The 71059-nt window shown below is 32.4% G+C and overlaps 8 protein-coding genes across 13 annotated transcripts in view; 3 read left to right on the forward strand and 5 right to left on the reverse strand.

Annotated features, from left to right (window-relative positions):
- The first annotated feature begins 5124 nt into the window (after nucleotides 1-5124).
- Nucleotides 5125-6745, forward strand: LOC108321830 (protein JINGUBANG). Its single transcript, XM_017553699.2, has one exon. It carries the CDS (start codon nucleotides 5184-5186, stop codon nucleotides 6531-6533), a length of 1350 nt encoding a protein of 449 aa, XP_017409188.1. The 5' UTR covers nucleotides 5125-5183; the 3' UTR covers nucleotides 6534-6745.
- Nucleotides 6746-10673: 3928 nt separating this feature from the next.
- LOC108321823 (aquaporin TIP4-1) lies at nucleotides 10674-11845 on the reverse strand. Its single transcript, XM_017553691.2, has 3 exons — nucleotides 11609-11845; nucleotides 11282-11520; nucleotides 10674-11205 (listed from the first exon to the last, which is right to left on the reverse strand). Exons 1-3 carry the CDS (start codon nucleotides 11733-11735, stop codon nucleotides 10831-10833), a joined length of 741 nt encoding a protein of 246 aa, XP_017409180.1. The 5' UTR covers nucleotides 11736-11845; the 3' UTR covers nucleotides 10674-10830.
- Nucleotides 11846-14080: 2235 nt separating this feature from the next.
- On the forward strand, nucleotides 14081-21509 carry LOC108321856 (lactoylglutathione lyase GLX1). The gene is made up of 9 exons (XM_017553742.2): nucleotides 14081-14279; nucleotides 14392-14569; nucleotides 14659-14783; nucleotides 14890-14954; nucleotides 15370-15582; nucleotides 15673-15720; nucleotides 16156-16263; nucleotides 16374-16514; nucleotides 17255-21509. Exons 1-9 carry the CDS (start codon nucleotides 14168-14170, stop codon nucleotides 17294-17296), a joined length of 1032 nt encoding a protein of 343 aa, XP_017409231.1. The 5' UTR covers nucleotides 14081-14167; the 3' UTR covers nucleotides 17297-21509.
- Nucleotides 17324-21140, reverse strand: LOC108321855 (VAN3-binding protein). Of its 2 annotated transcripts, XM_017553740.2 has the most exons (9): nucleotides 21023-21140; nucleotides 20552-20826; nucleotides 20118-20171; nucleotides 19689-19757; nucleotides 19196-19568; nucleotides 18705-18869; nucleotides 18525-18574; nucleotides 17797-17854; nucleotides 17324-17698 (listed from the first exon to the last, which is right to left on the reverse strand). In XM_017553740.2, coding segments are annotated over exons 1-9 (1245 nt in total). In that variant the 5' UTR covers nucleotides 21024-21140; the 3' UTR covers nucleotides 17324-17498. The 2 variants fall into 2 exon arrangements, with proteins under 2 accessions (XP_017409229.1, XP_052731915.1); XM_052875955.1 differs by lacking the exon at nucleotides 18525-18574 and having other exon boundaries at nucleotides 17560-17698.
- Nucleotides 21510-22069: 560 nt separating the features above from the next.
- LOC108321851 (uncharacterized) lies at nucleotides 22070-29036 on the reverse strand. 5 transcript variants are annotated; one of them, XM_017553731.2, is made up of 16 exons: nucleotides 28876-29036; nucleotides 28648-28750; nucleotides 28436-28476; nucleotides 27990-28059; nucleotides 27738-27886; nucleotides 27448-27543; nucleotides 27256-27326; nucleotides 26479-26540; nucleotides 26334-26397; nucleotides 26116-26200; nucleotides 25634-25760; nucleotides 25051-25133; nucleotides 24282-24336; nucleotides 23197-23324; nucleotides 22846-23019; nucleotides 22070-22659 (listed from the first exon to the last, which is right to left on the reverse strand). In XM_017553731.2, exons 2-15 carry the CDS (start codon nucleotides 28721-28723, stop codon nucleotides 22846-22848), a joined length of 1281 nt encoding a protein of 426 aa, XP_017409220.1. In that variant the 5' UTR covers nucleotides 28724-28750; nucleotides 28876-29036; the 3' UTR covers nucleotides 22070-22659. The 5 variants fall into 5 exon arrangements, with proteins under 5 accessions (XP_017409220.1, XP_017409221.1, XP_017409222.1 ...); XM_017553732.2 differs by having other exon boundaries at nucleotides 28648-28756; nucleotides 28876-28957; XM_017553733.2 differs by having other exon boundaries at nucleotides 22070-22655; nucleotides 28648-28938.
- Nucleotides 29037-31057: 2021 nt separating this feature from the next.
- Nucleotides 31058-40025, forward strand: LOC108321809 (protein NRT1/ PTR FAMILY 1.2). Its single transcript, XM_017553669.2, has 5 exons — nucleotides 31058-31396; nucleotides 37473-37670; nucleotides 37750-37967; nucleotides 38325-38872; nucleotides 38982-40025. The coding sequence occupies exons 2-5, from the start codon at nucleotides 37568-37570 to the stop codon at nucleotides 39820-39822; spliced, it is 1710 nt and encodes a 569-aa protein (XP_017409158.1). The 5' UTR covers nucleotides 31058-31396; nucleotides 37473-37567; the 3' UTR covers nucleotides 39823-40025.
- Nucleotides 40026-57159: 17134 nt separating this feature from the next.
- Nucleotides 57160-59143, reverse strand: LOC108321825 (bark storage protein A). Its single transcript, XM_017553693.2, has 5 exons — nucleotides 58814-59143; nucleotides 58649-58716; nucleotides 58387-58542; nucleotides 57903-58154; nucleotides 57160-57620 (listed from the first exon to the last, which is right to left on the reverse strand). Exons 1-5 carry the CDS (start codon nucleotides 59037-59039, stop codon nucleotides 57276-57278), a joined length of 1047 nt encoding a protein of 348 aa, XP_017409182.1. The 5' UTR covers nucleotides 59040-59143; the 3' UTR covers nucleotides 57160-57275.
- A 6363-nt stretch (nucleotides 59144-65506) lies between these two features.
- LOC108318687 (tocopherol cyclase, chloroplastic) overlaps nucleotides 65507-71059 on the reverse strand; it is a 7448-nt gene continuing 1895 nt past the window's right edge. The window contains exons 6-10 of the mRNA XM_017556426.2: nucleotides 70690-70787; nucleotides 67348-67455; nucleotides 66354-66470; nucleotides 65937-66086; nucleotides 65507-65850 (exon numbers count right to left, since the gene is read on the reverse strand). Coding sequence (XP_017411915.1) covers nucleotides 65674-65850; nucleotides 65937-66086; nucleotides 66354-66470; nucleotides 67348-67455; nucleotides 70690-70787 — 650 coding nt within the window. The 3' untranslated portion in view covers nucleotides 65507-65673. The remainder of the gene's footprint in view (nucleotides 65851-65936; nucleotides 66087-66353; nucleotides 66471-67347; nucleotides 67456-70689; nucleotides 70788-71059) is intronic.

Consider the following 71059-nt stretch of genomic DNA (forward strand, 5'->3'; position numbering starts at 1 on the left):
AGTCTATAAAACAATATCGTTTAAAAATAATAATATTGATATTTAGTTTAAAGTAAGTTGATTTTTAAAATAAATAGTTATTTTAGTGTGTGGGCTTACACACATTTTAATATCATTAAAAGTTTTTTTAACATATTTTTACATATTTAATAATATGTTAAAGAATATAATATATTTAAAGTCGTATTTTTTTTAAACAGTCTTTTTTTCTTTTATGATTTATATTACTTAATCATTTAATAAAATTAAATTTAAAAAAAATATATTTTACTTTTATTACTTAAAATAATATTATTTAAAAAGTAATATATGTTTATTGATAAAAAAATATAAAAATTTGTGATAAAAAAATTGTCTTAAAAAAATTCATTATTAATTTTTTATGTGAACGGTTTCTTTTATTAATATTTTATTATTAAATAACGTTTTTTTGGCAAGACGAAACAGTTGAACGGGAACTAGAGAAGAAGAAAGAGTAGATACAATTCTCACAGTTAACTGAACTCAAACTGTTATAAGTTCAGTTTTTAAAAACTAAATCATAAAATAATATACTGCACTTTTAGTAAAAATGGATCAGTTTTTTTTAAGTATAATATAGTACAATTAACTATAGTGCAGTACAAATCAGTTATTTTTGCCCAGCCCTAGTAGGAATATAGTTTGATCGTGATTCTGCAGTAATCTACAGAATTCTGTAAACTGTAACCGAGAGTCATTAGTGACCGTTCGGTTTTCCTTTGGTGTGTTCGGTCTTAACTGGATTCTCCTTTTGAAGAGAATTTCAGTTAAGACAGTTCGGTCTTCTATTGGTAGGTTTGCACACTAAATACTTAATTTAAAGTTTAGTTCTTTATTTCTTTTTAGTCATCAGCCTAGTCAGGGTATTCAAATAAGTTAAGTAATCAACATTATAGTCGTTTTCAGTATGTGAATAGATGTTAGGTTGTTTTCGTGGTCGGCTTTATATATATATATATATATATATATATATATATATATATATATATATATATATATATATATATATATATATATATTTCCATTAGTTAGAGTGTTCGGCCTTGTCCTGCGCTCAATCATTAACTGAGTTCGGTTTCTTTGGAGTCCTCCCAGTTCATGACCGTTTGGTCTTAGTAGCGCTCGATCATGGTAGTGCCTTATTCTGTACTAGCGCTCAGTCTCGGTAGTGCTCGGTCTTGTACTAGCACTCGGTCTTGGTAGTGCTCGGTCTTGCACTGGTACTCGGTTTGATATTGGTGTTCGGTCTTAACTACGTTCAGCCCTGATGAGCCTTACTTGTTAATGAGGTCTCTCTTAGTGGTCGGTCCTAAATAGTGTATGATCACTCCTTCAGTCTTATCTGTTATGAACCGTTCGGTCCTGTCCTTCAAGAAGTGAGAAACTGTTCGGTCTCCACCAGTCTCAGAGTGTTCGGTCTAAGCCGATATTGTTCGGCATAAGATAAAAACGTTCGGTTTAACTCTAGTTTTCGGTTGTTCTAGTATTCGGCCCTAAAACTGTGTTCGGCTCATGCTTGAGTCTTACTCTTAAATGACCGTTCAGTCATGTTAATATGTAGGGAGAGTTTTTTGTCGTTCGGTCTTGTTAATAGGTTAGGTTGATCTTTTTCGTTCGGTCGTGTTCAAGAATGATGGTTATTTTACTGATCAGTTTGATTATACTTAAATGTGATGGATGAGGAAGTATGTTGGTATTGAAGTATGGTATTATAATTCTAATGAAATGTGAAGGTATGATGAGATACTTATAATATGGATATGAAAGAGTATTCCAAGGAGGAATATCTCATGAATGGTATTGGAATGGTAAAGTATGAATGTGGACAAAGCTTAGCTGACGTTTATCCTGATATTCTCACGTAGAGAAGAGTAACTCATGTGTGGGAATGACAGGAGGTCCTAGACCATAAGGTGAACTTGGGCGGAATGAACTAACCTTGGGTGGCAGCTGTTGAGGGTATTCCAGTTATTACATCACCCAGGTGCAAAAACGTCGTAGCTACACATAATTCATACAGTCTGGACAGTCAGAGTAAAGTAGTCGGTCATTGCATGCATTAACGTATAATTATGGTTGGAAATGTATGATTGGATGATTGCATGATTGACTTATTGATGTATATCAGATTTATGTGAAATGTATATTTTACTAAATTAATTAAATTACATAAGCTTAAGCTTACCCTTATTTTCCTGTCTTGACATGTGGTTCATTCGGTTGTCCTTGTCTTTGCAATGATCACCCTGTGGGTGTGAGCAGAAGGTGCCGATGACTCTCTAGAGCAATCGCTGGAAGAAGAAGAAGGTAGCCTAAGAGCAAGATCGTTCGGTCTTGTATTCCTTTTGTATTAGTGTAGGACCGTTCGGTCGATATCCTTCCGGTATGACCAATCAGTAAGCTCTTTTGATGTGTACTTGTATTGTTTTCTATAAAGTTTTAATTTATGGTTATAAGTTAATTTTATTCTTCTTGTAAACTGTTCTATTTTATTATAAATGTAAGAACCCCTAAATATAGTTTATAGCTATATTTTTGGGATGTTGCATTTCGCTTCATTAATTATACTATAAATAAAATTTTATATATATTATAAACATCATGACGAATTAATGTGAAACTATTTCATTGCATTCTTCAGTATCATATTTCTTATTTCTTAGTAAATACAGTATATGTGCTAGATTTGTTTTCCTATATTTTTTTTGTTTGACTGTTCAAGGATAATGTATTTTTCCTTTTTTATTTTGTATATCCCTGGCCTTAATTATTTACTATATTACCGTATTAGAACATATAGAAATAAAACCTCCTTGTAATAATAGATTTTAGAAAACTAATCGAAACGATTTGTCATATTTAATTCTTATCAATTTGACTATTTGGAGTAATTTAAAACTGTGAAAGGAATGCATTTTCTTCCTCTCTTTTAACGCTAAAATATCTCTTCTTCTTATCTTTATCGATTTAATTTCTAATTTTTTTAACTTGCCCGTTTTGATATCCTTAAAATTCATTATATCTTTATGCAAAAAAGTGCTTAAATAAGTTTGAACATCCTTAAACATGATTATGGCACACAATTAGATAATTCGCGAACCTTGAAACTTGGAGGTCCTAGCTACAGTGGTTTTCCAACGAAGGAAATTACAAATAGTACATTTTTTTAATGAAACTGTAACCCAAAGTACAAACAGCCTGGCCAACTTCTGTAATTTTTCTCTTTCTATTCCCCAACTCATAACTAAACCAATCGAGCACGCACTCCATTGATTCCTTATTAATTTGTACCCAAACTTTCGTACTCTGTACTTAATTTATACACATATTACCATGGAAAAAGATCAACATAAATTCATTTTAAATTGCATTTTTAGCTGTTACGTTGTACAATTTTTAAAATTCAGTTCTCACAAATTTAAAGAAAAATACTCAGTTTTAATATTCATACATACTTTTTAAGTTTTTTTTTTGCACTATAGTTCTTTTTTGTTACAATAATTTTTTTAAATTACTGGCATAACTCAATCCACCAATAAAATAAAATAAAATTATAAATAAAAATGATTATGTAGGCAAAATTAGTAAATAAATTAGAATTTAAATGATGAATAAAAATTTTCGTTGATAAAATATATGTTAGCATTTTTTTTGTTGATAAAATCTTTAAGTAATATAAAATTGTTATTTTTATTGACAGATTTTTTTTTAATGATGGTGATGTGACAATTTTATCAGTGAAAGATGAAAAAAAATTGAAAGAAAAAGAAGGCAACAGAGAAAAGAAAAATAAGTCACGATATTTTTTTTATTTTGCAAATTACTATTGTATATTTACTGATTAATTTTTTTTGGTAATTATAAAAAAAAATTACTAATAGATTTTTAATAGTCACAATTATCAATAATTTTTCAATCCGTTAATAAAATTCATCAATAAATATTTTACTTACAAAACTTTAACCATCGATAAACACGATTGATAATTTTAATTTATTGACTGATTTTAATTACATATTTTAAAAATCATCATTAATACAATTTTTCTAGTAATGCTTTTACAAAATTCATGAGTAGTTTGTCTAGGATGAAGTATTGATGAAAATGTAGATTATTTGATGTACTCTTATCCACCGCATCAAATGCCGTCAACTGTTGACTGTTGATGCTATAACAGTAGTTGCAACTCGACCAACCAACTCTGACACCATTTTCATTCTCAGCTGCACTCTCTTCTTACTTTCACTGTGGTAGGAGCATAACTAAACACTGCAATCACATTTTCATAATTAAAAAGATACAAAGAAACAACAGACTACTATAACCAAGATCATAAACAAAAATAAAGAGGTGAATCGTGAACAAACCATTATAAACTTCTATGCAAGAATAGCATTTCAAACAATTCATAATGGACTTAAATTTTCGTGTGACATTTATAGTCCAACACCATAAGGTAATATTGAAGATGTGTAGCAATGATTTCTACATTGACTTGTGACAAGAAGTTAAGTTCAATCTGTTAAGTAATAACTCCTCGAGATTCAATAGTAAACATTAAAATTTCGCCACCCATACCAGTAGAAAGGAGAAGGTTCTATGATGAGCTTGATCACAATGATGACCCCATTCATATCTCCACCTTTCTGCTCCCTCTCTTGAACAAACGACAAACCAGTTCATGATGGCTAGCAGAAATGTCCAACCAAGCCATCAAATTCAAAATTTTGGAGAATCAATGATTCAGAGCTTCCTGTTCATATATACATATACTACTTTCGTCATTAAAATAACGCAGAAAATGTCTAAACACTTAACAATTTGAATATAAACCAGTTTTAACAAATTCTGTCTTAAATGTAAAATTAATTTTTTTCTTTTCTTTTTACTGAATAAACCTGTTCCTTATTCTTATTCCTGCAAGGAAAAGGAAAAAGCAAAGCAAAGAGGGGTCGCATATGGAATGATGCAGAAGAGAGCACGACAATAAGAGAACAGTTGAGAAACATTTATACCATAATAAATACACTCCACCCATCGTCCAAACCCTTATTACGTTTGTTATAGCTCAACTGTGAGGGATAATTTGTAAAGTCCCAATTACTACTATAGCTACCACTTTTGTTTCTTTAATTCCAAGCACATATTCTTCTCATCACGCCATGGATTTTCATGGCAAGGACACCCTCCTCAGCCTAATGGACACCGAAAAGTCAGAACCACCACAATCCCCTCTTCACCTTCATCTCCAATCCCACAGAGAGATAAGCGAACAAGACCTTCAGTTCAGTTCCCCAAGGCCTTCAAGCTCCGATGGCATGTTCCCTATCATGCCGGATTCACCATGGACACTTTCCCCTCTCCCAACCCCTTCATCTTCTTTGCTTTACCACTGCATCGCTTCGCTCCACCGCCACGAAGGTAACATCTACGCAATCGCTGCTTCAAAGGGTTTGGTATTCACCGGCTCCAACAGCAGCAGAATCCGTGTCTGGAAGCAGCCAGATTGCATGGACAGAGGGTATCTCAAAGCCAGCTCCGGTGAGGTGAGAGCCATTCTCGCTTATAGCAACATGCTTTTCTCCACGCACAAGGACCACAAGATAAGGATATGGACCTTCACCGTTTCAGATAACTTCAAGTCCAAGAAACTAGGCACTCTCCCTAGAAAGAGCTCGATTCTCATGTTCCCCTCGAGAGGGAAGAACACGCCCAAGCACAAAGATTCCGTCTCTTGCATGGCGTATTACCACTCCGAGGGCCTCCTTTACACCGGCTCCCACGACAGAACAGTGAAGGCGTGGCGTGTTTCCGACAGAAAATGCGTCGACTCGTTCGGCGCACACGAGGATAACGTCAACGCCATATTGGTGAACCAAGACGATGGTTGTCTTTTCACCGGATCCTCCGACGGGTCGGTGAAGATATGGAGAAGGGTTTACACTGAAGACTCGCACACTCTCACCATGACTCTCAAATTCCAACCCTCCCCCGTCAACGCTCTGGCGTTGAGTTGCTCGTTCAACCACTGCTTCCTCTATTCGGGGTCCTCCGATGGGATGATAAACTTCTGGGAGAAGGAACGGTTGTGCTACAGGTTCAACCATGGAGGGTTCTTACAGGGTCACCGATTTGCGGTTCTTTGTTTAGCGACGGTAGGGAACATGATATTCAGTGGGTCAGAGGACACCACCATTAGGGTATGGAGGAGAGAGGAAGGGAGTTGCTACCATGAGTGTTTGACGGTTTTGGATGGACACAGAGGACCGGTGAGATGCTTGGCTGCATGCCTGGAGATGGAAAAGGTTGTGATGGGATTCTTGGTGTACAGTGCTAGTTTGGATCAAACATTCAAAGTTTGGAGGATTAAAGTTTTGCCCGATGAAAAAATGTGCATGGACTACAGTGAGCAGTGTGAAGCCCCAAGGGTGAAGATCAGGGACTACGATATGAGCCCGGTTCTGTCGCCTTCTTGGGTGGAGAAGAAGCTTCAAGGTAGCTATTTCCAGTAGGATTAATGTAATTAATTAGTTACTGATAATCATCATTAATCAATAAGAATAACCATAATCATCTTCTTGCTCTTACACTTAAGATATACAATATGCATGTGTAGAGTAGTAGTGTCTGTTTTTGTGTACTTTTGATGATTTATGAACACTTACGTACCAACGCTATTCCTTGGTGAGGTAATGAAGAATGCAGCGCAGTGCAGACTTGCCATTAATGGTTCTCTTCGTGACAGAAGCTTCACTTCTATAACGTACGCATACCCATACTTTCTGATCAATATGCCACAATTCCTGTCAAAATCTGAATGAGTGCGGATAATAACCAGTGTTAAAAAAAAGTAAACATTTGGCAAATTTTATGTATAATGTTTATCTTAGATAGCATGTGTGCTAATAAAAATATTTTACTTCATCGATTAATTATAATCAAATCAATAATGTAAGAGAAAATTAATAATATTATTTAATTATTGACTAATCATTTTGTAATTTTTAAACTAAAAAGTTATTATAAAAGGGAAAAACTATTAACAAGAAAAATAATTTATACTCTAAAAAATGCAAAAGAAAAAAGGAATTATCTTCGCGACGAAAGCTAATTAAAGGAAAATAAAATATTTATCTATCTTTGAAGTAAACATTAGGAAAATACTTTATTAAAGTAAAAAATAATACATGAATAATATTATCAAAGTTTTTAATTCACAAAAAAGATACACATTAAAATGACATACTAAAATTCATAAGAAAAAGTTATTAAAACCTAGAAGATAAAAAGAAAAAAAATCTTTATACATCTTAGAAATTACATATATTAAAAAATTAAACACGATCAAAATGCCACGTGTAGCTAAATATACAAATCGATCATTTAGTTTGATTAATAATTTCGGCTAAGAATTTGAAATATACCCATAATTGCTTTAAAAATGTATAGTTTATAATACACATTGTATATTGTATATATAAAAGAAGGAAAAAATCACTTTAGCGTTATTTTACACTCATTCAATATATTATTCTTTATTTTTTATTAAAATACAATAAACGAGTGTAATGTCTAAACCAACTACTACTTGTAGTGCGGAGAGTGGGTACGTCGGACGCGTGCGGAACAATCACTCACCACACAGGACAATATTTTTTTAATATTTTAAATGTCCAAATAATTCATTTATTATTTCTGATTAAAATATGTTTTACCTTTTATACTATATCGAATTATCAAATTCATTTATATACGTCAATATTTATTAAATCGTTCAATATACATGTAAAATTTAACTGATTAAATCTCATCTACGTTACCTCAAAATTGCAAATATATTCTTAATTTAATTTCTAAACATTTTTTACGGTCTTTATATGGATAGAACACACTCTTAATTTGGTTTATAAAAAAAACATTTTTAGATCTGGTATCTAAATTAAGAATGTAATATATATATATATATATATATATATATATATATATATATATATATATATATATATATATATATATATATATATATATATATATATATATATATATATATAAAGATATAAGAATAAGCAAAATTGTATTATCAAACCATGCAAAATATATTTAATAAATTAATAATTTGTAGAAAATTTATTGTTTACAAACTTTATTCAAAATTTGCATAATTAGTTTTACAAATCATAAGCTCTCATATTCTTCTGATATTGAGGTAACGTTGTAATAAATGTTAGAATAACAGTCAACTAGAAGGTGGGACTCTTATTTATATTATTTATAATACATTTTTATCTCTTAGATAATTTAATTGGGATCTAATTGCCTTTTAATCACATATAGGTAAGTAATAGAGATTGTTATCTTAATATCATTTTATTTTTTTATCGACATTAATCAATCATAATAGTATTTAATGAATTTAAAGTACTCAAGAATTGTCGGTGCCACCATATGGACATACTATATAATAACGAGTAATAAAATATGTCTATAAACATTTGGAGAAAAAAAAAATGAGGTTGGAATCCATGTTAAATAATTCAACATGTCAAAGTAAAGCAATAGAGTAAGACCCGTCCTTTATTATTATTGTTCTTTCAAAATCGAATATATCTTACAAAGATCTCAGCTCCATATTTTGTCTTCCTCACTACTCGGTCTTCATCTTCATTGCTCGACATTCGTCTTCCAATACTCCAAATGTAGCTACAAGAGGGGAGATTCCTGCAAAAGGTTCTTGAATGCTCAAGTCAATAATTGATCAGAGAATTTTTTGGTCAAATCTCAATTAATGAAAAAATGTCTCTTAAATTATCATTAATGCTCTATTTGTGGTGTTTTACCTCGTTGACCCTAGATTAAATTGGATGGACCACAACTTATGTGGGTCCACCAACCTTAAAGCTCACTGGCCTAGTTACTTGTTAACTAAGCATCATTCTTTGGTTGTCTATTCTTGGATAGGATAAACTGATACCCGATACCCGGGTTGTGATATCCAGTCCACGGTACTCGGTGTTCTATCGTGTTTAAGGCTATAAACCTTATTCGGAAAGGCCAATAGATCTCTAGTCCTATACAATACACCAACGCTCAAATATTTTAATGATTGGAAGGTATGTAGAGATTTCTTAGTGTCTTATATAATCGAAACAATATATCAATATTCGGTAGTCCAATTGTTGGTGGTGTTTGTAATAAAAACTTCTACAAAAGAAAAATTGTTATTTTTGACCTTACCCTTACAGGTATAATAGCTCCCTAACTATATTTTTTAGCATGTGATGTCTGAGGACATAGTTTCACTGAAAAGGATCAACATCATTGATTATGTTTGTCTTGGCCGTGAAAGTTATGAAGAAGAAGGATTTAGTTATCATAGATTTAGACGAGAAAAAATAAGTATATAAACAAGTTTATTCTATAAATTAAAATTAAGTTATACATAAATAAAACTAAGAAAGTTCATATCAATTAATTAAAAAACATAAATGTATTGTTTAGTGGTGAGTCAGATTAACACTGAAGGAGTATGACGACTTGATAGAGAGGAATCCAATCCATTATCTAAATCCTTATTAATTGTATAAAGACTGACATTCAAATATCGACCTAATTATTGGTCTAAGATACCATCTGCCATAGTTTGAACAAATTAATGGGATATGGTCCAACTTGGTTATTGGGCCAAGATGTCAATGAACATAGTCTAAACATGTTAACGGGTCATGGTCTAACTTTGGGACGTTGCTCCCTCCACCACCACACAGTGTTTTCTGTACCCCCTCATTTCCTTTTTACTTTTTAATAATATTTAAATGGATGTAAATATACGTTGTATTCTTAAATGGATGTCAACATCCGTGAACGGATATCGACATCCATTGAAGGAAAACGGATGTCGATGTGTTGATATTCGTTTAAAAAGATCCTTATTTGAAGGAAGTGGATGCTTCCTGCTAACTCTTTGCTTTTTCCACCTAATCCTGTGAAAAATAAGGTAGGGATTTAGGTAGGAATAAACAGATATGTAAAAGTGAGAGTTGGAAGAGTTGGGGGGTGTAGCTGCACGAAAGACTAAAAATGAGGATAGATTTAGGTTTCAGAAAGAGATAATTAAATATGATTAAAGTAAAAAAAAATACTTTTGTATTAAAAAAATTTGGAAAGGTTTGAAGAGGTGCAGAAAGCATTGGTGGTGATGGAGGGAGCAACGTTCCCTGACTTTGTTATTAGGCTAAGATTTTTAGTGAGTGTTATTAATATGTAAAAGCGAGATATTAGAAAAAGATAAAAAAGTTTATATTTTATGATCTTTGTGACCTAGTGGTATTATCTTTAACTTATATTCAACATACAGGGAAAGCAGAAAACTGAAATATTATCTATATATTTTAATGATAAATAATTTCTAACCACTTTATATTTATAAATAGAAAGACATGTCTAATGCGTATAACGTTTAATGCTTAGACACATGGATAAGACACGTCTAATGCTTAGACACTTAGTTGTTTTTACTTAATACTGTTAATTTTGAATTAGATTATATTTGTTTTTCTCTGGTTTAGAACACTCTTTTTACCAAACAATAAGTTATATAATTTGTTTTAGCAATAGCATAAAAATATGTCTAAAATAAAATTTAAGATCCAGGGTGAACTAAATTGCGATCTTATTTTGGGAGATATATTACACATAAACCGAGCTGGAAAAAAAAACACATAAAGAAAACAAAGATACAAATAGACACAAAAAAAGACTATTTAATAATCTGACTGAAGAAAGCAAAGTCGAAGCTGACAGTCCTCCTCATTAGGATTCTTCATCACGAGGAAGAGGAACGTGAGATCGATCAATGAAGAAAGTTTCATAGATGAAACCGGCAAGCCCACCACCAACGAGAGGCCCAACCCAGTAAACCCAATGATCGGTCCAGTTGCCAGTAACCAAGGCAGGCCCGAAAGACCGCGCTGGGTTCATAGAAGCGGCGGAGTAAGCTCCACCAGCGAGGATATTGGCCCCAACGACAAACCCAACTAGTGTCGGGCCAAGCCCAGCAAGTGGTCCCTTCTTTGGATCTACCATGGTGGCGTAGACAGTGAACAGCAAAGAAAAGGTCAACACAATCTCCCAAATTACCCCTTGACCGTACCCTATTCCGGCGGCCAGCGTATGAACCGGAGTTGTCTGAAACAAAGAAACCGTTAACAAAAATAAATAAACAGATAAAAAATATAGATTCGATTAGCTTGAACTTCATTACCTGTCCTCCAGAGAGGAAGTAAAGGAGATAAGAAGCTGCCGCAGATGCGACTAACTGATCAATCCAATAGAGGATGGAACGAAACACGGTGATGTGACCGCCGGCAAGGAGACCAATAGTCACGGCGGGGTTCAGGTGGCCACCGGAGATGTGTGCAGCGGAGATCATGACGGCCACCACCAGTGCATGTGCCACGGCCACAACAAACAACCCCACTAATGCATCCCCACCGAGCTTCTCTGATGCACAGTAAGGAAAAATAGGTATATAAGTATCAAAGATTATTGCTTTGTGTTATACAATAGTAGAGTATACATATATAAATACCAGTGAGCATGGAAGAAGCAACGCCAACAAAGACGAAGAGGAAGGTGGCGATGAATTCAACGACGAGGGCTTGAATGCAATCTGGCTGAGTGACCTCGCTGGTGCTTCCAAGAGCGATTTTCGCCATGATTGATCCTTTCTTCCACAAACAATCTTCACACTCGGCGTAACCAAAAAAACAATGTTGTCATGTTATTTATATGAAACCAGATAGGCCTGTTACTGCAACCCTGTTGGACTACACCCGTTGACCTGCAACATTATACGCTAGCGAGAATTATGTATTAATAACACCGTATTTTAATCACATTTTCTATTATTCAAGTCCAATCATTGATGTATATATTATGAAAATAATATTGTCAACCAGTTTTTATTTCTAATAAAATGTCAAAATATAATTTTTTTATTATTAATAATGAGGCCTAACGTTGTGATTGCACATGATGGCTGGTTAGGCTACTTTAGGGTGTCCTTTGGACATGTGCGACAGGGTTGTCGTTAGCTAAGGTTGCATTTCTTAAATGTGTAGTTTAGTAATAAAAGTAGTATATTCTGCCATGATGACAGTAGTGACATGCCTCTACTTTCTCTTCTCTTGTCACTGCATGGCTCACTGTACCCACTTCATCTTTATATTTTCAATGGCCACTTTTTTTCTTTGAAAGCAACTAATCCTTTCTTTAATAACACCAATTAATTAAGGTCAATGGAATTTTATGCAGTTTATTATTTCTGATAGCTCTTTCACCATTTTCTTTAAATACTTTATAAATAGCTTTATATTCAACTTCTTCTTTAAGAAACTATATCTGGCCAATTAATATATATTCACCATCTACCTGTAATTTATTAAATAAAATGTTATTACCTATTCATTAATGAGATATTTTTCATCCAGCTAAGCCAGATCTCAGATGAAGGTCAACAATACCAATACTTTTTTCTTTAATATCAATAATTGCCAAAAAAGGGTCTAAATTATTTGTGAGTGGAAACATTTTATATTAATTTAGAAATTTATATCAAATCATACAATTAAAAACTTAAAAATAAAATGTATTTCGTATTACATAATTTAAAATATGTTTAAAGATAGTGTAACCAAAAATCAATAATATATTTTTATATTTGAAAATATAATTGAATTGTATAATAAAAAATTTAAATATGCACAAGTTTTTTTAACACTCCATTGAAGTAGAGAAAGATATCATTAGCTCCAGAAATAGCTTAGTTTGTAAATTGCAGCGACTATTTCATATTATATAATTTCAAAGTTATTTTTTAATAAAAAAAATGAAGTTTCGGATTATGTACTTCAAGATCCAATATTAACTTTTAGATTAATCAATTTGAAAGTTAAAATTGATTTTCAAATTAGGGTGTTGTTCCCTCTACACCCCAAGTGCTCTGCACCTCCCCACTATTTTCTTTTATTCTAAAAATACTCTACACCTCTCTACTATTTTCTTTTATTCCAAAAATACCTTATATCTTCCCACTATATTCAAGAATCTTTCTCTTTCTCTCTCCACATTAATGGAGCATTCACATGATTTAAACTTGTGATATATTGCAAATCTTATTTTCACTGTTCAATATTTTTTTTTCTTCAAATTACTTAATAAATGGTAAAATTTTGTTCTAAATTTCTAGAAAAATGTTTATATATATGTGTTTTTTTTACATTTAATATCTATAATTTTTAACATTATATTATGTTTTAACTTACTAACATGTTTGACTCAAATAACTTGAATAAAATATTTAATTTATTAGATAAATAATATAAAAATATTATTAAATACTTAAAATATAAAAGAAAAGTTATTTGTTAAAGATTTGAAATTTATTTAGTTCTTTCGTCGTTGTAAAGTTAGTATATAGTAATAATAATAATATATTATTTACTATTAATATTATTATGTTTATTATTTTATATTTGCATCTAACTTTTAAGTTTATAAAATGGAAGTGGTAGAAGCACTAATATTCAAGTTTTCTCTGAATTTTATATTTTGCAATATATCACAAGTTTAAATCTAGGCCATATGAATGCTCCCTTAATGCAGAGAGAGAAAGAGAAAGATTGTTGAAGATAGTGGGGAGGTGTAGGATATTTTTGGAATAAAAGAAAATAGTGAGGAGGTGTAGAGTACTTTTGGAATAAAAGAAAATAGTGAGAGGTGCATAAGCACTTGGGGTGGTGGAGGGAGCAACACCCTTCAAATTATTATTCTGGATTGTGCAATAGTATATTTTTGTAAGTTTCAGTTGAAAGGTTTCTACATTGCACAAGTCAGGAAAAACTTTAAACAGAAGGGCAAAGTAGGGACTTCAGTATTTATGAAGTTGGGAAGAAAAACATGAGCTGCAAATAGAAATTCCCTCCAATCTGTCACGGTCCATGTATATTAGCCCAATAAAATGGATATAGCAAGAGCCAATAGGAACTTAGCATATTAAAACTGTTACAGATAGATAGAAAGATAGACAGAGATGTTGGGTGGAGTGTGACACTGATTTGCTTACAAGAGGAACATTGTTTGATGAGCAATGGCATCATCCTTAATGTTACCAGCTGCTTCAATGCTGAGACCATCTACCACTTCATCGTCTACTTCACGAAGACTTGCTCTCTTTCACCTTGTCACCACTGGTGCTATTGGTACATACATACATATATATACATACATCTACCTTCCTTCTCCCTTCTACTCACAAACTCTTTATATCATTAGTTATAACTTGGTTCTCTGCTATATCATTTGGTTATTCAGCTCTCCCACAATGTAAGCTGTTTGGTGCAAAAGGATCAGATTTGTTAAAAGTAGCAGAGGCTATTGCTGCGGAAAATATAGTCCAGCCAGAGAAAATTTTGTTTGATTGGGTTAAGAATGACAACAGAAGATTTCTCCATGTTGTGTACCGTGTTGGGGACTTGGAGAAGACTATAAAGTATGCTATACTTGATGAATTTCGGAAATCATACTTCACTAATACTTTAATTTAAATATGTGGAATTTGATTACATTTCTGGGATGCAGATTCTACACTGAATGCCTTGGCATGAAGCTTTTGAGGAAACGTGATATACCTGAAGATAGATATTCTAATGCTTTTCTTGGATATGGGCCCGAAGATTCTAATTTTACAGTTGAACTTACTTACAGTGAGTTCAGATTCGATTGCCACTCTTTTTCTGTGTGATTATTGTGTATGCTTGAACACATAGAAAATGGCTTCTCATCGTGCTTACTATTTCATGGAGATCACAGATTATGGAGTGGATAACTATGACATTGGAAGTGGCTTTGGTCATTTTGGTGTTGCAGTTGAAGATGTAAGCCTTTTGTGAAAGATAATGATGCAATATTGTTTACAACTGTCACTGCATATGCAATACAAAACACAGAATCGGTTTAATTTTCATTTATCCATTCTGGGTTTTGTTTTCCTTGAATGTGGAAAACCAACTTATCTCCAATTGTTATCTTGAATTTTCAAGTTCCTTGTAGTTTATATTTTTTTGGTTGCCATTCTTCCTTTATCTTCGATTAATTTAGTATTTAGTCGAGGAGTGTTGTTAAATGCTTTTGTTATCGCCACGGAATGAAATTCTTATACGAATTTGACAGCTAAGGGGCTGATAATAGTGACTTTTAATCTTCATTTGTTGGTGCTCAGTGTTAATCTATGCTTTATGATTTGTTCTGAGACTATTAAGATTATTATGGTTTTCTACTGAAACTTGGTAGATTTACAAGAGAGTAGATCTAATAAAGGCAAAAGGAGGAAAGGTTACAAGGGAACCAGGGCCTGTTAGAGATGGCAGTTCGGTAATTGCTTTCATTGAAGATCCTGATGGTTATGAGTTTGAACTTTTGGAGAGAAGACCTACATCTGAACCTCTATGCCAAGTGATGCTTCGAGTAGGCGATCTCGATCGTGCCATAGCCTTCTACCAAAAAGTGAGTGGTTTTTACTACTCTAATCGTGAAGGTTGTTCATTCATCACTAGTACTTAACTTTTTTCTCCTTGTCTTTGTTTCATTTCAAAGGCTGTCGGAATGAAACTTCTCCGCAAGAAGGACAATCCTGAGGACAAGGTAACTTAACTTTTTAGTGTGGCTATTTATCAGATGCGTGGCTATTTGAGTTCCTGATATAAATCTCTTCTATTGATGTTTATAATGTTTTCCTAAGAAATCTTACTGTGTGATGTGCTGGCTATATAGTGTTTTTGTTTACTTTTACTAAAAACACATTTTCCAATGCACGTTCAATTGAAACACAGCTACAATTGTGCATTCCATCTGACAATTAGACTGCCTAAATCATAAACATGAACATAGGTCTGTCCCTGTTGAAAACGGATTACTATTTTGGAAGGGTAGGCATTAATGATTTCCATTCAAACGAAAATCCTAGAAGTTTCAGAAATTTAGTTCATGTTTTGCTATTATATGTTAATTATTATTTTTTTATTGTTGTTATTGTGAAATGCTTGTTTTGATCATTCTCTGCTGTGTTTTCTTTTCCAGTACACAGTAGCCTTTTTGGGCTATGGTCCTGAAGATAAGAACGCTGTTCTAGAACTAACATATAACTATGGCGTCACTGATTACGACAAAGGAAATGGTTACGCTCAGGTAGATTCTGTTCTTTCTGTTTAGAAGAGGAATTTCACGACGTTTGTATGGTTTCCACGAATATTTGCTGTATGCATTGTAAGAATTCAACACATTTTGTGTTTAAACAGATTGCAATAGGCACAAATGATGTCTATAAGACTGCAGAAGCAATCAAATTATGTGGGGGGAAGATTATCCGTGAACCTGGGCCCTTGTCTGGTATCAACACCAAGATTGTAGCTTGTTTGGACCCTGATGGTTGGAAATTGGTATCACCTTTTTATCCGTTTTCTTATGTGTTTTATCACTTTCTTTGAGACTTTAAACTTGTCACTAATAAACTTGGCTTACATCCCACTAATGAAGTCATAGATGTTTAGTTGATAAGTATTGGATTATCTAAGTATGAATCTAAGTTCTACATTGAATAAAAATAAAAAAATTGAGTACCATATAGAGAAGAAAATCCAAACCTATTGTCTTAAGGTTTTGGGTTAAACTTATGTTAATTCTTTACTTGAGTTAGGTTCAGATCTCATTTGGGTTGTGTCTTTCCAATGAATCCTTCCTCAAAAAAACTTTCAATGAGTTAATGACAAAGAATGAAATGGAACTTAGAAAAAAGTGGTTGAGGAGTGATGATTCCAAGTGAACAATCAAGTTCTGTGACAGATTAGTCATCAACAAATTTACAAAATTAGAGATAGATACTTCTCACCAGAAGAGTTACTGAATTGATGGGTGGAATATGTAATGCGTAAGGAGATGGTATAATTGCGACAGGAATGACTTGCGATAGATTAAAGATTTTTGTTCAGCACTAAACTAGAAAGGTTTGTGCTTTAGAATTCATATGGTTTAGAATCCAAACCTGTCTACTAATCGTTCTGTACTCACCTTGAAAGACTTCTTGTGTATAATAAAGCACTGAGGGAATCCTTCCTATCATGTTTAAGTGCACTTCCAAACCGCTGTCTCTATAACTTGGTTTGTTTATTGCTTTATGCAGGTATTTGTTGATAATGTTGATTTTCTGAAGGAATTAGAGTGACAATTACATGGTTCTAGATTCCATACATCTCCACTGAAATCACACAAGTCTCAATAATTTTGTCAACGAAACCTTAGAGCAGTACTGTCAGCTCTTCACCTTTATAAAGAAGTAACCTCCAATCGCTGTGAGAGGAAAAGGGAAAGAAAAAAAAAAGGCATATATACAGCAATCCCAATGTCAATCCTAATATATATTTTTTTCATAATGTTACTTTGACACGGCAATTCAACATGTACTGGATACCCTCGAGCCAGAACTGTTTGTCTCCTTTACTTCCACATTCAAATTCTATGGTCCTGTCCGTTGTTTTTATTCCAAAGTATGCCCTCTTTTCATTGGTGTCTTCTCTCTCCCTTCCAGGCCATGCTGGGATATCATTGCAAAGGCCGGTCACTATATCTGCCATTGTAGGACATACCATACCTTAATATTGTTAGCAGAGAGTGGCAACTGGCAAGCATAAAATAAGTAGGAGCTATGTATGAAACACTGCTTACATTTCTTCTTTTTTGTGAATGTTCCTCCCATATGTTTGCTTTTCATTTTGACTACAACCTGTTGTCAGTGTGTATTAGTGCAAATAACTATTAAATGGAGATAGTGACACAACCAATAGTTATGATTCTCTTTGATCTGTGAAACGATTTTCGGAGTTAAATAGTTTTACAAAATTTACACTATTGGCACAGTGCCACTTCTGATTTCTCAGAAGGCTCCCACCATTGTGGGAATCTAGGGAGGATCAGATAAAACCAGTCTCATCGCTTGAGCTGAGAGATTATTTGGGCCACCATCTTTACAAAAAATGTTCCATCAAATAGCATTGAGAAACTTGCATTAAACATGCCATGAGAATATTTTTAGACATATCTGAGCTCGTACTTGATATGTAAGTGGGAGTCATTATTAGAAAAATATTGACTGATTGGAGCCTTGAAATTCATGAACATTATAGTTAAAATATGCTTATACATAGAAACAATGTATAATCGATTGATATGATGAGATTGTAGGAAGAAAGCCATGCTTAGTTTCTACTTCTATTCATAATTTTTAAGCTGCTACTGCGTTCATTTCTTTGCATTGACAATGTCCAATATTAACTTTTGTTTTCCAAAATTAGTAAAATTTTCTGGTCAGCTATGGTCTTGTATCAAACTTAGAAATTATTGGAGCTCATGCCCATGATTTCTTAATGAATATATGAAATCTCTTCTAGCAATACCTGCAAATTTGAATTTATATTGAAAGAAACTTGCTTCCAGTGAAGATCTCCTGTTAATAACAGTTAAAATAGCACGGTTATCGATGTTAAGAATGTAAATTGCTTTGAAAATCTGAAATTCTTCTTTTATTCTTTCCAGTTCTAATGAAGCCATTAACGTAAACATGTTAGTAAACATACCTTTTCTTGTACGTTTGAGAAGTTCTCCTCCTTTAAAAACATAGTCCAGTGCTGTCAAGATGTTTGCTTCTTTGCTTTCGTTACACTTTTCTTCAACTAGAGGAATGGCAGTTGCTCCAGGCCCCTTTTGCAGCCTTGCCTTTAGCGTAGCAGCTCCTCGCAAGGCTGCCAACCACGCATTTAGTTCACTATACTTTGTGTTAATATTTGACAATATATGTGAAATGAATCCATGACTTGCAGGTTTTACACCCACTTTCTTTTACCAATATGTTGCTCATTAAGTATAACTATTGTTCTTTACATTTTAGCTTTAGTTATTTTATGGAAGATGATGACTTGGTGAAAATGTAGATTTACAAGAAGAGTAAAAGTGGTTTGATTTATGCCTCATACATGGATCCTGCTTAAATATCACTACCAAGTGATGCTGTTTAAAAGCATAGCTGAGTTTGGTCCGAAATAGAGAAATAAGCATTAAATTCTGATACCTGTGGCTGCTCCGGCTGTTAAAGTCATAATATCTCCATTGGTTTTTGCATTAATGGCGGAGTTGACTACTGTTAAGATTTGGTCATGTTCAGCTCCCATATCTTCTGCAATCTCAATGCAGTGAGAGGCTACTAAAGCTGCTGCAGATGCAATTGCAGCAGAAGCCAGGGGAGGAGGGGACTTTGGGTTGGAATAAGGCATTTCAGGTGATGCTGTTGATGCTGCCACCGCCGCAATAGCAGCAGCAACACCAGCCACAGATACCGCAGCATGCAAATGAGCGTTATGGGTCCTAATTTCCTGCTTTTTCCTCTCCTTTTGATCTTTCAACCACCTACCCATTGTTCTCCCTCTTAGCAAACTCCTGTAAAGCTGGTGAGCAATAGTTCGCACCAATAAATAAATAAATGAAACAAATACTAACTAATATCAGATTGATCTGGTATTTGAGCATAGTTGATGAAGGAAATCATTAAGTTGATTGCAACATACCCCATTTCTGAGTATGTTTTGACTGGAAAGGAATTCTGTACTGAGTGCTTGATGGAGTAAAAGTAAATCCTGTACACGACATATTGCTATGTTAGTAATTTATACACACTAAAAATTCACTCCCAGTGCAAAAACAAGGTTTTGTAGATGTGGCCCGTGATTGTTTGTAACTGAAAGTTCGCAGCTTTTGGCAAGAGAAAATCAAAAACATTTTCACTCGATGATGATTGAATTGTCTAAATTTGTACGGATAGATAACTGTGAGTGAAGTGAAGTTCGTTTAGACCACAATAAAAACAGAGAGTCATGAAAGCTAGCTGAGGCCACATAACAGGCTTCAAATTCTTAACTGAAACTGAACAATGGGCCAAAATGTTTCTTGTGCATTTATGATCATGTTTTTTATCATATAAAGTTAATATAATGTACCTTCTTTTCGCTACTGTCACTGGGTGAAATTGGAGGATAACAACAGTTAGATAACTGCACAAAATTCTTGCATCAGAAGTTTAGAACCAATATGAAGTTATTAAATTATAAAAGCTACATACAGAAGCAGCAGTATAAGATTCTTCTTAAAATGAAGAATCCTAGGACCAGAAAAAAGAAAGGTCTAGGTTATGAAAAAATTATTTCCTCTGAAACTCCCTTTTTGGAGGGCCTAGAATCTCTCCTTTTTCCTTTTTATTCCACTGCAAGCATGTGTTGCATAGAGATTGAATATCTTTTAAGAGAGGTAACATAGCATTTGCATGATTCCTATTTGCATGCTGCATAACCAACTAAGAAGAAAGTGGCTAAAGGAAGAGTTAATGGTCTAATTTAAATCACTATTTCAAATTAAACACAGCCAATGTTCTTACATCCTTTGAAGCAGTGGAACTCTTAGTATCAAATTGGTGACCTGAAGGGCAAGAAAGTGGCATATCTATACTGGTGGAGATCGCAATGTTGGTGCTGTGCAATGCTTTAGAGAGTTCCATGGCGGAAAGACTCCATGATCTAGCAAGGAACTCCATAGACTCAGTTGGAGTATCAGGTGGGGGACAGGATGATGCAGTCCAATCTGCAGGAGCATTCTCATCTATGTTTTCCAGTTGATGGACTGAGCATTTAGAGTCAGACGCTGTCGGGCTCACTGAAATTGAAAAGGAGTTAGGTGCTTTCATCAGAATGAAACTTGATCGTAAGAATACAAGAAGCTTTAAGTCTTTTTGGTCATTGTTTCAAGTTTCTATATACTCATGATAATTTCTAATGCCTGAATGAGAAAAATCAGTGGTCGGGTTGAAATGAAGTTTCTTCATTTAGAAACCAACTAATGTTACACTCACTTGTAAAACTTAACGTTTCGATCACTCGGGATTCAGAAGATACGGGTGGTGAAAAATCTCATGGCATGAGTGAGAATTGAAGAAGCTAAGGACAAGATGCTGATAGGACAGATGACCAACAGTGAGATATTTAACAAGAAAATATGACGTTGTTTCTGAGTGCTTCTAATTAAGGAAAATGAAAACAATGTAAAAGATTCTTAGTGCTGAACAAAAGGACCCGATTTAAAGGTCACTCATTCTTGTCTCCAACTTAAGCTGTTGCTTTTGATTTCCACCTCTTAGTGGTTCGTGCACAAATAGTTAAGGACCTGTTTTTATGGCAGCAGGGTTCATCATTACTAGGATTCTCCTTTGTCACCACTATCACTTTCTAAAGTAGAGTAAGGGGACCCATATGTACGTTTTTTCTTTACTTTGATAACTTGATAAACATCAAATTAGCATTGCAAATTGGATCCAGGGTACAAGTTTAATCGTGTTTACAGGACTGTGCTGTTTTCACTGTTTCCCTTAGCATGGAGACAATGTCATTCTTTTGGGTACGGTTTTCCCCGTGGCTCTTTTGTCTTTGTTAATTAAAGCATACAACACAGGGTGCCTTTTTTCCCCTTAACTACATCTTCTCTTTAATTGTGTTGCTGATTACTACTAAGATATATATAGTAGCTATATTACCACAATTTGTCATTCTGATATATCAATCAATTGGTGATCGTTCGGGGGACCATTCCATAACAAAGAAGTTTAAACTATTCAGATTGACAATTACTCCTTAAGTAGAAATATTTCTTATAAATTTCTCTATTGAAAAAGCCCTGCACCGACATTTTGCAGGGTTTTATATTTTACTAGTTTGGAATGTTGAATGTTTGTTTTTTTATAATCCTAACTATACCACATGAATGTTCATTAGAAAGTATACTTGGTCGAGTTCAAAGATTGGATAAAACACCCTTTCAGTGAAAAAAGAAATGGACCTGATTAGTTTCAAATAGCCATGAATTGGATTGACTTATGAATAATTCAAAAAAGAAATGGACCTGATTAGTTTCAAATAGCCATGAATTGGATTGACTTATGAATAATTCCCTTGTTGGGATTAAGGTACAACGTGGTTATATTCCTATGATGACAAAACTAACTGTACAAAGAAATGACAACTACTTCTGTGCAGTGAATGCTTGAAAGAAAATAAAAAGAATAGAAACAATAAAATAATAAAAAAGGTACAATAAGAATGATTGTAGCTTCCCCACACCCATACATGTTCGATTCATCATGATTAGAGAAAAAAATGCAACCCTGCCAAACTCTTACAGTTCAAGGCCTACCAACCATTTACCCTGGGGCCTCGTGTGGGACATCCACCAGCATGCCTCGTTCTTTAAAATCGTCCACACTCCCTTACTTTCTTTCTCTCATTCCAACTCTTCAAAAATGACGGCACCAATCTCACTCAGCAACAATGAATCCGACCATACATTTAGTATTAGTGTCATATCCAGGAAGCTTGTTATGTCACTGTATCATGCTGGTCATTACAGTCTAATATATTGTTCCGCTGGTGGAGTGAAATGAGTACATGACATTAGCAAATGTGAAAAGAGCTCCAAGTCACACCTTCATAATCCTGTCTAAGAAACAAAGTCCGTGTCTCAGCTAAATATTCTTTAGTTATGACAGAAAATGTCAAAATTACAGCAATCGGTAACTAGATTAATTACATAGAATTTCCAAATAAGTTCATGACATCTATGACATTGCTTGATTAATTATATAGCAGGGTTATAGTTCATATTCTAGATATGTGAGTTTCTTACCTATTTGGCAGAAGAAATTCGGCGTAGTGAAGGAATCCAGCTGCTTGAAACACGAGAATTACTCCCAAATACACGACCAAGGTTTGAGGTTCCTGTGGACTTTTCTGGTTTCGAGACATTTCCTGTAGAGGATTTGGGCAAGGCAGAGGAACTAGGTGGAATATTGTTCACACCCTGCAAAAATTTATCAGTCAAGTGAATTTCTTAAGCCGAACAAAATTCAAAATAAAGATCAGTATAATTGAACTAACAACTCCTAACATGAAAAAAGTAGCAACGCCACCATCTGGAAGAAATTCACAGAGGATAGACAACGAAGCCAGAGGCAGAAATTTCATTGAGGTGACATACATGTTTCTCAGTCCGAATCTTGGCATCCAGATTCCGAGCATTAGATGGCTTAGGCTGCGCACGTGCACTTGGGAGTTCAAGACTAGCCAACATATTTGTTACATTAACATGAGTTGAATCATTGGCTCCTGAAAAGGGAATGTAAAGCATAGGCATGAGGATGTGATCTAAAGAGCATAGACAGTGTGCGGCAAACTTTTTAGGCTATCTTAGTTCAACACCATTACAGTAAGCAAAAGCTCGTTATCATAACTACCGTATCCCAGGTTCAAAACAAGACACTCAACATCCCATAACAACAGCAACAACAATAATAATAGAATCAGTTATATGGGAAATATATATCCACATTGAGTATTGGTCACAATCTTAGCATATCAGAAGTTATTAAGTTGTTTTCCGAGACAACTAAGTCCCATGAAAATTGAACTATGTTCTGAAAACCAGACTAAACCAACCTTGAGTAAAGTTATTCGAAGTGGATAATCAGTCAAAACCAGTTTACCATGGGTTGATGAACATGCTTAATATGACTTCATTTTGATCTTTCTTGAAAAATGAAAAACCAAACTAAAGTGTTTATAATTTTCCTTTTCTTTCTAGATGTAGACATTTTATTATTAATGGACATTGTTTAGTAATGCTCAAACTTAGATCAAAGTATTATGATATATTTGATTTGGAATTTTATGTACACATTGAAAGTTAAGAATCTAAAAATAATGTTTTATTCTTAATTTTTAGAGATATAAAGTTATAATACTATATTTCTTAAATGTTATTTTATCAATTATTTAATTACAACTAATATTTTTCTAATATATATTCCACTGTAATTGAAGTATTAAACCTTGAACTAGTAGTCAATAACCAGTCTAGTTTTGAAGACATTGAAACCAACTCACTTCTGTATAAGCACCAATAATTTTTTTTCTTTTAATTTTATTTTAATAAGCGTAAAATGTCACTTTAAATTCCAATTCAATCTGCAGTATAATACAAATCTCAGCATGCAAATCATAAACTTGGTAGAATACTGTTTTTCTAGAATAAAAATATATCTATAATAAAAAATCCTTCATTACCTTTGGGGTTTTCCACAACTGCTGGTTCTAGATTGCTAGGCAATGCAGCTGAAGACTACAAATTGTCAAAACAAACTCCAGTAAGAGAATAATATCAGGAAAGTTTAATGTGAAAACTATTAGAAAAAACATATAAATTAACACAAACAATTAGAGACAATTCATTGGAGGAGGAGCAAGTTGTTTCCTCAGTTAAGGCAGTTAAGTGAAAAAAAGGCTGTCATTAGATGTCCCTATGCTTGAGGATGAAATTTCAAATCGGAAAAAGCATTCCAATTTGGCAAGAAAAACAAAAAACACCTTCATTGGAAGAAAACAACTCAAGCCATGTGAAGATATTCAAGAAAGAGATGTAACAACTATAATGCCGACTTTCATGGAAAAACTAAGCATTTCAACGATAAGTTATTTTTCTTAAGATAAGTGCAGAAAAATGGAGATGCTACTCTTGCTAACACCTTTACTTAAGGAGCAAGTCTGTTAGTTGTTGAGAATGATATCTCTTACTTTGTCAGTCTACTTTTGCTCTTTTAATAACTATAAATGTAAACATTGCTGATTGATAAAATAAAATATCAAATTCCTCGCTCTTAGTTCAAAATATTCTAATGTATTCTATTTCCTCTTCCGGCCTATTTTATTTTTTCAGCCACAATTCCTAACATCGCAACAGAGAGGGAAGGGGGAGATTAGGGCAGTTTTGATGAAAATTTCCAAACCCAAGAGGAAATACATTATAGCAAGCAATATAGCCAAAGAAGGTACTAACAGATGATTGATTTTGTTTCTTTGTCTGTTGAGACTGCTGATATTTGAGGATGGTCCAGTCATATATATAGTCGGAATTATATCCTGCTCAGTAAGGTCAGCAAATAAAAAATTGTTAAAAAAAGAAGATACATATGACACACGAAACCAGTAGGAATATGATAAATGAAACTTTGAAAGCCCCAATATTGGTAATCATGACAAACATTAAGAATTAAATGAGCTAATTCATAAAACTTGCACAGCTTGAAAATTTAAGCTTGTGGAAAAAGAATAAAGAGTGGAAACAATAGACCATGAAAGTTAGATAAATGGCTTTGGACTGAAGTAGGACTGTTCTCCAAGAATTAGTTTTATACTCTTAAGAATAACTTTGTGCCAAAATAAAGATAGTCTGACACAAAATGCAGATGACAAGAGGAAAGAGAAAGAAAGGTTAAACACTTGATGGTGTCATTTACATGTCATACTTCTGCATTTAATATGTAGAGCAATCGACGAATATGAGCATTGTCATCTTCACGAAACAATAGGCTATATTTCAAACTAGCGGATAAAGTATTTGAAATCAAGAATATGATTACCTTCTCGTTTGAACAAATCACTAAAAAGGCGCTTCAAGTATCCATAATCTGGGTGTTGATCAAATGTCAAAGATTGGCAATAATGAAAGTATGTAGCAAACTCCACAGGAAATGACTTGCAGAGCACCTAATATCAGGAAATCAGAAACAGAAATAAGTAAACTTGTGAAGGACAGAAAACTTCAATAAGAAAATCTACAGGAGAAGAACCAAAATTTAAGGATTGTTATTGCTTCCTCCTGTTTTTCATAACTCTAATTTCCATTTCATACTCAATTTGCCAACAGAGTCCTTTCCTCTCCCACTCTTGACAAGAAATAGAAAAGGGCAGGGGGGGACTCTCCTTACCTTAACCAAAATCTATTCCACATTTCCACTTGCTAAAGTGAGCCACAGTACGAGGTTCAATGTAAAAGAAAAATAAAAGCTGTATTGGGGCAGGGAGTTCAACTGTTCGATGAAATTGAAAAACGGGGACATACCTCAATAGGAGTTGATAACTTCTTGTCACAGATATTGTCATATTTTTCCTTTTTGGTGGCAGCTTTCAAACCCTGCCAAGGAAGGCTGAAATGAAAGAACCATATAGTCAAGACATATATTTACCAGAAAAAACAATGCCATTGGTATACCCTACATGCACTATTTTTTTTTTTTTAGTGAGGATGCCAGGAAATTACAATGACTAGGAGAATCATACCTTCCTCTTAAAAAGTACATTAGAACATAGCCAAGAGACTCCAAATCATCACGGCGACTTTGTTCTGACAAAATGAAAAACAGTTTGTGAGCACTTTGTAGGTTTATGAGTTGTAGTTATAGAGGTAAAAGTTCATTCTGCTCACCAATTCCCATGTGAGTGTTGCAACTTGCGTAACGAGCAGTTCCTGTTAAGCTTTTATTCTCTCTGGATGAGTTTATCAACATTAAAACTAATATTAGGCAATGATATCTTTGCTAATTAAACTAAAACTGTTAAAGCACAAGCAACACTGAGAATGAATCAATCAGAAGAATTCAGAAAAAGAAGTATTTGAGATTCCCACATATCAAAAGTTTGGAAGGCTTCCCATTGCTAAACAACAATATCCGTCCTATTACTTTGGAACAACAAAAATAATACAATATCTATTTTAGAAAAATACACTGCAAGGATGGAGATAGAGGCAATGGTTCAACAAGTTACAAAATCTTGGTGATTACAAGATTATAAGTATCAAAATTTTGATCGAAGAATATTTCTTACATGGTATTCAATAAAGAACATTTTGTATACTGTTCCTTATTGGTTTCTTGTTAATTTAATTTTAGTTAGGCGTCTAGCCACCGTGACATTTAAACAAAATGGCATCATTCAGTTCCACCTCCAAAATTTTGGTAAAACATTTAAAATGAAGAAACAGGAAAAACTGTACCATTTTAGTTAATACATTATCATAAAAATAGGCTAATACATATATGCTGAAAATCAAAGGGAAAGCTTATTGGCAGAAGGAAAAGCAATCAAATCAATTAACAGTAGAAAACCTGATAAAAGGGGACACTGCTAGACCTGGAAAACATTAATTCATGGCATGAAAAGATAAAAAATATAAAACAAATCTAACAAGAACAAAACATACCTGTAAGGAATGTGCTTATTTGTGTTTGGATCCCTATATCTTTTCGCTAGTCCGAAATCAATAATATAAACCTGTAAATATAACAAATTGCAGAAAACATGTAAGAGAACTTGTAAGCATAAAAGGAACTGTCGAGAGGAAAACAATCCACCAAAGTTAGCCATGAAATAGAATGTATTTTGATGATGTTACCTGATTTGATTTCTTCCCAAGACCCATAAGAAAATTATCTGGTTTGATATCTCTATGCAAAAATCCCTTGGAATGCAGATACTCTATTCTTGTCAGCTGGAGTCAAGTAAACGAATCTGACTTAATTTTCTATTGAAAACTCCCATGGATGCAAGCATTAGCTAATATGTAAGTTTTAAAGACTAAACTCATACAGTAATTTGCAAGAAACATGGAAATAGAATAGTCAGGAAGGAACAAATGCAGGTTCCTTGAAAACTTAAGCAATGCAGACATGAATGAGTCGTTACCATCTGATCAGCCAACATCAAAACTGTTTTTAATGACAATTTCCTCCCGCAATAGACAAAAAAGTCTTCAAGACTCCGTCCCAGAAGATCAATAACTAAAACATTATTGTCTCCATCAGTACCACACCACTTCATACATGGAACACCACCTAAAAACTCCAAAGAGCAAGAGGAATTAAAAACATAGCATTACTCTCTGAAAATGTGCTGAGAGCACTTAAATTATTGAGGTGCTTCTTTCGTATAACTTACTTCCTCCTTGAAGAATGCTATATAACTTTGCCTCATACAATAGTTGTGGATGTTTGGTTCTCTTGTTTTCCTACAACATCAGAACACGGCACCATAAATAACAGTTAGACCAAAGGTATTGATTCTAGAACAAAAAGAAGGGCAAAAACAACTGCAAACATCCTACAAGCAAAAGTTTTAAAAATTTGACCCAAGCTTTCATATCCCAACACTTATCCCCATCCAGCACGCTCATGCTGGAGAAGCACACACGAAAAATAAGAATGAGACTCAAACGATAAAATTAAGAACCTATTTTACATTTATATTCCCAGTTTCAACTAATAATTACATAAACATAAAAATATTGACTTAGCAGGTCCTACTCTTCCCAATATTCAACACAAACGAAATCTGAGTTAGACGATTAAGAGGCTGAAACCCAGAAACAATAAAAGAAGACTTACCATCTTGATGGCAACAATCTCCGAGGTGTCCATATTTGAGGCTGAAAAAAAAAACGGAAGCAACGATCAGCATATGCATAGATACACACATAGAGATATAGATATATAAAACAGCAACAAACGATGCCTCCCATATTATCCCAACATACTCAATCCAGTTCAAAAATAAAAACGAAAAGAAGAAAGAAAGAAAGACACGTGGTGGTGGTGACCTATATAAATTTCTCCAAATGAACCGCTTCCGATTTTCCGACCAGTCTTAAACTTGCCGCCGATGACCCTGTCCATGGTTGCTGAAAGGGAGAAGCTGTGTGTCTGCGTCTGAGAGAGTGAGTAAGAGAGAGAAAGAACAGAACAGAGAGATTGACGGAAGAATGAAATTGTGGGGTTAAAATGATCGAATGGTACGGTTTGGTTTTGTTATTAAAGTTGGAGCTGACCTGTCCAATCGAAGGAGCTCAACCTCAGCTCAACAACATTCCTGTGCTGTGCTCTTACCTAACTCCATCACCACAACACAACACAACACAACACAACATAACATAACAATCCTCCTAGTAACAGTTCCAACACGTGTGCAATCTCAAAAACACGCTTTCTTTCTTTCACCTGCCACATTTTCAATATTTATTTCATGTTATCATCCATTTTTTATTTACACCTAAAATATTTTTTACGCGGTTATCTTATTACAGGGATGGTTCCATTTTTAAATTATTTAAAATGCAAACTTGAAATTTGTTACCGAAAGATAAATAAATAAATAAACAAATAACCGACGCTCCTTTGTTTCTGGTTTAGAAACATTGATTATTACTTTTTCTTCCACCTTTATCTTCTTTGGATATACTCAAATCTGACTCAGCAGGATCTAATAATTCAAACCCTCAATTAATGCGTTCTTTCTCCAATTCTCTCTTCCTAATTCCTATGATCAATCAATAATTAATAATTATTTTTTTATTACTGGCTAGGAACATTAATACAAACAGCATAACGGTCCTCTTGTTATATTTTTATTAATTGTTATAATTCATAATCATTGAAATTGATAGAAATATATTAATAACAATATTTTTTCCTATAGATTCTTTTGGATAGGGAATTTTCAAACTGGATAAGGCTGGAATTTAGGGTTGAAACGTTGTTACAGCTCTTTATGACAATATATGTAACAGTCAAGTTTTACAAATAATGTTTGAAATTATGAAAAAAATAATAAAGACACAGTCAATGTTTAAAATTTTATATGTTTTTATTTAGGGAAATTATATTATAAATTGTTGGAAATAGTTCGTCTTTCGAGATTTTACATATTATTTGCCACATAAAATTATTAAGTCTTTTAACAATCTCTGAATTAGAAATTTATTTGAGATTTAAAACCATTATATGAATTGATAACTAACCAAATATTAGTTAATTAATTAATTAAGCTACTACATACATTTTACCTCTTCATTACAAGCCCCTCACATGGATCACCTAAATTTAGAGAGCTAGATTATCTGAATGTGGTATTGTTATAAATGAATATTGGATATGTTTAATACGGTTCCACCAAAATAAAATACTATTAAACTTTGTAAACCAATGGTACCAAAAAAATATGTATTGACTTTATTATTAGAGATAAAAACCTATGTTTTAATTCAAAATATTAGCCAGATTTGATTTGAGTATTATTATTATATTAATACATGGACTGTGAAAAGGATTAAAGAAATGTTGAAAAAGGAAGTGTTGAGTGCAGTGGTCAAAGAAAGCATGCTGGTAGTATGCTTTTGATTATAATATTTTACTTTAAAAGCTAAATGCGTGGTTTAACTGACGAGACTCTCACGTCATGTCATGCGTGTTAATGGATCAGCCCAATTTGAATGATTCGGCCCGGCCCAAGTTCTTGTGGCTCATTTTTTGTATACACGTGAAAAAAACTATCTACACCTTTTTTTAGTATAAAAGATAAATAAATTTCAAAATTATTCATGACAGCGTTTTTATTCTGCAATCTATGTTATATGTTTCGAAAAAAGTTATTTTACAATATACTTTTTACATTTACAAAATACATTTTGTGCAAATTAAAATACATTTAAAAATATATTATAAGAAAGAGTGTTTCGGTATTGCCATGATAAGTTATTAATAGAATCAACAAAGGATATATATTAAAAAAATAAAATTCAACTTCAAGTAAAAAATTAAATAAATCCAACCTTATTTTATCTTAATTTTCCATAGTTGAAGATATGTCAAAAACCTTATCTTATATCATATAAATAAATATAAATAGATGTAAATCTATTTTGATAAATTAATTTTGTAGGAATAGTATTTAATTTTATATTTGAAATATATATATATATATATATATTTTAACATAAAAATATATTAAAAATCTTTCATTAATTAGATAAAAGAAGTTTACAATTTACATATAAATAAAAATTATATTTTTATAAATAAATTTGAGAAGATTAAGTTAGATTTAAATTATTCAATATAAAAATTGGATAAAATTGAGAAGGAGTGTTTTGATTTAAATAGTGTGACCTCGTGTCCCTCGAGATACACACGAACATTAATAAACATGGAAAACAATTATTATTACAACCATTTTGCATTTGTGGCAACCCAAGTTATCCCCTCCACCATTTCTCGAAGCACCCTCTCTTCCTCCTCATCTCTGATCACCATATCACTGATTCTATACCTACCCACTCGATTAGGCAGCTAATTAATTACTATTATATCCCTAACATGGCAAGCAGTTTGACATTGGAGAAGTCAACATCGAGTTTTGGAGTAACAGACTACGCCATGCGGGAGGGCGGAGGCAGCAGCCACGTGCATGTAATCCCACCACTTCACAATTTCACATCCTATTTTTTACTCTCTATTTTGGCATCTGGACGACAAAAGCATCCTCATGTGTTCATTTTCTCTTCATCGTTACTGGTAAGTACTGTTCTTACTTTAAATGCTGTTATATTTTCAGTATTCTAAAAGATACCAAATCTTACATTATTACTTTGTTTTTTCTCTCCAAAGAATCTATATCTAAGACTCTTAACATAGTTATATCAAACTATCAACTTCATTTAAGCTCTTTCTGCATACTTCTCTTTAATTTTCTTGTCAATTTCTTCCTGTGATAAACAAGATAATTTATCTAATAACTTTCTCATTGTTGTTTATTTTTATTTTTTTATTATCTATCAATTTTTTTTATCTATTATTATCTATTTTCAATTTTCAAAATATAAAAATCTATTTTCAATTCTGTGGAGATAAAAACCTTAGTATTTGTTGAATTAATTTTATTTTGTTTTTTATATATGCAGTTGAATTTTTTTTTAAAAAAAAGTAACATTACAAGAAGGAGCTGATTGTATATTACATGATGTTATGTGAAAATATACACAATGAAAAATGTAAAAGAGAAACTAACGCAACTATATGATTTTTAAATTATGAAATAAAAATAAATAAATTTCTAAAACTAATAAAAAATTAAATTAAATTAATACCCATTAGATAAACCAATTTAAATTAAATGATTTGTCTAAATAAAGAAACAAAAGACATATGCACACACATAACAACTTCACCTACATTACATATTCTGCAGTTGGTAAAAAGTTTATGGAAAAGAGACAACATTTGTACTGAAGTGCATAAGCAACACACTGTTTGGATCTATATTTGGAGAATATATGAAAATAGAAAACTATATAGAAGCTATTAAGTGATGCAAAATCACTTACAACTTTAGTCATAATTAACCACATACGAGCTATACATATCATGAAAAAAATACACTGCAGGTGGAGAAAATTTCAGATCAAGTTATTCATCAAGGAATAATTAAATGTTTAAAATATAATTTTGAAGAGTTAAATTTAGGTGCTCACTTGTAACACAATTCTTACTGTTGAAATCAAACTTAAACTTGAATATATCATATATTCATCATATAATTAAAAGTTGAAATATATATCTGAATTCATAATGATAATAGAAAAGAGAGTGATTTGATCTTTCAACTTAGCACACATTATCTTGAGATAATATGTAATTATCTTTGTTTTCGATTGATAATAAGATGTTAGAATAAAAAAAAATTGAAGACATAATTAACCTAATTAATAATAGATGAAATTACCTTAAGATATTTTTATATATCCATTATAAAATAAAGTTATCTTTTAATTACTAAGCATTAAAGATCTCATAATCCTTCAAATACATAATTGTAAACACTTTAACATCATTTGATTATTCTTAATTTGCTAGAGTATGTGTGTCTTTTGTTGAACTAATGATCTAAGAATCACCTACTTTAACTATATAGAACTTTATAATTATATATTTTATTTTACCTAATGTATCTTTTATCTTCAATCATCGTATCAACATATAATTAGAGTAGTCTTTGCTTCATTTATAGAAATTAACTTTATCAATGTATATCGACATAAATGAATAACATGAATTATGATATTCATGTGTAGAATGAAATTTTCATCTAATGTAATTTTAACATGCTTAATTTCATTAGTGAGATCAAACTATATATATATATATATATATATATATATATATATATATATATATATATATATATATATATATATATATATATATATAACAGAGTTTAAATATACCAAAAATTTGTTTTTTTGTAAAAATATACTTGAATCATATGTTTACATCATAAAAACATAAAAAATTACAAATTCTCACTAAAACTGAATATCGCTTAAGGAAATAAAACTCATAGGAATAGTGTGCTCATAAAACATTTTGGGATTAATTTTTTAGTGAGCAGAACCACAAGTTTGTGCTTATATGTTATATAAACAAATATTTATTCCGAACACTTTTTTAAACATGTAAGAACTTAATGTTTATATGATCTTTTATTCTCTACAAATACCACATTTCACGTTTAATTGTTTCCAATAATCCAATACTAAATATCGTAAATATCTATCTAAAACTTTTGTATACACAATATTTAAATAGGTACAAACATGAACATTCATTATACTTCCTTCTACTAATGCATAAATTCTACATTTTTTTCAAAGAAAGTCTTAAAGCACTAGTGAAGCCTAAATGTATCTCCTTCCGCCACAATTGTACTATGTGGGTTATAATCTTGCATGCCATATAGTTTTTAGAACCTTTTTAATATAACCTTTTTGAGACAATCCAGCACTTTGAAAATAATCTTGATATATTTGAATGTCCAATACAAAAGATGAATTACCAAATTTTTTCATCTCAGAATTCTTAACTAGAAATGTATGTATTTTATGTAATAAATTGATATCCTTATTGACAAGCAAAATATCATTAGACATTATAATAATTCCTACAAAACTTATGATGTAAAAAATGGATCGAATGAAACAATCAATTAAAAAAACTCCTCTAATATTCTCAAAACATGGAAATAATAAACAATCATGGAATTTAATCTTCAATTTACTAATACATTACACATATGCTTTTATTGTAAACAATCATTCTTGAATTTATTTATAGATATTGATTAATTAGCTTTATAGGTCATTTTATAAATCCACACTTTCAAATCAAGTGAAATTTGAAGAAAACAATTAAAATATTGAGATAGGTTAGTATTAAATAACTATATTTTGATAATACAAATCGTTAGACATTTATTTACTTACATATTATTTATAGTTTATGATTGATATTATTTAAAGATATAAATCAAACATTCAGTACATCTTAACATAAGTTACATGTAAATATATACTTTTTTTTAATACATATTAGTATACTATAATAAGTCAAAGTCACGTGGATTTGTACGTAAATACTTTTTTTTAAGAACGTAAATTGCTTTAAAAGTTAATTTGTTGAGATTTTCAAGTACTTTTAGATATCGCAATCATATATAGTTTCATTGTGCAAAAAAATATTGAGTAATAAATCAATGTAATAATGGAATGAACAAAAGTAAAAGAAACATCATAAGAAACGATAAATTGTTATATTTTAAGGCAAAGTGACTTTTTCTTTAAAGATTAAGAATCATATTATCTTGAGGCATTTATTATTGATAAGAAATTGTATCAAACGTATACATGGATGAAGTTTAGTACGATGAAGGGGAATATATTGAGATAACAATTAAAGTACATATATAAAGATTTAAATAGGAAAGATGAACAAGTTGAATAATGAATTAGACACCGACAAAACATTTATTGAGCTTTAATTGCTTTTAATTAGGTAAAGAAGAATTTAAATATTTAGAGGGAGTTGTGATGTGAAGAAATGGAGATTATTCTGATAAAAGTGACAAGTGGAGCATAATTTTGAACAGTTTGAGTTTTTAAACATAGATTTTAATGATTGATTCTGAAACATATTTGTTATACATAAACTTTTGATGTAGGAATTCAAGGTGTGATCATTTTTTACTGAAAAACACTATAGCACATAAAACTATGAAAACTAGTCACTTAAATTTTGGCTTCTCTATACAATCTTCTTCTTTTCCATTGGTAATTTATTTTTAAGTTATTGTTATTTATTTATTTTTCATCTACTCTTATTTGTATTTAATCTTTTAGTTTTCTGCATTTTAAATTTTAATCAATATTTATTTTACCTCTTTCATTTACTTTGATTTTTATTTTAACCTTTGCAAAAGTTTTAATTTTAACTTGCTTATAAACTATTTTACTTTTTAAAAATTCAACTTTAAGTTTAATTTAAATTAATTTTATCTTTAGTATAATACTTCCAGCAAACTTTTTACTTTAATAAAAAGAAAACTCATACATTTTTATTCACTAAGTCATCAATATAAATACCTATTATAAGATCTTAGTTACATAAATTAATGCAAAATCACAGCTTATATATGAAAAATGACAGGATCTGAATTAAACAAGACTCCTAGTTATATATTCGTAAGAACATATGATAGATAAATGATAATAAAATTAACTTGTAAGATTTGCACCTACTATAAATTGATATTATATGTTTCTAATACACTTTTATGTCGAGAAATATATATATATTTCAAACATAAAATATAAGTTAATTAATAATCTAATAACAGCTTCCATAATAGATTAAACAATACTCAATAAATAATAAACTTTATTAAAATAAATTAACTAATAATCATGATATCATATTAAAAAGTTAACTATAAGTTTATCTCAATTTTACAAAATTAACTTATAAAATAAAATATGCATTGATATTACCTATATAATAGGTGTTAAACTTCCAAACATTATTCTTAATCTTTCAAGTTTCTTTTATATTTTTCAATTCAATTATTTAACATTTCTTTAAACAAATATATAATAAAAACAGTACCTTAACTACAAGTACAATATTAACATCCTTTACTATAAGTGCGAGTAAGCATAACAAATGTGATTACTTAAAAGATTTAAACCAATTATTATAATACTTTTATTTTACTTTACATGTATTTGCAATGAAATTTGGTTTCGTTCTTGGTTAATTTTTCATTAAAAATTTATTCTTTATTTTCGTCTTTTAAATTACAATACAACAATAAAAAAGTATGTTACTCAGAATTTTATAAATATATTGAATAATAAACTAATAAAATTCTAAAATTAAATATGTAATATTACTCAAAGTTAAAATATACAAAACAAAATTTAATATCAATTTAAAAAAAGTACATTACATCACAAAAAAACGGAGTTGATGACATCACGTTTAAGAAAAGTCAATAAAATTAACCATATAAAAATTAAAAACTTGCAAATGAAATATATAAAGCATAAACAATATTGTAAGAAGATTTAGGTTGAAATATATAAATTATTTTTATTATATTAATAATAATTATAATAATAAAATATATCAAAGATATCTTACAATACCGGTTTCAGTTAATTTTTAAAATTCAAATAAATCCAGCTCTTAGAAAAAGAAATTCTAAAACAATCTTGACTCTTATTTTTTTTTTTCGATTTTCGATTATTTGGATAAATTTTTGAAACCCTACTTTACATTTAAGTATACTTTAAAAATTTCTCTGTTGTTCAATTTTGTTGAATGTAGACTCTAACTTTCCAACATTGCAGTATTTGTATAAAGTTTTATGATTATTTTATTTACAAATCAGAAACATTGTTTTCTGGCAAAGTAGTGACCTAAACTTCAAAATCAAAAATAGAGTAGCGTATTGCCTAAACCGATTTCAGGATCTGAAAAGTGTTATAATAATCAGATTTTACAAATTTTTTGAACGAAGGGTGTGTTTTAGATACGTTAAGGAATCATTTTATCGAAAGCAGTTATCTGAGTCATTGCTTTATTGGTTTTTGAACTATCTGGTCAGTGTGCCAAATAGAAAGAAGGTAATTGAAACTAACACTTACTTTTTTGTGGGATGAAGAAAGGAATATAGCTACCTAACAGTCTCACAACACAATTATGCGTAATGTCCACAAAAGAAAAAAAGGTTGGACAATGGTTTTTTTTTCCATCATTGGATTTACTATTAAGATAAAAAAAAATATAACACTACCCTCTTTGAAACACACTTTTCATGATTACTTATAATCTACTCAAATTATGATATTAGATTCATGTTATGTTATGTCTTTCAATGAACTTCCACTCATAATGAATAATGTGCTTAACATTGAAGACAAAATTCTTTAGTCCTACACTCATTCGCCTCACTTACAACCCAAGCCTTTATCATAACGTTTTATTTTAATTTAATTGAGTTTTATCTCAACATCATTTATGAGATTTGTAGTGTTGCATTTCAATTACTGTATCTTGTTATTCATATTAAAAAGTAAAACAAAAAAAATACAGTAGTGTTGGAGATACTATTAAAACAAAGAAAATATATTTTAACATAATATATATGTTATTTTTTTAATTATTCATTATTTATTCATTACTGTATTAACCGAACTAGAAAATGTGCCATTATTTTTTTATTTTTAACTATTCATTATTTATTTATTACTATATTCAGTGGCCCACGTCACCATTTTGGTGTAACATAAGATATGGTAGTGCCATACTCTTCAATTCACCTCCACACATTCCCTTTCTGTTGTGTCTCTGGCAATGGAACATATCTCAGAAATGGAAAATGCCATAGAAGAGTCCCTTCTGAGCAAGAAGAATTCCAATGCCAAGGGTGGTTTCAGAACATTACCTTTCATCATAGGTAATGAATGAATTATCATTCTTTTTTCTTCAGATGTGTGATAATGAATATGTGCTAATAGATGTTGTTCTTGTGGCAGCAAATGAGGCCTTTGAGAGACTGGCTAGCCTTGGGCTAATGCCTAACATGATATTGTACTTGACAAGACAGTATGGCATGCAAACTGCAGGAGCCACCAATTTTCTCCTACTATGGTCTGCTGTCTCAAATCTCACCCCATTCATCGGTGCTGTCCTTGCAGACTCCTATGTGGGTCGATATTCCATGATCGCTTTTGGGTCTGTTGCAAGCCTACTGGTAATGTTCTTTCTCTTCTCTTGTGTTCAAAGTTTTATTTAATTGCAAGCTCGGTTATAGCTTTGTCACGATACTTTTCATTCCAAGAAATTGTTGAGAAATGTGATTTCTGCCAAGTTGCAACTGTAAAGGATAAACCATAATGACTGCTTTTTTAAATGCTCGCCTGTGATATAATGTTTGTCTCCTTTCAGTCACCGATAGCTTTGTTTTCTTGTGTTAAATTTGTACGGCAACAACATTGATGAACTAAAATAGTATTTAGTGGCCAACACTATGGTGTACTGTGTGAGAGTATACATAAAATCAGTTAATTAGAACTGTTTTCTGAACCTTGTTTGTGTTGGGGCTGTGCAGGGGATGATTCTTCTATGGTTAACAACTTTGATTCCTATGTCAAAGCCACTTTGTGAGGGATTTTTAACCGACAGCTGCAATAACTCTCCTACAACAATTCAATTTTTGATATTGCATTCTTCATTTGCCCTAATGTCTGTTGGAGCTGGAGGCATAAGATCATCCTCCTTGGCCTTTGGTGTTGATCAGTTGACCAAGAGGGACAAAGATGCGGGAATCCAAGAGAGCTACTTCAGCTGGTACTATGCTGCTGTTTCAATGTCATCACTGATAGGTTTAACTGTTGTTGTCTATATTCAAGATTACATGGGGTGGGCAGTGGGATTTGGAATTCCCGTTATCCTAATGTTAATAGCGACAGTATCATTTTTCTTAGCTTCTCGGTTTTATGTAATGGCGGAGGTTAAAAGGAACATGCTAAGTGGTATAGCACAGGTACTTGTTGCCTCTTACAAAAACAGATTTCTTCAGTTATCCCAGGAGACCGAGAATGGCACATACCACCAAGAGAAGGGTTCTGATCTCCTAATGCCAACTGAAAACTTAAGGTATGTTTTGTTTCTTTGGTTCATATGTTCTATCTGTAGTTCACTTGAATGGTCTTGTAAAATGCTTTTGAGAGAAAAGGCTTAATGAAGCAGTGACTTTGTTTGGCAGGTTTCTGAACAAAGCATGCATAGTTAGAAATCCCTCACAAGATTTAACACCAGAGGGAAGAGCTAGGAATCCATGGAATCTTTGCACAGTGGAGCAAGTGGAAGAGCTGAAGGCACTAGTCAAGGTAGTTCCAATATGGTCAACAGGAATCATGATGGGTGTGAACATGAGTCAAGGTTCCTTTCTGGTACTAGAGGCATCTTCCATGAACCGCCACATCACTCCAAATTTTGAAATTCCTGCAGGCTCCTTTGTGTCATTTATGATTGTATCTCTGATTCTCTGGGTTATAATCTATGACCGCATTTTAGTCCCTGTGGTATCAAAGATAAGAGGGTACCCAGCAAAGTTAGGAGCAAAGAAAAAGATAGGAGTTGGTCATTTTACTAGCTGCCTATCAATTGCATCCCTTGTAATTGTAGAGAGCATTAGAAGAAAAATTGCCATTGAGCAAGGCTACTCAGATCAACCAGAAGCTGTGGTGAACATGTCTGCTTTGTGGCTTTTGCCTCGCCAAATCCTTAATGGATTGGCTGAGTGCTCAAATGTAATAGGACAGAATGAGTTTTTCCTCACTGAGCTACCTTCATCTATGGCTAGTATTGCTTCCAGTCTTAATGGCCTTGGATTTTCTCTTGCAAGTTTGGTAGCAAGTTTCATTCTGAGTGTTGTGGACAGGGTTAGTGGAGGCGGAGGACATGAGAGTTGGATTTCAAGCAACATTAACAAGGGTCATTATGACAGCTACTATTGTTTAATCTGTGCTTTGAGCTTTCTAAATTTTATATATTTTATCTATTGTAGTAAATCTTATGGTCCTTGTAAGGATAGTAGAAAATAGAACTTTAGATCTTATTTGGTATAGGACTGGTAGAGGAAAATATTCTGCCTTAGAGGGATAGACAGAAATGATGATAGTAGCTGATAAGATTGGTAGCGAGTCTATACCATGGGCAGAGTATTTGTTTTGTAGGTTCTTGATGTTGTAAAAGAACGTAATAACTGCTTACTGCATGTTTTCACAATGAATTATAGTGTTTGTTACATGGTCTGTTGTTCTGTATGACAAGTTTATACAGAAAGAAGTAGATAACATGTCTACATCAATTTGATTATGTAAATAGATTATCACGTAAGAGAGAATTAAGATTACCTAATACAGAAGAGGATCCAATTTTATGCATTTTTGTTGGAGAATAAGAAACCAAGAGATCATGTGAGAATTGTATTCCCCTATAATGCGTTTTTTTCTCAGAGTTTATGGGAGCTATCCATGCCATTGCATATGCTAGAAGTGTCAGATTTAGAAGATTTTGATTGGAATGTGATTCAAATTTGGTTTGTAAGCTTTCTCTCTTAAAGAGGTTGTATATTGGTCTATCAGAGATGGTTGCAGGAAATGCGTAAAATTTTGTAGTGGTATTGATTTTAAAACATCTCATATTTTTCGGAAAGAAATAATTGGGAATACAAGTTTTGGAGTTTATGCATATCTTCTAGAGATGCGTTCAAATGATATACCAATATGCCAACTTTTATAAGTTCGGACTTTTATCACAATAGGTTCTGTTTTCCTGTATATAAGACTAGTTAGATTGTGTATAACTTTATAGCTGATTTGCTTTTTGTTCATGGATTTTGGTTTGGTTTTCATGAGTTATTTGTATTTTTTTTAACTATATTTTCATGTTGAAGTCTCAACATACCAGAGATGTATGATCATAATTGTACTAGCAGGGACCGGATGCCGTACGGAAGGACACCCACGTCATCGAATCACCAAACAGACCGGTCGCCCATTGTAACATGAGACCTAGTAAACTGCGCTTCTACTTACTGATGCGGAGGGTTAGGTATTGTAGGGCGGCCGCCCGTGTGACCCCGTGACCACACTTGTGGAAGGTTATGTAAGGCCGGGCGGACGCCCGTACGCACATACCCAGAACTCACCCCGAAGTCGGCCGCCCGACCGTCCGGATCGGCCGACTGTGTTACTAATCATCCTAGTTTAAGGTAAGTAGGGTTTAAAAGCTATTTGGGCTGAATTGGGCCGTGACTAACTTTTCACTAATCCCAAGCCCATAGCGAAAACTATAAATACAGATCCAAGGTGAGTGGTAGATAGGTTGCATTTACTGCACATTTATTGCTGTCTAAGAAAAACGCCTTAGCTCTCAACTGACTTTGGCATCGGAGAATCTTTTGCAGATCTCCCACCGGCGAACTGAGAAGTAAACACAGAAGATCCGACGTACGAACAACGAGAAGAGAGTGACGTGGAAACGTGGGACCAGCACTGCCCCCCCACATCCGAAACATTTGGGTGTACCAGCAGGGACCGGACGCCGTACGGAAGGACACCCACGCCATCGAATCACCAAACAGACCGGCCGCCCATTGTAACATATGAGACCTAGTAAACTGCGCTTCTACTTACTGATGCGGAGGGTTAGGTATTGTAGGGCGGCCGCCCGTGTGACCCCGTGACCACACTTGTGGAAGGTTATGTATGGCCGGGCGGACGCCCGTACACACATACCCAGAACTCACCCGAAGCCGGCCGCCCAACCGTCCGGATCGGCCGACTGTGTTACTAATCATCCTAGTTTAAGGTAAGTAGGGTTTAAAAGTTATTTGGGCTGAATTGGGCCGTGACTAACTTTTCACTAATCCCAAGCCCATAGCGAAAACTATAAATACAGATTCAGGGTGAGTGGTAGATAGGTTGCATTTACTGCACATTTATTGCTGTCTAAGAAAAACGCCTTAGCTCTCAACTGACTTTGGCATCGGAGAATCTTTTGCAGGTCTCCCATCGGCGAACTGAGAAGTAAACACAGAAGATCCAACGTACGAACAACGAGAAGAGAGTGACGTGGAAACGTGGGACCAGCACTGCCCCCCCACATCCGAAACATTTGGGTGTACCAGCAGGGACCGGACGCCGTACGGAAGGACACCCACGCCATCGAATCACCAAACAGACCGGCCGCCCATTGTAACATATGAGACCTAGTAAACTGCGCTTCTACTTACTGATGCGGAGGGTTAGGTATTGTAGGGCGGCCGCCCGTGTGACCCCGTGACCACACTTGTGGAAGGTTATGTATGGCCGGGCGGACGCCCGTACGCACATACCCAGAACTCACCCGAAGCCGGCCGCCCGACCGTCCGGATCGGCCGGCTGTGTTACTAATCATCCTAGTTTAAGGTAAGTAGGGTTTAAAAGCTATTTGGGCTAAATTGGGCCGTGACTAACTTTTCACTAATCCCAAGCCCATAGCGAAAACTATAAATACAGATCCAGGGTGAGTGGTAGATAGGTTGCATTTACTGCACATTTATTGCTGTCTAAGAAAAACGCCTTAGCTCTCAACTGACTTTGGCATCGGAGAATCTTTTGCAGGTCTCCCACCGGCGAACTGAGAAATAAACACAGAAGATCCGACATACGGACAACGAGAAGAGAGTGACGTGGAAACGTGGGACCAGCACTGCCCCCACATCCGAAACAATAATGATATCTAGTACAAGTTTTATAAAACCTAAGAATGTATTCAAGGTAGAAGCCGTAATAACCCTGTGGCAGAGCTTACCTATATGTAGGCTGACTACATCTTGACCCAGGTGACTAAAGTGTAATTGAACATATCTCGATTCAGAGGTGTAATTGAACATATGTAATACATCACTGTATCTCAATTTAAGGGACCAAGATGTAATCAAACATATGTAATGTAATACATTATTATATCTCAATTAGTTGTTGAAGCATAACTGAACATATGTAGAACAAAGTATATACGTTATTATAAAATTAATCTATTCAATCACATGGACCATATACCGTCATACAGACTTTAAAATTTTAGTAAAAAATATTTTTAAAATAAAATAATCTGTACTTTATAAATTATAACTTTTTTTAACAAATAATATATTGTACATATTTATATCAAAAGTGTGTAACAAGCTGTTCTTTAAAATAATTAACAACATTTTATTATTAAATCTAAAGTCAAATATTATCTATAATATTAAATAAATAATGATAAAATTGGTATTATCTTTAAGTATAACTTATATTTAACATATGCTTAAAATACCATTATCTTTTAAATATTATAAATATAAATTATAGATAAATCATACTTATTTATAATGTTAACTTATATTTTTAATCATTTTTATTCTCTTAATTTTTAATGGAGGTCAAGATTGCATTTAAATAAACCGAATTATGAGATACTATTACAATTGGTGGTTAATTTAGGCGAAAATAAATTTAAAACAACATACAAAATTAGAATAACGTATAAAATTATAACAATGCACAAAACTAAAACAACTTATAAATTAGAACAACCTATAATGCTAAAAGCAATTCCACTTTCAAGAATACTACTACATTTGGTGGCTAATTTAGAAAGAAGTATATGCTTTAACAGACGTTGTATTGACACTTATTATAATTATTTTATCATAAAAAGTAAACAATTCACTCTTTGTAGGCGTTCGCATACTCAAGCTGATCCAACATCTAGATTCAAGAATAGTCCTTTCTTATTCCGCATTTAAGATCACAACACTACATTTTAAGTATTTCACCTGACAATATAAGAATTCTCTTTTTTGAAAAACAAATGTAACATCATAGGATACAAATCATATGTCTATGGTTAACTATCACAACAATAAACAAACAAAAAAAATCATTTAAGAAAGAGTATATGAAAGTATAACATTAAAGTAGAAAATTAACAAAATTTGATTTCTAAATTTAATAATTTTTTATTTACGTATACGGCATTAATTTTGTTGGTCTTCCAATCTCTCTTAAATCCTTTAAAACTCAATGTTGAATTGTACACTAGTGCAGAAATGACCTTTAGCGTTACACGAATAACGTTCGACTACCAACGTAAAATATGACCGATAACATTTTTGTAAATAAAACGTCATTATAGAAGTTGGTTCTCCCAGGATCAGACTCAAAACCTTCTTTAGACGTCGGGCCCCCAGATCAGACGTCAAAAAGGTTCGAAAATATCTCATTTTAATCGTCAATATCAATTTTTTTTATGACATAGACGTCGGGCTCCCCAAATCAAACGTCAAATCCTTTTTTAGATGTCAGGCCCCCCAGATCAGACGTTAAAAATGTCCGAAAATATCTCATTTTAAGTGCCAATATCAATTTTTTATACAACATAGACGTCGAGCTCCTTAAATCAGACGTCAAATCCTTCTTTAGGCATCGGGCCCCCCAGATCAGGCGTCAAAAAGGTCCAAAAATATCTCATTTTATGTGCCAATATCAATTTTTTTTATGATATAGACATCGAGCTCCCCAAATCAGACGTCAAATCCTTCTTTAGACGTTGGGCCCTCTAGTAAAAAAGGTCTGAAAATAAACGTCGGTGCCCCCAGATCAGACGTCAAATCCTCTGCCAGAAGCTATAAAATCAGAATTGAAAGGTCACTTTTGCAGACATTAGACGTCGAACGTAGAAGGGGTCGACGTCTAATAGACATTAAACGTCGGATCCCCTTCCCCATAGGTTAATAAGTTGCGAAAATATCCCAAAAGTAGCGTAAAAATGGATTTTTTTAGCAATTAGACGTTGGATCTAGAGGGGGGCCGACGTCAATTGCCTTATTAAACCCCAAAACTCAAAATGTGAACCTCACTTTCTTTCGCGTTTTCGTTTGAGTTTTTGCTTCGTTTGTGTTGTTTAGTTATTCGTTTTCTCTCTAGTTGTGTTCATCTTCTTCCTGTACTTTCTCTTGTTCGTCATTAACGTTCAGGTAAGTTTTCTTCTACTTTGCACCGTTTAAAATCATTTTGCACTGATTATATTACCTTTGGAACCATTATCTTTCATTTACACCGATTAAAATTTGTTTTCATTGCCTTTTGGTTCAGTTCTTGGGCGCATTCTAAGACAACTGGGACGGCGATTTTTGAATGGTTATTGTGCGCGTTTTTCTCCTCACCCTCACAACGGTGTCTGTCTACACCAAACATCAATTAACGTCTGCTATAAATGCAACAGACGTGAATTGACGTCTGTTCAAAGACAACATACGTCAATTTACGTCTCCTGCTATGACGTCAGACATTTAACAAACGTCAAAAGTTTAAAATAACATACGTTAAAAGCTATTTTTGTGTTAGTGTAGGTAGTTAATGTAACACCCAAATAATTTAAAGGGTATTACTAGTAGTAAAGACTAAATTAATTTAATATATGATTTAAACAATCAAACTTTATTTCAATCCTTCCAAAGTACAATTTCCAAACTTACAAACTTTAAATAATATAGTCTTTACCACTTAACATAAATTCGAAATTAAACTTATAAGTCTTACACAACATATTTTTTTTCAATGCAAATTTATTCTATTTACAAAAATCCCTGAAAGTTTTTCCCGCATCTCTCTCATCATCTCTAAGCTTTTTCAACCGCATCTGCAACATTATCTGCTCACATATAACATGAGTTATATGATCATAGCACAAACAAATAAGGGTAAGCCAACCATATCATACAATCATTAAACTTACTTACAATATAAATGTTTCAATCATGTATTTCTACAATTTATAAATACCATTATCCCGATGTCATTAATTCATCATTTTTTTTAAACTTCTTTAAAATCATCCTTCCCATTTTCATAACCTTACAAGTATACCATGTTTACTCACGAAGCCTTATGGTCAGACCGCTCTTTACCTGCTTCCTTAAGCCTTACCTGTATACTATGTTTTACTTTCTGAAGCCTTATGGTCAGACCTCTCTCTGCCTGCTTCTATAAAACTTACGAATCATATGTTTATGTCAAAGCCTTATGGTCAGACCACTTTCTGTCTGCTTCCATAAACCTCGGGTGTTACTTTGTTCATATCAAGTTCTCATGGTATAAACCGAACATACTACTCCCAGTAGTAAACATCATTTCATAAGTAATGATTTCTCATACCCAATCCAACATTTCATAAAATCAACAAATCATACCCTCTTATCCACCTAACTCAATCATGTTCATTCTTTAATTATAAATTGACAATAACCCGTTTTGATGTCAATACCCAAAATAAAGTAGACATATTACCAGTTATCATACTTCATATTATAAACTCATTTTTTTTAAAACGAGTATAACTCAACATATTTTCACCAATCAAAGGTCATAGATCAGCCAAAATACATCAACATGTCTTAGGAACTACATATTAAAGTTTGGGCTCAATGTAGCGGTAAATGAAATATATATGAAGTTTTTACCATGATAACTTTATGCATCTTCAATCAACTTGTTTTATTTTATTTTCATCCTAGTAGAGATCTTTCTTTACCCCAATTGGTCACCGGAGAGGACCCAGATGTCTGAACGCATCAAACTCACCTTCGACGCCAGCACATATGACTAGTCACAACTGACTGGACCAGGCCAGGGCTGCTCTATGATCAGGGATGTGCCAACTCAGGTTTTTAAGGTTCCTCTATCCTACCAACAAGGAAAGGCCCTCAATAATTAACAATTAATTTATTTAAATTATCTACCCTCTTCTCTTATGCTCTAAATCTGAAATTCCTAATTTTAATATTTTCACTTCCTCTCACAGCAATCTCAAACAGTACCTGTACATCTATTTAATACTCATATACAAGCTATTACAGAACCTTTACTCCAGACCTTCCAACAAGATCAATTTCAGTCAACAAACTCATTCAAAACAGATTAAATTCATCACATCACAACATGTACAATTTTACAGTTTCAGTTATAACATCCAATATAATAAAAGTCATAAAACAGTTTCACAAGAGCACACCAATTCAACATTCATATGCATATATTTTTATAAAATAAATTCATACAAAAATAATTAGCTCCCCTTTGCCATCAAGATAATCTTAATAAAAAATTCAGGGGAAACAAGAAGTTGAATCTGGCAGAGCCGGTTAGACAACTTCTCATCCTTCCAAAAATACAATATAAATAAGAAATAAAAGGTATGGGGAAACAAGAAGTTGAATCTGGCAGAGCCGGTTAGACAACTTCTAATCCTTCCAAAAATACAATGTAATTAAATAATAAGAACAATAACAGGTCTGGGGAAATAAGAAGTTGAATCTGGCAGAGCCGGTTAGACAACTTCTAATCCTTCCAAAAATAAAACGAATAAGGAAAACAATAAAAAGTATGGGGAAACAAGAAGTTGAATCTGGCAGAGCCGGTTAGACAACTTCTAATCCATCCAAAAGTACAAAAATAAACAACTAATAACATACAAATTTCATAACATAATCAACATCATATTTTACAACTATCACACTTGGATCTAAACACAGAAGCATGTTCTCATTCAAAATTCAAGATCATACAGAAACAAGATACTTCATATTCAAAATTTAAGATCAGACAAGAGCAAAATATTGCATATTCAAGACTCAAGATAATACAAAACGAAATACTCAAGGTTAGCTCCCCTTACCTCTATTACAGACTTAATCTCCTCGTTCCCCGAAAACTTCCAGAATGTCCCCTTTGCAACTAGAAATTCTTCCAACTCTCTTCTCTCAAAATTTTTCTAAGTTTTTGGTGTAAATTTTCAGCCTTCTCCCCTTGGTTATTTATAGCAAAAAAATTTACTATTCATTTTTACTATTCATTTTCCTATTCATTTTACTATTCATTTTACTATTACAAAAATAATTTTTTATTCACAATTTGATGAATTCTGATCTCTTATGACTCAAGAAAACGTGGAATACTTATCCCTTCCACAAATTAATTCTTTTTTTTACTATTCACATTTTACTATTCACTTTTTACTATTCACATTTTACTATTCACATTGTTTTTTTATAATATAGTATCTGAATTACAAATATTTTCAAGGGTTTTACAGTTAAAGATCATTCAATTCTACTAATTACAACTTTTAGTTGAGTTACTTAAGACAATTACATGATATTGTTTACCTGGGTATCTAGTTATAGTTAATAGGACGACAATGGATACTTTATGAGGAATGAATTACCTAATCAGACATTGATTACTATGTATTGGGTACTATGTTTCCTACATTAAAGGCTGTATTTATTCTTTGTTAACAACGTTGCTTATTAAGTCAGAATATCGCCTATCAATATCTTCTTGTGTCTGTCGAAGACATCCTCGCGTTGGAAGACTTAACAAATAATAGGTGTAATTTCTCACAAGTAAGCTAATCATTGGATCTTTAAGCCAATAGATCTATAATTGTAATTCATTTAGATGAAGACTCATGGTCAATAACGTATGTCTAGATATTATTTTAATCTTAGTTTAACTTTACTTTTTACATGAGTTCAGATTTAATCAAAATCTCTGACCAATACTAATTTGAGTGTTAGAAAATTTTTTAAGGACAACTCACTATTTAATAAAAAACGAAGAAGGCTTAAAACACAAATACCATATACTAACAATGCTTTCAAGGATCTAGTCGTTAGCAAAATGTTCTGCTCTGCCCTGGAGAATGAATTAAAATAAAGCTCATTATAATTTTAAGGGTTAACTATGTTTTTAGTCCCTTAACTATCAAGCGATTTTGGGTTTAGTCCCTATTCGAAAGGTTTGTTCATTTTAGTTCTCTTAGTTTTGAAACTCTTATAATTGGTCCTTAAAATTGAACGACGTTAACTTTTGAGTGATGTGGCAAACGACAAGCCCACGTCTGATGCCACATTCCCTGACTACTATGTGACATGGCAGTAAAGGTCTGGTGGTCGGTCGGCCACTCGGACGGTCACTCGGTCTGGTGGTCGCTCAGTCACTCGGTCTGGTGGTCGCTCAGTCACTCGGTCTAGTGGTCGCTCAGTCACTCAGTCTGGTGGTCGGTCTGGTGTGCAGGACCGAATAGTTAGTGGTGTGAACACGAAGAACCAAATGGTTAAGTGTGTGAGTGTGCAAGACCGAACGGTTAATTGTATGTTTCTGAGCAGAACCGAACGGTTAAGTGTGTAGGTGTGCAGTACCGAACGGTTAAGTGTGTGTTTGTGTGCAGGACCGAACGATTAAGTGTGTGGGTGTAAGACTGAGAGGTGAGTAAAAGACCGAGTGGTAAGCGAAAGACAGAAGAGTGACTGAGGCAGAACGGTGCACTAGAGGAGAAACAGAATGGTAAGACAAAGGAAAGTGAGGCCGAACGGTTCGTTGGAGTAGATGTCGAGTGGTCGACCACCCACCAGGTTGACTGACCACCACACGTTTACTGTCACGTCAATTAAAAGTAGTCATGGAAGGTGGCATAACACGTGACTCGCCGTTTGTCACATCAAAAAAAATTTAACGCCGTTCAATTTTAAAGACTAAAAATAAAAGTTTCAAAACTAAGAGAACTAAAAAGAACAAAAATTTCGAATAAGAATTAAATCCAAAATCACATAACTGAAAACATATTTAATCCTCGTTTTAAATATATTACTACATAAACTTGCATATGTAATAAGTTTACTTTACGGTTTTCCTTAATAGAAATGGGACGGTGAACAAAATAAAAAGCCACCAAAAGTAAAAAGAAAAAACTATACAAAAGTAACAAAAAATGTTTTTTTTTCTAGAAATTTTAGATCCGACAAGTATTAGTTTGGTCCCTACTTATTTTAATTCACAATAGAAAATTAAAGTTAACGGAATTTTAAAAAACCATTTGAGTATTGATATGTTTTAATTTTTTGAAAAAAAATTATATACTTTTTGGTATGTTTTTATTATTTGAAAAAGGTATCAACTGACATGAGAAGTCATACAGATACTAAAAAGTAAAATAAAAAACATTTTTCATTTTTTATTTTTATATTTTTTTAATATTTTTTTTAATAATTTTTTTATAGCATTGGCGTATGTATGAAAAAGTTAGATGTCCAATAGTAATAGGGATGGAGGTATGATAAAGTTAAACAAATGTTGGAGAAAGTAAAATAAACACCTAAAATGTAAAAAATAAAAAATCATGGGATTATGGATAAAATGTGGGGTTTAATAAAAAGAGGATAAAAATGGTATAAAAGGAGTAGAGGTGCATGAGTAATAATGTACGGGGTGCAGGAAAAAATTCAAAAATTAAATTAAATCAATTTGGGTGCAATCAGTAAAATGCAAAAAGAAAGGCGGGTGTGAAACTATAACTTGCAGATAAATTATACTTAATTATAAATTTAAATTGAATTTTTAATTATGTTTATCCTCTAACACTTAATTTGTTTTATCAAGATTATATGCTTTTGGGGTCAACATTTGATTTAAATAAACCAAATTATTAGACAACTACATTTGGTGGCTAATTTAGTCAAAAATGAATTCAGAACTACATTCAAAGTTAGAACAACGTAAAAAATTAGAAAAACATATAAAATAATTTTATCTCTATCGTTTTCTACTCAAAGGACGAGGACTTTTATAGTAATTCTAAATTCTAGATAAAATTCTAAGCGGATTATAAAATTACTAATCACTCCTGTATATTTAATTCTTAGAAAACTCAGTCTACACTCTCAACTTAGGTAAAAATATGTTATATCAGCACTTCTTCTTCTTCTTATTATTATTATTCTTATTATTATTATTATTATGTTGTCTTAAAACAATTCACCCTTTACAAAGGCACTTTTGGATCTTGTACTCGAGCTTATGCATGATTCAAGTATGATCTTCTCTTATTCATTATCACGACAAAACTCTTTAAATATTTCACTTACCATATCTAAAAATGTTCTTATATGAAAAGATTTGAAAATATTAATATAACATCATACCATGCAAATAAATAAATACTTAAATTTGAAACAGTACATCAAATTATAACATTGGAGGAGAAAATTAAAAAAAAACACTTCTAACATTCTTTAAATCAGAACATGTTATTAGCAGCAGCAATATCAGTGTTAGTGTGTAAGGTATAGTAAGAGTACTGAAGTAACACAGCCAGCCAAAAACTTTTAAAAATAATTTACCATATAAGAAATTAACATTATTTTTTATCTAAAACTTTAAAATAGTTAATTAATAGATTTTTATTCTTATATAATATTCTATTTTTTTTTATTTTTACGGTAAGACTTAGATCACACTTAAAATTTTAACAGTATATATATGTCAGACTAAAGGAAAATTGAGTAAAAAGAGCTGAAATTTATTATTGAAAACAAGCACAAGTGGCAATAACAATATTTCCATTAGAGAGAATAATGTAGGTTGAATATATATTTATAGATGATAAGTTATTCTAATACATAGATATGGGAACGGGAATGCTAAGAATGTTTTTATTATTATTGTATGTAAAAAAGACGTTACAGAAGTTCTAGAATAGAAGGGAAAACTAAAAACAAACCGAAATGAAAGCAGATACATGGTATGCACGTGGATAAGACAACAAACAATAATTTTATCATGATTTAACAACATTATTGTCATTAACTCCTTAGATTGGGTTCTCCTCTATGCGCAAATTCCTTATATATCCTCTTATGAAGGAGAAGATGAGATTTGGGTGAGATATTGAAGAGAAGAGATTGAGCTTTTAAGAAGAAAGAGAAATCTGTTTGAAGAAGAAGAACTTTTACATAGGCTAGTTTTAGTTTTTAATCAAAACAGGGTTTTACGATATAATTCTGATTTTAACTATTTCTCATTAAAAATTCAACACAAATAAATATTATTGTACTATATACCGTATGAAAAACATGAAGATGTAGTAGTTAAACATTGTAATGCATCTTAAATTGTAGGGTTGAACAATTCTAGAAACATGATTTGATCCGCATTCCACACATTTTATAAAATTTTGATTCGTTGTATATATTGTGTTCATGTTCAGGTATGTGTTTTGATTATATTTTAAGAAAAATATTTTTTTAACAACTTTTTTACAACTGTGGTAGTTTCTGATTGATTTGTTTCAAATATACAACCAAAAAAAAGTTATTAAAAAAAATTATTAACATATCATGTCCATATTTTACCATGTTCCTTTCTTTTACTTGAACACCAGTATAAAATAATAATTAAAATCTACGTATTAATTAACTATAACAAAGTGAGTATTTATAAATGAGATATAGGATAGACCTTTAGTTTATATGGATGCATGGTGAGAACATTTAAATGTTTATATGTTATGGATGGAAATTAAATTAATATACTGTATATAGTAATATGAGTTTGTAATAAAGTTTATACATAAATATTTAGGCTTCCATGTGTGAACTGTAACATCCCATTTTAATAATATAAAATTACCAAAATGAAATGCTACATAGATGTTAAAAGATCAACTAGGTAAAACAAACTTCGTTCGAAGAAGAAATCTACTTCTGTAGATCTATCTAACAACTCATCTGCTACTCCCTCACCTCAAGCTAGAACAATGGAAAAGGTGAATCCCTAAGCTCACACCATTAGGTAATTATCGTAAAAGAGAAACAATAAACAACATAAATCACAGAAGCAAGGGTAAACTAGATACAAAACAATTCATATATTAATATAACTTACAACATACACACAAGTATTCATTCAAAACAAACTAGTTCAAACATCCTAACATGTTATGACCTAGACTTGACAGTCCGGACTTAGAATGATTACCGAGCTATGGCGGGTTATGCACTCGTAGTGGCCTCTACTACTTTGCTAAGTCATTGCCAATGGGTTTTATCCTACCACACTCACGAGGTTAGTCTGTACCACGTCTTGGAGCATACTGGAAGCTCTAAGACTAAGATCTCTTGCTACTCCTCACGACATGGATCAATCCTCTCTATACGAGAATGAAAGTCCATTGGAGTTTCTGGATAACCCCCAAGACTGAGCTCCTACATTCATTCTAAACAAAACTTGAATATCACCAAGAGAGTCTACATTGATACTTACATTCCTCACTTTGATTCACATACTTTTACTTGGAACATGACTCATAATCATACTAAATCATATACTATATTTCACACATCAGACAAGCTTTACAATGTATTACAATTCATTCAGGTTAAGGGAATACAAGAAAGAAAAGGTTCAGGGAATACAAGAAAGAAAAAGGTGAACTAAAACCTAGACCATTCGCACAGCGCACACATTCGCAAAGCGAATCCAGAGGTTTCTCGCACAGTGACCCAACTCGTGCGAATCCTCAGACAAAGACCCACCCCTCATAACCATTCGCACAACGATTAAATTCGCTATGCGAACAAACTCTTAATTGTATCAAACCCTAAGCCCTCGCATAGCGCCCCAATTCGCTATGCGAGAGCCCCAAGCAGTGGCTCAGACTCTCCAAACACTCGCATATCACACCTATTCGCTATTCGAATAAAAATGGCAGTAGTCCCAGATCCCAACCAGGCGCATAGCGCCCTGATTCGCCTTGCAAATCATCAAACAGAGAGCAAACCTCTCAAACTATTCACCAAGTGCATCTATTCGTTGTGCGATTGTCTTGGCAGAGAGCATCTCGCCAGGGTGACTCGCTGTGCGAATCCATTCGCTCAGGGAGTCTGCATAATCTGCAGCACCAAATTCTGCAGAATTATGCAACTCAACACCCTTTACAATTCTAACTATTTTTCCCAACGTCTACCCATCCTAATTCATGTTATACACCTAATTAGATTGACTAATTGATTTTAAACCTTCCTACCATCAATCTAAGGCATTTTATACACAATTTCTACTCCAAATCATCAAATTCATCAACTTAGAGACTCAAATCCCATCATACCACTTTTGGCACTACTTTCAGCCACTTAAGGACTCAAGCAAGTCCTAGTTGACATATCTAACCTATTCAAACTTACCAATACAACCTACAACTCGTAATTCACAATTTCACTACCCCACTTCCTCAAAACTTACCTAAAACTAGTATACTTCATTCAAATTTCTCATAAGTCAATCTCATAATAGATTTTAACATTTCATCTAGTCTATAACATCATAATCATCATCCAAATAAGTTCATATTCATAGTTTCTTCACACAAACTTACAACAGCCACAATAAGCACATTCATTCTAACATCAAAGTCAACAATTCAGCTCATTATATATATAACTAACATACTCTTCACACATGCACAATATAGTTAAATAAATAGAGATAAAAATCCAGCTTCCCTTACCTTAGAGAAACGCAACACTGTTCTAGAAAACCACGACCGATGCTTGCACCGCAAGGAAACTCTACAAAAACCTACAACTCACCGATTGGTGATTGGAGAGAAATCTTAAAACCTAAATTGAACCAAGAAACAAAGAAGAGAGAGTCTTTATCCATGCAAAACAGAAATGTTGTGCATGATCAAGAACCCTAGAATACCAAAGAAAAGGGTTTTTGACTTACTTGCTCTAAACAACGAATTGATTGGTTGAGGTTGTAGACCTTGACGCCGTGATCATCTAGGCACCTCCTGATCGTCAAATAGATGATTTGAGATCAATAACTCTTAGAGAGAAAGTAGAGAACTTTAGAAAAGTGGTTTCTAGAGAGATGATGCGTTTTAAAATAATGAAACTCTCGTTTGTAACAAAACTATTTATAATAAAACCGTTTGATATTAAAATAATCAGACTATTACCACTTCTAAAACACCATTTTCTGAAGTTTTACATGAACAATTTAAATAGTCTAACTATTGATAAATTTGAGAATCTCTTATAAATATTTTAAAAATCATACGACATGGACATAAGATGATAATTTGTTGGAGTTGTCAATCATGAACCAAACTAATGATGTTTTTGAATCAATTATTGATGATTGAATGAAGCACGTGATTTTTGTTAAAGCAAAATCCTTTTGCAAAAGAATCTTATGTTAAAGCAAGATATGTTTATTGATATATGTTATTTTTGTATTATTAATAACTTTTCTGCATATGACAAATTATTGGGTTACAATGTTAAGAGTGATGACAACTTTTGCAAATAAGCCGTTTAGACAACTAGTGAATTTTGCTATGGTCTTTCAAAACACATGAAAATTGGCACATTGCATCCTGTGATTGGAATAATTCAGGAGGTCTAATTCCTTGGCCTTATCGAATCTGAAGCATTTAATAGTAACCCCAAATTCAGTCTTGATCATTGAAGAAAAAAATGATTCTGCTGGCAGAAGCTTCAGATTTAAGCTCGAGCAAATATAGCCAAGTCAATCCAGATTGGTGATTTGGTTTTCCTAATACTCTTTTCATTTTTTATGATGATCAGCGTCTATACTTGCTTGGGATGTAGATTGATGTGTACTCATTCAGAGTAGTTATGTGGGAGTTGCTCACAGGGGATGAAGACATTCCCGTGATGATAAAAGAACAGAAAAGAAAGCACTGTTATATATTATTTGTGAAATTGAAATTCAGGTGCCAATGATGAAAGAAGAATAGGTGTTACAGATAACTGCCAGAACCGTTGTGTGCACAATTCATCAACCAAGCATAGACATTTTTGAAGCTTTTGATGAGGTAAATTGGTAATATGAAATTATTAGAGTTCATGATATTTTCTTACTTAAATGTATAAATGAATATTTTTCTATAGGCTATTCCAGGTGTTTCAAGAATCAACTATGGCTATAATCCTACAACATCGATGCTTGAGATTAGCAATCCTTCATATGAAGAAGCTCAACTTGGCATAGATTTTTTGGAGATTTACGCTAACTCTATCTGCAAGCCTTTTCCTATGATTTATTACTATAGTTACGAAAACTCTATAGCTTTACGAATAGTAACTTTATTTTCTTTATACCTTCGGCATAAATAATCAAGAGCTTATCAAAGAACTCAGTACTCCACCGCCAGGTTCCAATGACTTGCACTACCTAACCAAATATTCCCAGTCATTACTTGATTATTATATGCAACGCAGAGGTCTAATTGCATTCGTGGAAGAAAAGAAGATAGCCGAGGCTCTTCTATTGAAATCCTTTCTTTTAAATTAGTTTAATTGTTAGGAAAGATGAGAGAGTTTTGTACAATCTTATTATGCAGGCAGCCAGTCTGACCCATATATTTGTTTTTGAAACATTTTAGCTATTGAAGACATTTCCAAAGGCAACCAAGTATCTCAAGAGTATGTTTTGTAGATTCTTCTTTATTTATTGAAATGCTCAAGCTTTAGGAAGAATCATTTCTCTTTTGTCAAAGCAATTGTAAATTTAATAGATGAATTATATTTTGTTAGTTTAATTGAATTTGATCATTTTAGGCTATATTGATTATAAATTGAATAGATAAATTGATTTGATGTTAAATGTAATAATGATTTTTTTTTTTAAAATAAGTTTTTATCACGTACATAATAAGTTGATTTTAAAAAACATATATTATAATTGATAAAAGTATTTATGTTATAATAGATATATATTACGTCATAAAATACACATAACTATATTCTCAATTTATCCATTATAATAAATATTTTTGTATGACATAAAATATGATTTTTTCACTAATAACGCAATATACCTTCAACGTTAGAGACTTTTAAAAGAAGTTTAGTTTCATTCCATATATTATTGTGAAAAAACTTTCTTGAACATATCAAGAAAAGTAAAACTCATTAATGTTGTGTTTGGAAAAATCAAGAAAAGTCACCGACATAAGTCACATCGATGCAACACACATGGAAAAATGTGTGACATACATAATCTCCCCTCAATCATGTTACATTTTGTCGAAAAAGAACAAAATAAGTTTTTGTCAATATATCTAAAATGGTTTTAAAAGTATATCATCAAAATATTTTTAAAAAACTAAGACTTTTGTGCTTATACACAATTTGAATTTAATTGTTGTCACATCTTGGAAGCAATGTTTATTTGTGGCTATAATTATGTCATCCTTTTTAAAAGTGTCAAACACACTATATTTTTTAATTGAATTTGCAAGTTAACAAAAAATGGATGAAGATCAAGATAACGTATTGTTATACTATGTCAATTTGATGTGTTTTTCTACCGTCCTTTTTTAATTATGATGCACTTGTTTGTTATCTATTCATAGAAATTAGAGTCTCATGTTACGAGCAATGAATATAATATTAAAATTTTGAAAACGTATGTCAAAAATATTAAAAATATGAACTCTAACATGTCAAAGTCAAAGTCAAAACAAAAATTACAAAGTTCCGTTAACTTCATAAACTCTATTAGAATAATTGAATGCATGGATTATTATTATTATTGGGAAACAACGTACGGCGAAGTTGTTTGTTTGTTACATATGCAACGTGGATTGCTACTCAGTGGGAAGATAAGAGCTTAACGAACTCAATGACGGCGGTGACAGAATTAGCGGCGGCGATGGATAAGAAGGTATCGGCTTCGTTGGACTCGGCGGAGCCACCGCCGGCCAAGTCGGAGAGAGCCCTAATAGCAATGAAAGGTATCCTTTGTTGAAGGCATATAAGAGCGACAGATGCAGTTTCCATGTCCACCGGACTCACGTCAAATTTGTTGTAGATGAATGTTCTGTATGCCGAATTGTCCACGTAGATGCTTTGGCTAATTCCTCTCTTCACAAACTGTATCTTCGGCGTTGAGCTTAAGCACGTCGTCGAGTTTACGCACGACTCTAACTTCAACCCCTGAACGTTAAAATCACTGCTTTTTACCATAACAATATCTACTTCCAATCATCATCAAACTAAATTAAAACCCTTTTCAACCACCCTATCAATTTATATTCCTTAACTTTTTTTTCTCATAAATCATTTTTATACCACACAGAGCCTTAATTATATATTATTTTAAAAAATTACCCATCCAAAAATAAAGAAATTTCTCCACTTGTTGCTTTTTTTCTGCAAATGCTTTCCATATTTGATTTCTTGATTTTGAGTACAAGATTAGGGTTTACGATGATTTACCTGAAGTTTTTCAGCAATACGGTAGTAATTGGAATCAACTGGAATCCAGAAGGCATGCTGCCTTTCTTCCGGAACGCCATCAACGGGAAAAATTTCCTCAGGTTGGTACCATATATTGTTTAGCTGGTTGTCTGCGGAACTATCATCACTTACGTTTGTGGTGAAATCTGCAAATTTTAAGAACCCTAAATTTCTGGTGTAGTCTCCATTGTCTTCCAAGGGTAACGTATCATCAGGTCCCAGTCCATGTCTCTGCTCAACACCCAAATCATTCATTAATCTTTCACCTTTCTATAATCATTCAGTTATTTGCAATATCAGATTCAAAACGGGGTGAATTAATGCGTCAGATCTCATCCAGCCAGCCATAAAAGAATACACTTCCTACTTTTCCAGAGCACAAGTAAAGGTATCAGTTTTCTTTCCTTAAATATACTTCTACGTACATACATATATATACATATATGTATGTATGTGTATATACCTGCCAACTCCAAAGTGTAAGATGAGCCCATTGTTTGGGAATGGTTACATCTCCAATATGCAAGGAAGGATTTGCATTTCCAGCAATGCCGTGATGCACTACTCCTTCTACTGCGAAGAAACTCAGAAGAAGCTGAGTTGTTATACCTGCATTTATCTGCATATTTCAGCAACAAAAACAAATTCCAAATAATGAATACCTCATAGAAATATATGGGAAAATATGTGAACCCAAAAGAAAAAGGAAAAGGAACCATATATACCAAGCTCAATCCTGTCATCACCAGTATGACAGGCTTGTCACCAATGGCTCCAAACCGAAATCGCTTTCCTTCATTAATTATTAGCCATGTTTCATACAGATGAGAATGAGAGCATAGGAAGTTATAATTAATAATATTTCGTATGAATGTTACATATGCATGTACCAGCAAAGTCTATTACGGTGTCATAGGGTGTGTAGCCTGGGTTCTGAAGAAGAGGGCTAAGTTCAAAAGAATTTGGTATGATTAAACCTAGATAAGGCCCCTTTTTGTTTGCTTCTTCAATTTTTCTCTGCAACTCACTCGTCAAAGCACAACTTACAGAAGCATGTTCAGCAATATTGAAGAACAAAAATGCAGCCAGAAACACGTACATGGCACCTCTGATCATCTTTATCCCTGATTCCAAACACGAACTATTCAACAAGTGATATGAAAGAGAAGAGAGCTTTGCGTTTTATAGAAACAAAGGTACCAAATTGTTGGAAAATGTATCTTTCAGAAGCTAAGTCCCACATTGAAATTGTTAAGAAATATATCTTTCAAAAACTGTGTAATAAGTTTAGTTTAATAGAAATTAAAAAAAAAAGTTAAACACTATAAAAAAAATTAAAAATAAAAACTATAAATTCTAAATTAAAAATTACTCATCACTTAATTTTCTCCATAAATATCTAGGAAATAATACCCATCACAAATCAAGAAAAGAGAAATCATATCCTCCACACAAATTTATCCCCAAACACATAGTAAGGACAAGCATGATTAAGAAATGTAAGGTGACTTCAAATATCTATTACAAATTGAAATTTATTATTCTTAATTAATCATTTTTTTACTAAAGATTATTTGAATTAGTCATTGACATATTCTATACGCATATCTGAAGGTAAGCTAAATATACAAAAACAAGACAACTTAAATTATTCTAAGGAGTTTCTGACTAGCAGATATCTTCTACAAAGGGAAATATCCTTAAAATTGTAAGATTTAAAAAATAAATCCAAATTATGTTTCACTTTAACATGGATAAGTAAAAATAATAACATATACATCGTATTTTCCTTTTAAAATCAGTATAATTTAAGAAACTAGATAATAATTTTTAACTTGATTCTATATTTGGTAATTTTATGATAACTTATATTGGAATTCATCAATAACAAAAAAATATTACATTAACAATACATTCTTAAAAGATATTTAATAAATTAGTATTTCAGTTTGTGTATTGCACAATGTTTATTTTTTTTATATAACTTTAAATTTTATAATAAACAATATTTTTACATATAAATATATTATAATAAATAAAAATATTTGAATATATAATTATGTTTTTATTTGATAATGAAGATTTTAGTTATGCACAAGCTTTTTTAAATAATTAAAATTTAACATATATATATATATATATATATATATATATATATATATATATATATATATATATATATATATATATATATATATATATATATATATATATATAATGAAAATAGGGTCAAATACCAGCTTTGCGTGTTCAATTGGAAGTCTTCTTTTAATTTATCTTGAGACTTTGACTTATAACGTTTTGCCAAGTTTTCTAAAACTCACTTTTATTTCAAGAGACATTTTATCCAGTAACCATCTACCTAGAAACTTGACTGACGATAAATCAAATTTATTTTAATTGTATTGTAACACGTGAGACTATGTTTTAATTCTGAAAAATATGTTTTTTATAAATAAATAATGAAAGTCAAAATTTATTTTTATGTTAAGTGTATAAATTTTAATTTTAACACATTAACTATTTATTTTTGAAAATCATTTTATTTCTTAAAAATAGTTTCTTAAAAAAACTTTGCTTTTTTTTATTAGTTCTGGAGCAGAATATATTTTTTAATACCAGTGACAATATATTTTTGAGGAATCTTTGAACATACTTTATAATCGGTAATATATAATATAACATAAAACGTAAAATATTATAAATATTAAATATAGAGCCAAGTGATGCAAGGTTCTATTCCTCACATTATCTATAATTATTGAAAAAACCCTTTTTTTTATGGCACCAGTTTGTAAAACCAACAAGTCAAAAATTCATTTTTATGTTAAGTATATAAATTCGAATTTTAACAAATTAATATTTTTAAATCATTTTATTTCTTCAAAATATTTTCTTAAAAAAGATTTGCTGTTTTTTTTAATTTTGGAGCAGAGTATATTTTTTAATAACAGTGACAAGATATTTTTTAGGAGTCTTTAAACATGCTTTATAACAGGTAAAATATTATATAATTAAGTAAACTATTATAAATATGAAATATAAAGCCACCTGATGCACGAGTTTATTCTGCACATTATCTATAATTATGAAAGCCATTATTATACCACCAATTTGTAAAACCAACAAATATTAAGAAAATATAGTAATTAAAAATTTAAACTGAATTTCAAATGCAATAAAAACTCTCTATTAAAAACTATTTTTGCGACAAATTATTTTAAATCTAAGTTATTTAAATCTATCTATCGAGTTTCTTGAAATTCTTTTTTTCTCTTCTCTCACCTTGAGTTATTCTTTTTACTATTTTTTAATTTTTATTACATTGCTATTCTATTTCAAGTTTCTATATATTTTGTGAATTTTAATTGTAAAAAAAGTTGGGAGATGCAAGTAAGAATAACCATTAAGTTTTATTTGAAGTTTAAATAATTTATTTAAATACAGTATATATAAATAAATAATTAAAAAATTGAAAATTTAACATTATTATACATGATAAAAATAAATATTATTTAATTTTTGAATGTTTAATAATTTTAAGAAATCTGTACAGAATAATGTTTAGTAACTAAAAAACATTACATTTAGAACTTTTTATATCATCACCTTAAAGGAGGGGAGAGACAGGGAAACATGCACCCTTTTAATTGGTGTAAAAAATTGGTGATTACATTTGCTTAGTTAATTATTTGCGTTTTCTTAATCAATTAAGGCTTCTTTTCATTACTATTAGAACCATTAAAAACGCACCCAAAAACCCTCTGAACGGACGCCAGGTGTCAAGCTGAGGGGAGTCAGAATCAGATAGTGGAATGCAGGTGTCAGCAGAGGAGCGGACGTTCGTTTTAAACAAAACTGAGTTTTTTGAAAATTACGTCACACTCTTTGCATGCATCTTCTTCTCCAAATTCTGATTTTCTCAAATTCTCCTCCATCTCTCTAAAAGCTCTCCCTTCTCTCTACCAAATCTCACCTTTTCTCTTCTCCGATCACCGTTCAGGCACCGTAGAAGCACTCCCTGCATCAAGAGCTTCAGTTTGAACCGATCAGTTTCAAGTTCTGAACTGGTAAGTTCATCCCTCCTCCATTCGTGTGTTTTCTGTAACATGCAAACCCAGATTCTTGGTTGCATGAGTTAATCCTATCATTCTGAGTATTTTCTGGTCTTGTGTTTGTTATAGTTCTTAAAACGTGTTGTAGAACGTTAAGGCCTCTGTTAGAGGAGAACCCTAGTCTGTATCTGTGAGCGTTCGGCTACCTTAAAAGGTAAGGGAAGCTTATTTAATTTAATTTGTATGTTACTATGCTGTATGAACATTCGTTAGTTGACTGAATGAATAGGATGCATGATGGTTGATATGCTTGGATTGCATAAATGTTCGTTTATTTAATGAGTGGAAATGAAATATGATTGTGCTATGTTTTGATGTATGAAATATATGGAATTTCTATGATATGGATTGTATGAAGTATGAAAATGGACTATGATATTAATATATGAAAGTATGAAGATATATGTTGAGAAATTTAATTGAGATAAATGATTATGGTATGAAATTTCTATATGAAAGAGTACTTCGTCACCGAATGGTCATCGACCGTTTGGTATTTTATAGTAAATTTGGTTAGACTTGGATTCTTTCATTTGGGAAGAATCTTAGTTAGGACGATCGTCTTTATTTCGAAATACTGTGCATGAACGATCGTCTGAGTGGTGCTTGGTCTTTCACCAAGCGATCGTCTGAATGGTGCTTGGTCTTACACCAAGCGATCGTTCTGAGTAGTGCTTGGTCTTACACCAAGTGATCGTTTGAGTGGTGCTTGGTCTTTCACCAAGCGATCGTCTGAATGGTGCTTGGTCTTACACCAAGTGATCGTTCTGAGTAGTGCTTGGTCTTACACCAAGTGATCGTCTGAATGGTGCTTGGTCTTACACCAAGCGATCGTCTCATTCCTTTTATAATATATCTTGATGAAAATAGCATTCGGTTTCTTAATGTGAAGTCTTCTAAGTGTTATTTCTTGAATGTCTGGTGTCTACATCCATTGGTTCCGACCTAGAGCCTTAGTACTTGACTTGGTCTTTTCGGTGTTCGATTGGAACTCGCAAGAGTCAGTTCATCTAATTGGCTCATTTCTTTTAAGTAACGATCGTTCGTTCTAGTCGTTCATGTTTATATGATTGAACTCGGTTTCTTTCTCAAACCGATATTAATCCTCTCTGTCCTAATCTATTCTGAAACTGGAGATCTCTCTGTTTCGCTCCAAATGTTAGTTCTCGTTCTGAGTTAACATTTAACGTTCGGTAATTGGTGTCCTTAATAACCTTTGAACAAAGAAGAAATTGAGATGATTGATAATGAAAGAAGAAATTGAGAATGATTACGAATGAAATATGAAGAGAATGTGATATGGATTGAAATGTTTGAATTTTGAACAAGCGTCCCGGGGAGGAACGACTCAGGGATGAATATTGGAATTTGTAAAGTATGACTGTGGTAATGCTAGGCTATCGATTCATCCTGATGTTCCGTGAGTACTCGTCCTCACGTAGAGGAGGGTAGGTCATGTGTGGGAACGGCAGGAGGTCCTAGTCCTTAGGTGTACTTTGGACAAATAGGACTAACCTCGGGTGGTAGCTGATGAGAGTATTCCAGTTACTACATCACCCGGGTGCATGAAACGTCGTAGCTACACAGATTTCATACAGTCCGGACAGTCAGTCTAGTATTATGATTAATATATGAAAAGTATGATGAAATATATCATGTGTTTGATTGTGTGAAATGTATGTTTATACATGAATTAAATTACATAAGCTTACCCTGTTTTTCCTGTCTTGTCTTGTTTTGTACTTCCGTCTTTATCATTGCAATGATCATCCGTTGTGGATGTGAGCAGAAGGAGACGTACTTCTAGAAGAGACGTTGGAGGAAGATAGCCTGGTCGAGGTTGAAGTGAAGACTGAACAATAGGACGGTCGGTTAGAAGCTTAGTTGATTGTAAGGTGGTCGTTCGATCATCTCCCCTTTTGTTTTGAGCGACCGTTCGATGTCGTCTTTTGTGAACCGATCGGTCAGGAGTGTACCTTGTACAGTTTTATTTGTTAGTGATGCTTTGTAAGGCCGCTCGGCCAGAACTGTACTCTCTGTTTAGTGTAAAGCTGACCTGAATTATTATTAAATGTGATTATTCTACTATATAGTGTTAAACTGTATTTTGGGATGTTACAATTACTCAGCCCAATGACCCTTTTAATAATTCCCTTTTTCTTTTTTTTAAAGAAAAAATATTGATTATTAAAGTTTTTCTCTAAATAAATGTATTTTTTTATTGGACAAGATATATTTAAAAAAAAGGTTTTAAAAATATTTTGACAAGATGTTTTTCATAATATTAAGCTTATCCAAAATAAATTAAAGAAATTACAAGTTAAGTTTATAAGGATGTATAAGTTCTTCAATTTTTTTCTCATAATATAATGCTTATACAAAATATAGGATATATTAAAAAAAATCAATATCTTAAAGATAACATTAGAGGTATGGTTGTAAGGAGTATGAGATGGTAATTCTCATTCAATACATAAATCAATATAGGTTGGGATTTGAGAAGTAACATTATTCAAGTCTTAAAATTTTCTCAATTTTATGGTGGAATAACAAAATTCTTAAGGATACCCTTAGAAATTTGATTTAGAACAAAATGTAGGTGATGTGTTTTGCTTGCAAATGACATGAGTTATCCATCTTGAATTGTAAAAGTAAAACTGAGTCATTTCTTCTAACACTAATTTTTTTTTTTATGTGAGAGTTGTAACATTTTAAATAAGATCCATTGCATGTAAAGAAAACAATGAGTGGAAGTCAACATTGGCAATAGAAATAAATATTATGAAAGAGAGTTGGTACATGATAACATTGCCACCACGAAATCTTATTAGCAGTGAACAAATTGGATTCAAACACACCACCTTTCTCAACTAGTTAACAAGTCTGAAAGAGACATCAAGTATTATGAAAAACTCATCATTGTAGTGGCCAAATTTCTCTATATTTTATTGGAAAGTAGATGCAAAACTTAATTAATAGATATTTTCAAAATTAAGTTTTTATTATAAAATTTCATTTTATTTATTATTCAAAATATTTTTATTTAAATGTTCTATCTTTCACTTTATCATTAATGAAAAACGTCGTTGCTGCTTTCTCCAAACTTCTTTTATTCTATCATTTCATCTTTCGAATAGGAATGAGGAAAGTAAAGACAAGTTAAAGAAAATTGGAGATAAAATAATAGTCGCATTATTATACAATAACAACGGACTACATGAATTTTTTTAATAAAACTTGATTAAACTCAAAATTTTAAACTTGAATGTATGTTACAAATTTTTAAAATAGAAGATCGAAATAAGTTCTTCATTTTGTTTTATTAGTATCGTTATAGATTAAGTAAATTAACGTTCACGATCGTGTTTAGTTCAGTTTTACGTTAAAAAGTCACTATTTAGGGGACATTAACATTTTTGGTGCATAGTTTGACATTAGAGTAAATAAATAATCAACGACATATAAAACTTCTGTTCATGAAATCAATGTAAACACCGTTGTTATATACTTCTTTTCTCAACAAGAATCCCTTTCTATATGGTGAAATTGTGAATCCTTTCATGCACTATTATAACAAAATCATAAAAATATAGCATGCATGCATTATGCTGCATGATTAAATTAAAACCGATTGACTACAGGCCAGGTGGTTTAAACAGAGGAACAAGATTAAAAATGCTATCTACGTCTATGGGTAATTGAAGGGCACGTCTAAGGGCTTCTGGTGTTGATGTTTTTCCCTTCCAAGTGTCAAACCATGGACCTCCTCCAACTTCTAGAGCTGCCATGTTACTTGAAACGTTTAAAATGATCTGCCATTTACCAAATATTCATGAGAATGTTCCACTAAATAACAAATCTTAAAAACAATATATTTATGTGTGAAAAAAAGTGAGACCTTTCCCTTGCTGCCATCAGATCTTCGTTCCCACATCTGTAGTTTTAGAGTTCCAAAACATGTATCTTTACAAGCAGGGGCAAGGCCAGCTTCTGCTGTTGGAGCACGCAATGTTGTACCTGGATCCTCTGCTGTTGCTTCTAATTCAACCTGCCAAAATAACAATATGTTTGTGTCTGACATACTCTGTAGTACCAAAGCAATTCCCACTACTACCTATTCAGACGTATAATCATTAATATATTCAGCTGATTGAACTGATTACCCTCTTTTTACTCGCAATTATGATTTCATAGTTTATAGATCTCATTAAACGGGAATGAAATGCAAACTTCAATGACTTAATTAGTGTGGTCTGTGCCAACTATTGGCTAAACGACTGAAAAGGGTAAAAAGTACTTAGAAAGGTATAATTACCACATATTTGCCATTGTCCGCTGATATAAACCAATAACCCCAAGTAGCAATTTCCCAGTTAACAACACCGTTCCATGGCACAAATTCGTACAATTTTCCATCGTAATGAATTCCAATCTGCAGCAGTTTGCAACCCAGAAAATAATATAAAATTAAGAAAATAAATCAAGAAAATAAAATAATAAAAACTAAAAAGAGTAACTGTTCGTTGCGAGCAAAAGAATAAGTAGAAAACAAAAATAAGTCCTAGATTATTGTAAGAACCGATCTCTTTAGTCCCTCCCTAACCTCCTCAAAACTTTACTTATTTGACTTTTTTCAAGAACTCATTCACTTTGGTCCTTAAAATCAATGTAAATTGAGGTAGAAAAGGATTGAGGTTAATATTATTTTGGAAGTTTGAGACTAAATAAGGATTTAGAAAAGTCGGGACAAAAGCAACCAATGTCCACAATTTCAACAACCAATCCAGGGGTATACTAAAAAACCAAATCACAAAACAAGAACATGAAAGAAACTTTCACCAAAAGTTTAGATCCAAAAAAAGGAAAAAAAAAATATTATCAAACATTAGACATGTCAGTTAGAAAAATTCCAAAAGAAATATTGACCTAATTAAACCACTTCAATTACATGACTATCACCAGTCTCCTCATCACTCAGGATTGCAGACGGTGGACAAAAGTTTTCTTCAAGTATTGGGAATGCAATTAATACCAAACTGAGGAAATTTAAAATAAAAAAAAATAAAAAATAAAAAACTTGTTTTCATCCTCACACAAGGTTTTGTCAAATCATAGAGAATATTTAACTACCAAAGAATGTGATTTTGACAAAAGGACATTACCAGTTTAGCTATACATTCTCAATCTTCGTCAGTCCCACTACCCCTCGCCCCACCATTTATTTCGGAGCTAAACTTAATATTACATGAAGCCAGTGAAATATAATTAATAAATATGTCAAACTGAGAGCGAAATGCTGTATAAGTTACCAATGCAGCATTTTCATAGGTCTCCGTTATTCCAGGAAGTTGCCTCAATCCACCAGCTGCCGTAAGTGCAATTTCTCCACTACCACCTTCAAAAACATTACATTGAGCCTGCACGAGACATCAACAATTTGATATGCAAACACTAATCCAAATATTGATAAGAATAAGTAATTATTAATATAAAGTAGAAGATATTAACCAGCCGTAAAAATTCCAGAACACTTAGTTACTGATGAAAATTAATTCCAAGTACAGTTAGAAGGATCCATTGGTGGATTTGAAGCAATTGTTAAGAAGTATATATAATAGGAAATAGAAATATTTTAAGATACAGAAACTCTTTCATGTTTATTTTTTCCATTAGCCTTTTCTGCCAAGATATATACTAATACTTCGTATAGCTAGGTTCAATGCATTTTACAAAGTACTGGTATCTTAATTGTTCTCTTGTAATACTCGAGTTGTTTTTCCATCTGGAAAAAACATCAAGTTATTCTGAAAAAAATATTTTCCAATTTTCTCACAGATAGAAAACAACTTACACTGTAATAGTTCTGCAATTCAAACTGCATGGTGGTAGTTACTCATAGAAAATAGCTGATGACCGTTATGTATAGGATTAAACTAATAGTAGGGTGCAGAATTAGTTAAATGTGTTGTTATTTGAAGTTTGTGGATGAATTACTCCCTGTAGGACACTTTTGGCGACAGGAATTGTATTGCTGTATTGATAGAACCTTACTTTGAGGGAAGGAGTCTCGAGAAAAAGAGAACGAAAAGATAATAAAATAGAGAGAAAACTAAGACTTTAATAAAATAGAGAGAAAACTAAGACTTCATTCATTGCTGCCTTTTCGGTATCATTGCAGTACATATTGCAACTAACTATTAACTATGCATAACAAGAACCTACAACTTTGGCATTCTGTTATATTTCCACAAAAAACTATAACAATATCTTACTAAGTGTAATTCCTTTACTCTAGAGTGACTTGTATCTTTTATTACTTAAACTAGGTTCATAACTGTTGCATATCCGAGTATGAAACCTAACCAAATAACCTCACACACTCACAACAATCACAGGACAATGAATGAATGATAATGCACGAATGAATCTCTTTTATTGATAGTGATATCTGAATAAACAAAAGTAAACAAGAGTAATTGGGAGCATAACCTCCGTCAATTACTTGGGAGCATAACCTCTCTCACAGGGGCGTAGCCACCTGTCAACAAACTTAATAATCAAAAGCATGCCCTAAACAATAGCATCTAGCTTTATTTATATTAAATATTTCCCTAAAATATAATTCTATTTACTATAATTAACTTCTACTAAATATTTCCCTAGGATATAGCTCTATTTACTATAATTAACTTATACTGAATATTTCCCTAGGATATGGCCTTATTTACTATAATTATTTCCCACCCATCCTAACTATTGTCCCAATTAGGATAGTCACTCTTCAACCGATCGGCTCCAGCTCTTCACCGCCTTGCGTTCGGCTTTGCTTCCCCTGCCTCCTACCGTTCGGCTCCAACTCTTCATCACCTTCCACCATTCGACTTGCTTCCTCCTGCCTCCTATCGTTCAGCTCGCTTCCCTATGCCTCCTACCGTTTTGCTCCCCTGCCTTCTATCCTATCACCCAGTATCCTATCAATAACACATATTGTTTGGTTTTAATGTTTACAACTATATTTCATTAGTTTATCAATTAATGTTCCATCAGTTTTTGTTCTCACCCAAAAGAGGAAGCCAGAATTTAAATTTGTCATATTACCATAACAGAACATAGGGATTTTTTGGCAGAGGATCTTAAGGGATGTAGGGGTAGCATTAAGGGTTGAATTGTGGCTAGTATAGAAGAAAAGATGGCACAAATGGAAACTACTATGACGGATAACTTTTAAGTGAAATGAGGAAGGTGTTTGGAGAGCATGCTGAGGAAGAGCATGGAAGTTCGAATCATGGAGAAAGACTACAGATAAAAGGGTCTACTTAATTCAGATTGTCGTAAAGCATGAGTGACTATTGTATGGAAGTTAAGAAAGTGAAACTGCCACCTTAAATGGGAAAGACGTTGTAGGATGGATCAATGGGGGCAAAACCATACCTAGAAACATAGTTGTCAGACTCAAGATTTACAGAAACTTAATAGTTGATTTAAACTCGAGAGTTACCGTGAACTCATAAGAGTTTATCAAATATAAACATAATAATCAAAATCTATTAATGACATATATCATAACATAACACTCTTAATACAACAATAATTCAATTTTTCGATACCATAATAAAGAAAAGTAGCAAACCACAATTCATAATAATAAAGTATGATAGTACATTAGTGCTACATAAAATTAAACTACATAGATGATTAAACCATATACAAATTCATAAAAACAGAATTTTCGGGAAAAATTAAGGAGCTGCAATATTTAAATTAAGAACACATGGAGAGAGAAACCAAAGGCATTTTTTTCTTTACACCAACGCGAGGTGAATCAGTTCATGTTAGTAACTTTGGGAGATGACAATGCCCTTTTGCGAAGATGTAAATGCTATTGAAAAATGGATGAGGAGAATAAGGAAAAAGCCATTTTTCTACTTTCAGAAAGCAGTAAGTAATGATGGAAACCAAGATCCAAATAGATTGATTATGAAGGATTTATTGATGAATTGAAGGCAATCAATATTAGGAGTGCATGTGATAGAAAAAAACTTATCCTATATAAGTAATCAATTATGACTTCTGTATTAGAAAGTCCATGGTGACAGTGATTCATAAAAAATAACTGAACAATTTTGAATTAGGATTTATATCTCATAACAAGGTGTGTCCTTAGGCTAGTGTGTCATGATTTGCAGTTTGTGGATAGAGAATACTCTTAGTAGGAAACTTCCATCTCTAGGACAACAATTGTGTTGATGTATCGTGTGTGTTGTCTATACTAAGAATTATACTCTATCAATCTATCAATTGGTGTTCTATCATATATCACGAATCACTATAAAGCTAATCCTTTCAGAATATTATATTTTGCCTTTATCAAGTTATACTTGATCATCCAGAAGTAACATAAGGACTCCAACTCCTAAAAGTCTTCAAGCCCTAAATGTAAGGACTACCCTTTTTGCATCTAGTGATTATTAAGTAAATAGACAAATTATTTTAAAAGCTAAAAATATAAATAAAATGAAGAAACAACTCCCTATCCATAATTTTCAAAAGACAAAAAGTTTGTGATTGCATACATAAAACCAGCTATAGCTGATGAATTGATGTGATCACGAGTACTAAAGATACACTTTCGTGAAGAAAAGAAAAATTACCCAAAACCATTTTCTCGGGAATCCTCCACCCCAGTTCTTCTCTGAATAAGACGGGGCATTTTCAAACTCAATCCTCTCGCCATCCCACTCAATCCAACCTGAGATTCAATTTTTATGAGAAAAATGAATGAGGACAAACTATGTCATCGCAAACAGGGGTGATTAACTTTAAAGAACACATGCACTTCACATAATGATTATCAGACATAATCCTAAAAGCCGATCTTTATACAAACATTACAATTCTATCTTCAAAATTCTAAAGGAGAATAAGACCACTCACTCTACTTGTCTCACATTATGGCTCTATCAACAATAATATGCTTTCAGCCTCACAATGTTTTTGATTTAATCCTTACTAGCTTTATCT

Source organism: Vigna angularis, chromosome 4 (genome assembly GCF_016808095.1).
Source record: "Vigna angularis cultivar LongXiaoDou No.4 chromosome 4, ASM1680809v1, whole genome shotgun sequence".
NCBI lineage: Eukaryota > Viridiplantae > Streptophyta > Magnoliopsida > Fabales > Fabaceae > Vigna > Vigna angularis.

What these genes read in the sequence shown, in the direction of transcription:
- LOC108321830 (XM_017553699.2), top strand. Translation starts at nt 5,184, where the DNA reads ATGGATTTTCATGGCAAGGACACCCTCCTCAGCCTAATGGACACCGAA.
- LOC108321823 (XM_017553691.2), bottom strand. Translation starts at nt 11,735, where the DNA reads ATGGCGAAAATCGCTCTTGGAAGCACCAGCGAGGTCACTCAGCCAGAT. An exon ending in TGCTTCTTCCATGCTCACTG is followed by an intron (nt 11,521 to 11,608) that starts GTATTTATATAT and finishes ACTGTGCATCAG; the next exon opens with AGAAGCTCGGTGGGGATGCA. An exon ending in ACTTCCTCTCTGGAGGACAG is followed by an intron (nt 11,206 to 11,281) that starts GTAATGAAGTTC and finishes TCTTTGTTTCAG; the next exon opens with ACAACTCCGGTTCATACGCT.
- LOC108321856 (XM_017553742.2), top strand. Translation starts at nt 14,168, where the DNA reads ATGGCATCATCCTTAATGTTACCAGCTGCTTCAATGCTGAGACCATCT. An exon ending in TGTCACCACTGGTGCTATTG is followed by an intron (nt 14,280 to 14,391) that starts GTACATACATAC and finishes TTGGTTATTCAG; the next exon opens with CTCTCCCACAATGTAAGCTG. An exon ending in ACCCTGATGGTTGGAAATTG is followed by an intron (nt 16,515 to 17,254) that starts GTATCACCTTTT and finishes TGCTTTATGCAG; the next exon opens with GTATTTGTTGATAATGTTGA.
- LOC108321855 (XM_017553740.2), bottom strand. An exon ending in AACAGCCGGAGCAGCCACAG is followed by an intron (nt 18,870 to 19,195) that starts GTATCAGAATTT and finishes CGTGGTTGGCAG; the next exon opens with CCTTGCGAGGAGCTGCTACG. An exon ending in ATTCACAAAAAAGAAGAAAT is followed by an intron (nt 17,699 to 17,796) that starts GTAAGCAGTGTT and finishes CTACAATGGCAG; the next exon opens with ATATAGTGACCGGCCTTTGC.
- LOC108321851 (XM_017553731.2), bottom strand. Translation starts at nt 28,723, where the DNA reads ATGGACAGGGTCATCGGCGGCAAGTTTAAGACTGGTCGGAAAATCGGA. An exon ending in AGATTGTTGCCATCAAGATG is followed by an intron (nt 28,060 to 28,435) that starts GTAAGTCTTCTT and finishes CTGATGTTGTAG; the next exon opens with GAAAACAAGAGAACCAAACA. An exon ending in AGTTGTGGAAAACCCCAAAG is followed by an intron (nt 23,325 to 24,281) that starts GTAATGAAGGAT and finishes TTCCCTTTTCAG; the next exon opens with GAGCCAATGATTCAACTCAT.
- LOC108321809 (XM_017553669.2), top strand. Translation starts at nt 37,568, where the DNA reads ATGGAACATATCTCAGAAATGGAAAATGCCATAGAAGAGTCCCTTCTG. An exon ending in AACATTACCTTTCATCATAG is followed by an intron (nt 37,671 to 37,749) that starts GTAATGAATGAA and finishes TTCTTGTGGCAG; the next exon opens with CAAATGAGGCCTTTGAGAGA. An exon ending in ATGCCAACTGAAAACTTAAG is followed by an intron (nt 38,873 to 38,981) that starts GTATGTTTTGTT and finishes TTTGTTTGGCAG; the next exon opens with GTTTCTGAACAAAGCATGCA.
- LOC108321825 (XM_017553693.2), bottom strand. Translation starts at nt 59,039, where the DNA reads ATGATCAGAGGTGCCATGTACGTGTTTCTGGCTGCATTTTTGTTCTTC. An exon ending in TTACACTTTGGAGTTGGCAG is followed by an intron (nt 58,155 to 58,386) that starts GTATATACACAT and finishes GGTGTTGAGCAG; the next exon opens with AGACATGGACTGGGACCTGA. An exon ending in GTATTGCTGAAAAACTTCAG is followed by an intron (nt 57,621 to 57,902) that starts GTAAATCATCGT and finishes TTTAACGTTCAG; the next exon opens with GGGTTGAAGTTAGAGTCGTG.